At 33.6% G+C, this 72,089-nt stretch overlaps 1 protein-coding gene and 3 pseudogenes across 1 annotated transcript; 1 reads left to right on the top strand and 3 right to left on the bottom strand.

The window, feature by feature from the left end:
- The window catches only part of LOC125814373 (patatin group M-1-like), a 37,487-nt pseudogene extending 7,574 nt beyond the window's left edge, over window positions 1-29,913 (top strand).
- Window positions 29,914-38,035: 8,122 nt separating this feature from the next.
- On the bottom strand, window positions 38,036-50,902 carry LOC125814439 (patatin group A-2-like; annotated as a pseudogene).
- A 4,066-nt stretch (window positions 50,903-54,968) lies between these two features.
- LOC125814414 (patatin-2-Kuras 1-like) lies at window positions 54,969-59,487 on the bottom strand (annotated as a pseudogene).
- Window positions 59,488-63,412: 3,925 nt separating this feature from the next.
- Window positions 63,413-66,951, bottom strand: LOC125814438 (patatin-17-like). The gene is made up of 7 exons (XM_049493882.1): window positions 66,781-66,951; window positions 66,059-66,240; window positions 65,527-65,692; window positions 65,265-65,429; window positions 64,511-64,801; window positions 63,623-63,768; window positions 63,413-63,470 (listed from the first exon to the last, which is right to left on the bottom strand). Exons 1-7 carry the CDS (start codon window positions 66,946-66,948, stop codon window positions 63,413-63,415), a joined length of 1,176 nt encoding a protein of 391 aa, XP_049349839.1. The 5' UTR covers window positions 66,949-66,951.
- Between the last annotated feature and the right edge of the window lie 5,138 nt (window positions 66,952-72,089).

Genomic DNA, 72,089 nt, shown 5'->3' with positions numbered 1-72,089 from the left:
TTGAACCCTGAGGTAATTGTTTTGTGAATCAAGAGCTTGAAAAGTAGTAGAAAGGTAATAATCAGTCATGTAAGAGCTTGCAGCATTAGTCATTTTCTGTATAACTGACATCCATCGGAAAATAGCCCATTTAGCTGCCTCTTCTGCTGTATATGTTTCATAAAACTCTGAATTAGTGCCAGTGCCTAATGAGAGCAACAACATTTGTTGGTAATTCAATGACTTAATTGAAGCAAATGGATAATAACGACTGCATGCATGCACGTACAACACATGATAGTATTGATTTGATATTTCGAAAATATGTCTGATTGAATCGAAGTCATATTTATCTCCATTACTACTATTTACTAGTATTAGTAACAAAATAATGTGGAGGAAAATATATTGGAGCTGCTGCTGTGGAATAACATATGTCATACATTTAGCATCCAATTCTGGAGACTTTGCTAACTGCATTTTTTTTAAAATAAAAAATTAGTCGAAAGTATATTACATATTGACACTTCTTGGCTTCTATATGATTTTACTTCTTAATATTTTGACACACACCTAATTAGTCGATATTCTGGCTACTTCACTGAATCACTGTCACCGTTAAAACTCCTATATAAACACGTCTGATCTCAACATCAAAATGTTTTGTTACCGTTCCCATAATCAAGATAAATTATAATATAATCTTGTAGTTTTAAATTTACTATTTATACGTGGACTTTAACCAGTGCACACAAAGCGTTCACCATAGAGTGCTCACCCGAAGGGTAAATGCTATGGCATAAATTATAGCGGTTGCGGATTATCCTGGGGTTAAAAAAAGGTTTTTTTATACTTGTCTTTTCTCTATTTTTGTTTTACTCTTTCCATGTTTATTTCTTAACTATATGTTGAAAAAATACATTATATTATTATATGAGTTCTCTTTCTTTGCATAATAGATACATACATTGAAAGTATTGAGAGAGAAAAAGCAAGATCATCAAATGATGTGTTATAATGGATGAGACTGTTTCTTTCTTAATTAGATGGCTTAGATTCGAGCTTTGAATATGAAACAATCTTTGATAGGAAGCATTATCCCCCCAAATGGGGTCCTACCCAATGTGAATTCAAATTAATCAGACTTTAAAGTGGATATCAAACATCGAGTGGAGAAAAAAGAAGAAGCAAAAGCAAGAAGCAATTCATGTTTGAGCCAACTCCTTCGTATTTTGTACAGTCTCCCCTTCGTTTGTATCTAAATAAATAGAGGCAGACAAGTCAGGAACTCCTTTTATTAGGCTTAAAAAAACCATCTTCATATACCAAATGTGGTAACATACTTGTATTGATGCATATTGAGTTATAATATATTTTCCTTATTACCAATAAAAAAAAAAAAGGAGTACAATCCAAAGAACCCAGTCTCATAATTGAAGTTTCTTTTATTTTCTTTGGTTTGTCTAAAATCTGTTGGAACATGACATTTTAATAGTAAAAAAATTATTTATTAAGTATAAATTGCTAAAGTACAAATTAATTCTCCTTTTCTCTTTTTACTCATTACAAAACACAATAATATTCTTGTGAGAAGTTTAAAATAATTGCTAAAATTTGAATTTTATAAATCTTTTAAATTCCTAGGAATATTCTGTCATCATTTCTTTGACAATTAATAGAGAGACCCAATATATTGTTCACTTAATACACATACTTAACACATTTTCTAACTATTCACCCAACCCAACAACCAAAATTAAAGCTGACACTTGTAAAATTGACATTCATCTTCACCTTTTTTTTTAAAAAAAAATCTTCTTTATGTGATATATGAGAAAGTTTAAGTTCTTAATTATATTTTCTTAGTTATTCATTTCTATTCAGTTTAAATAATTATAAAAAGTTCAAAAGTTATTGTTACTCCCTTAGTTTTTATTTACTTGTTAAATTTTGATTTGGTATACTTAAGAAAACAATTATTGTTATGGTGAGTTTTATCATTTTATCCCTATTAATTGATAGAGTTTCGAACATATTTACTCACTACATTTTTCAAAGACATTAACTCAATACTAATAAATTAAGAGTATAACGGGAAAAAATATTGTCCGTCTTTGATTTATCAAAAATGATAATTAAAAAAAGAAATTAAGTTAGGAAATATTTGATAAGTAAATAAAAACAAAGAAAGTATTAATTTTGGTGGTAATTTATTATGTAATAAAATAACATAAATCAATCTATATATCAATTTCATTTTTATTTTGTCTCCTTTTTTGACCTTTTCTTTTGTCAATTATAATTTGACTAATTTTATTAACCATAATTAATCAACTTTTAATATAATGTTTTAAACATAAATCATTGTTACTACTGCCCAATTCTTAAGAACTTCCTAATAAATTAGTGTACAATGAAATGAAATATTGACATTTATTCTTTGATTAAAAAAATAAGAAGAAATATTGACATTTTTTTTCCACTTACTAATAAATGTGAGTGATTCCTCAATATTTCTGATTATTCACAAGTTGGGGCCTTAAAAATGTTTTATGCGCTCTACTATATCTATATTATTCACACAATTCGTTTATTTTTATTTATTTATTTTAAATTTTGTATGTCACTTAAATTAATGATTAATATGAGTATTTTATCATAATATTCGTATCAATTGATATATAAGTTTATGTCTTGAAAAATAATTTAAAATAAGTAATTACTAATAATTAGGATAAAATATTTTTAAAAATCTTAATATGCTAACAATGAAAACTAAACAAATATTTGTAATATAGTGAAAGAAAGTATTTGTCAGCCCTTTACTATTTTTAAATGGTAAGATTTATCCAAAAAGTTAAGGACAAAGGTAAATTTATTGTACCAATTGAATGTTTTTTTTAAAAAATTCATATGAAAAAAAAAAGTGCTTGTACGGTCGTTCATTTCCTTTCACTTCTAAGTTATCAGTTTGACTAGAGAAACTACGATTCACATTTTTTTCAAAAGAAATTTTACTTAATTTGAAAATCAGTGTTTGGTCGTGAAAATTCAAAGTATAATTTATAGTTATGTGTCAAATATTAAAAACAACTTATATTTTATTTTCTAACTCACTTTTAAAATAGTAGTACATTCAAATAATGATATCATTCCACATATATTATAAAAATATAATGAATTACTATAAAAGTTAATGTTATTGATCCCGTGCACATCACAAATATTATAAATAGTGCAACTTCTCGCTATTTGAAAGAACTAGAAAGATTTAGAAATGGAAAGAGTCATTTTAGGAAAGAATGAAAAATCTAGAAAAATTGGTTAAGTTAAGTTTGAGTTTTTGGTCAACTTCAAACGACCATAACTCCTAGCTCAGGATGAGTTAGGTGTGCTTCCAGATACTGTAGGAAAGATCTTGGGATTATCTTTTCAACACCGCCGATTTTGCGCAATTCCGAGTTTGTATGAGTGAGATATGCCCATTGGAAGTTGGGCTGTTTGGATAAGGAAAGTCCAATCCGAATTTTGGAAGGGTATTTTGGTCTTTTCCATGCCCAATGACTTGATTTCATTTTTTGGTAATTAATTGGGGTCTAAACTGAAGTTGGTCAGTTTACGCTTTTGAAAAACTAAGTTAGGGCTTTGAAAGAAGAGAAAACGGGGCCGGGCTGGGGTCGGCTTATTGGCCAAAACTATTTATTTAAGGGTAACTTACAACAATCTCGCTAGCATATGAGCTAATTACTTAAATGCACATTATGTTGTAATATTATAAATCTTACCAGATTTTAGTACGTCTAGATACATGTATCTCAGGATACATGGACTCAAAATTAGGTTAGTTTGTTCTAGATACACTCTACCCAAGTGAATTCGCATGTATCTATGATACATAGACGAATCCGCACCTCGTCTCCCTCTCATCTCGCTTATCACTCTCTTATCTCACTCGTGTATCTGAGATGCATCACACCAAATGTATCTCGCATATCTAGTATCCTAGATACATGCTAATCATCAGAGGTTCCAATTCCACTGGATTGAATGAGTATGTTTCGTGTGAGGAAGAAGAAGGAGGTTTGGAGATGCATGGGTTAACTTTGGATGCAGTTGTTTTCCATTGTTGTGTCACTTTTGCATGCTGAGAGTTTTTGTTTCTGACTGGGCCTTTAGAATAGAAGCTGGTGTTTAAATAACTGAGAGTACTTCTTTTAATGGCCGTCCACTTGTCACTTGATATACAAATAACACCAAGCAAAGTACCATCATCATCATAAAAAGGGGTATCGATAGCAACAACTAGGAATCTATCCCCTTGCTTATTCTTAACTGGAAACTGTCCAGTCCAACTTTCACCCTTATCACTCTGTGTACTATGTTATTAGCAGTATCATGATCCCGAGAATCTGTTAGGAGTTCAAGGAGGTCACTTCCAAGAGCTTCTGCAGCTGAATAACCATATAGTTATTCAACAGTTCGATTCCTGTGCAACAACGAATAAACACCAATTGAAGTCAAACTAAGGCCAAATAAAATGTTCTTACCTGCACAATGTTACTTATAAAATGTAACATTATTGTTGAAAATGTTCAAAGCCTTCCCACTGATATCAATGGTTTTTTCCAATCTTTGTACGTTTGATTAGTGGGCCAGTGGCCATTTTGCTAGTAACACACTTGGTTTTCTTATTCATTAGCTATAAGTGCAGTGTTCATCGAAGGTTAATATCAATACTTCTGTTCTTTGATACGGCACCTAGATTTATATTTGGTGCTTCTTTGTAAGCAGAAAATGCTTTTTTTTAGAGTATAGTGAAAATATCTTCGTTGTAATATTGACCCCCAGATTTTCCTAAGGAACATGTATATTCTATCTGTTCCTTAGCAGATTATAACAGTTACGTTATGTAAAGCAAATAGAGTAATGACACAATATTTTATCGCGGAAAACCCAGCTCATAAAGGGTAAAAACCACGACCTACACCTCTGTAGGATTTAACTTTACTTCATTAAACTCTGAGCTTCAACAAAAGATTACAAGCCTATGTAACCTAAGGAATTATAAACTCTAATTCCTAGACGCCAACAACCAACTAGATCGTCGACCCACTTCAAGTTATGAATTCAGATTACAACTCTTGCAATCCTAGGAACTAACTCTAATTCCTAAACTCCAACACAAACCCCCCCCCCCCCCCGCCCCCAAGGTTTATGTTCCCAAGTCTTTAAGTCGCCCCAACTTGAAAACTCTATTCCTATTCCCAGTTTATACTTCACTGGATCTAGAAAGAATTAAAGATACAACTCGATAAAAACTCAATACAAGCAAACTTGACTTAAGAACTACAAAAAATAAGCCTATGAATCAGTTCTTCAATTCTTGTTTTCTTGCGTTGGCTACACTTCGGAATCAGAAATCACTCAAATATGAACTCCCTCTATTTGATTATATTCTGCTTGTAACTCTCTGTTTTAGTGCGCAAGTTTCTCAAAAGAAAATATTGCCCTATTTATAGATTTGGACTTGAATCCAAAACCTATTTCAACTTGGACTCCTACTCATACTCGACTTCCTCTTCTGCGTAGAACTTGGAAGCTCACGTGGATTGTTCTTTTTTCCTACTTCGTGTAGTTTTCCTATTTGATTGGGCTTTGATTTATTTCCTTCTTGAATCTTTATTCACACTACTTCCTTCTTTGCTTATGTTTCCTACGTTTATGCTTCCTACTTCGCTTAGAATTTCTTTAAGAAAACCTTTTTGCACTGCTTTCTTGTCAAATAAGCAACCCTTCCACCGCTTTATAACTTCTAATTCGCGTGGTTGACATCCTCCGTATCCCAGTCGAATTCGATCTGAAAGGAACATGTCGATGCAACCGGTTCCTTTCATTTGTTCCTCTATTTGTCAACTATCAAAATCTTTCTCGATATAACAAATTCCCCCTTTTTGATGATGAAAAACCATTGCTTCTTGTGTGAATAGAATAATCTGTCTTATGTCAGTTTCTTAAAACTCAATACACAAAGCCAAACACATTAGAGGATCAAGTTGGACCAATTGGGTTATAAATATTACACAAGTATGCACTTCCCCCTTTTGACATCATAAAACACTGTGAAGGCATATACCCCACTAAGAGAAGCAAATTCGATGTTCATGGACACTGGGGCTATCACTTATATAAACCCTTAAAAAGCAAGAACTTAGTTAGCTATAGCAAAGCATTTGCACAAACATAGGAGATAGACATGAACCTGAAACTCAAACCCAACATTAGCATTAATCAAAAAGCATATACACCACAAATGTAATCAAAATTAAAGATAGAATCAAGCACTTGTGATGAGAAAAAAATGGAAAGTTAAAGGCAAGAGTGGCTAGGCAATAGCAAAAGATCAGGCATGCCAGGGTAAATAAAAGTCCCCTTTAAGAACCTCAAAAAGCATCTTTTGTATTAACAAAATTAGTAGTCTTCTCAATTTCAAAGGTAGTCTTGGTCTATGCAAGCTCAGCCTTAAGCATTTGTGTTTCATTTTTCTTTAGCAGGCCTACATGTTCAAGATCATGGTTCATATGCAGCTGGTCCATGACATTCTGGTAAGTGTCATATATGACTTCAAGTTCAACTTATTTTTTTTCACCTTTAAGGAACTGGTTCAATCTCCGGAGAAACAACAATTCACTCATCTCTAGCCCCCAAAATCAGTAATCACCTTGCTAAGAGCACTGGTCCGTTTCCCACAGTTCAAAACTCTAATTTCAATAGAGTCATCTTTAATTTCAATAGAGTCAGTAAGAGGAACAAATTTTCTTCAGCATCATTTGTAAAGGAACATGTTCTCCCATTCTATTCCTTAGACGTGGTACTATCAGGTGCAACACCAACTATAATAATTTTTTACATCATCCTAAATTCCAGTTTATATGGATCTTCAATAGAAGAACTAAGTTCGACATAGGGGTCTCCCATTTATTCCCCCTCACTAGATGCACCCAAGTTGACCCTAAAAAGTGAACTTTATTCAACTATAGGGTCCCCAGAATATTCCCCCTCACATGGTACATACTTCAAAACTTCTTTAGTAATTTTAGACACACAATATATAGATTCCCCCTAAGAACCAACACTACCTACTTTCTACACCACAACCTCTATTTTATAAGGCACCAAATTAGAGGTGTCATACACCGAAGTCATCTCAACCATAACATTAGATAGACCATCACACTTAGTGTAACACCCCGTATTCAAAATAGACAAAAATGTAGATTTTGAGAAGTTGCAGGTGCAACTTATGGTCACCATCCACGGACCGTAGGTCAAACCACGGCCTGTGCTGGTGGACCGTAGTTCACCACTGCAACCCCTCCCCAGCCAGCTCAGAAAATTGGCTAAGTCCCGACTCACAGACAGACCCACGGTCCGTAGATCAGACCACGGTCCGTGGTCTGTGTCCGTGGATCGAGACTTCCCTTACCCAGCCTCTGACACAAACTACGGTCGACCAGCACGGACCATCATTCGATCCACGGTCCGTAGGTCTGACCGTAGATGAGGGTCACCAACCAGTTAGCTGAAATTTATTGATGGGTCAACTTCAGATGGTCATAACTTTTAACAAAAAATTAATTATGTGTCCCATGACCTATGGTTAGATAGATAATTGAATTATCTTTCCAACGCCACTGAGTTTGCTAAATTCCGACCTCTGAGTAAAATGTTATGACCATTTTAGTGAAGCCCTGTCGGGCAGACTCGACCTACGAACCCGATCGACGGACCGTCGATTGATTGAGGGACCGTCGATTGATTGACGGACCGTCAGTCCATTCCGTCAGTCACTCCGACAACAGTTAATTCAGGGGTCTTTTAGTCTTTTCCTATTTCATTTAACCCCTAAGATACGTCATTTAGACCCTAAATCATGAGGTTTTAATTAGTTTAAGTCTAGAAACATAACTAGAACTTACCTTAGTCAAAATCATTAATCAAACTTAGAAAATTAGAAGCAAGAGAGGAGAAAAAGGTCAAGAACCCTAGTTCAAGAACGCATCGAGGTTTCTTCAGTTCCAGCCCCGAAATCAAAAGATTTCTCCGTGGAATTCGTCACCAGGTATGTGGGATTTCACTAGTGGGTTCCTTTCGCCCATTAGGTCCCTAGAATTCAGTCAGATTCTTGATTCCATGATTATGAACAGACCTAGGGTTTCTAGAATTATAGCAGATCATCATGAATTAGTTATTTAAATGTTCCAAATCATATTATCATGTTATTGCTCAGTTTATCGCATGAATTTCAGAACCCTAGCTATATATTTCTTTAGTTCTTGAATTACACATGCTAGGTCAGATATTTCAGTATTCAGTTTTACATGCCTCAGTTTATGAATGCATCATTATCAGATTAATTGTTGCATTCTCAGTTTGCATGTTCAGTTCGAGCTATCCAGTATTTACAGAAATTCAGTTATAACCAGTTAACTACTTAATTCATTGGGAGTAGCATAATACCGAGTTGGACTAGGGTTTAGCGTACCCATATAGTCCCAGAACTACGAGCCACGTAAGTGTAAGTCTCCTCTGTGGGCAACATCAGTTTAGTGATCACGCCAGCATGTCTTTATACCTCTGGCAGGGTATATTGGGTCCTCTTGATGGGTCGTATACATCGGACTCCACATTTAGCTGATGTGGTTTTATGTCGGTTATTAGTAGCTCCCATAGTTCAGTCAGACTCTATTGCATTGACCACATTTAAAGTTTATTCAGTATTCAGTCAACATGTTATAAATTAGTCATTGCATTCAGTTAGCTCAGTATTCAGTATCTATATCATGTTCAGATTATTTCATTGCTTTATTGCTTTGTTCAGTTATATGTTCTTTCAGCTTTACTCTATCCTGCCTGCTCAGTACCTTTCAAGTACTGACGCATACGTGCGCTACATCTTCTCATGATGTAGGTTCAGGTTCTCAGTATCCAGATCACGCATAAATCGATTCTCGATCTTCAGTTCAGCAGCATCAGTGGTGAGTCCTCATTCTTCGAGGACTAGTGATATGCTTATCTGTATCGCTTTTAGTCTTTAGTTTCAGTTTTGCTAGATCTAGTTGGGGCATGTCCCAACATTTCTAGTCAGTTTAGAGGCTTATGTCAGACATAGTTAGATTCAGCTTAGTATTTGAGTTTGATATTTCTTTTGTATTAAACTCTCATATTTGATATATTCAGTTATAGTATATGGGTATTCCCCATCTTTTCAGATTTATTTATGAATTAGCTTCCGCATCAGTTTATTATCTTTAGTATGTTCATGATCATGCCAGCAGGGTTAGCTTGGGATCACTTGTGGTCCTAGGTCCCGTGTCCGCGTCTTGGGGGTAGCTCAGGGCATGACAAACTTGGTATCAGAGCATTAGGTTTAAGTGTCCTAGGATGTCTGAAAAGCCGCACTAGGTAGAGTCCTTTTCATGGGTGTGTAGTGCGCACCACATCTAATGAAAGGGAGGCTACAAAGTGTCTTAGGAAAAATCTTCATTTTCTTGTTACTCTTATTGTGCGTAAGGTATGATCTAATTCCATTCTAACTAGATGTGCTACGTTTCAGTGATCATGCCTCATCGTAGAGCTTATGTCAGGAATGCGAATGCCAGGAACACAAACACAGCTCCTCCAGTTTCAGATCAAGAAGTGTCGAATGCTGAATTCAGGAATGCCATTCAGATGTTGGCTCAGAGTGTCGCTAACCAGAACAATCAGCGGGTTCAAGCTCCTGTGAATGCAAATGGTGGATCAGCAGCAGCAAGGGTCCGTGACTTTGTTAGGATGAATCCTCCAGAGTTCTTAGGATCGTAGACTAGTGAAGATCCCCAGAATTTCTTGGATGAGACCAAGAAGATCTTTGAGGTAATGCAGGTCACTGGGAATGATCGGGTTGAGTGCTATCTTACCAACTTAAGGATGTAGCTCATATCTGGTATACTCAGGGAAACCTTTCTAGACAGGTTTTTCCCCATAGAGTTAAGAGAAACAAGGGCCCAGGAATTTATGAACTTAAGGCAGGGTAACATGACTGTCCAAGATTATGGGCTCAAGTTTAACCAACTCTCCAGGTATGCTCCTCACATGGTTGCTGATTCCAGGGCTCAGATGAATAAGTTTCTCTATGGAGTGTCAGACTTAGTGAAAACAGAGTGCAGGAACGCTATGTTGTTGGGAGACATGAACATCTCGAGGCTCATGACTCATGCTCAGCAGGTTGAGGGTGATAAGCTTAGGGAACAGGCTAAAGAGACTAAGAAAGCAAGAACAAGTAACTACGAGTATTCCCACCAGAAATCGGGTGGTGGAAACCGCTCGCATTTTCAGCAGAAGTCTATGACTCCAGCACCTTCATCAGCTAGTGTTCCATCCCCCAGGTTCCGTAACGATCAGAAAGGTAGGGTGTCAGGCTCTAAGTCTCAAGGTAGTGTTTCAGGCACCAAAACCTACCCAACTTGCCCGAAGTGTAGTAAGAACCATCCGGGTGAGTGCCTTGCAGGTAAGGAAGGATGCTTTGGGTGTGGTCAGTTTGGTCATAGATTGAAGGATTGTCCTTCAAGACAAGGTCAAAGAGGAAATAATGGTAGAGCTCAGTCTACAACTTCAGCAGCACCATCAGGTCGCCCGACTCAGCAGGGTAACTCTTCTGGTACTGGTGGCAGACAGCGCCAAAACATGCTTTATGCTCTTCAGGCTCGTCAAGATCAGGAAGATTCTCCTGATGTAGTCACTGGTACGTTACGAGTCTTTGATCTTGATGTTTATACATTGTTAGATCCAGGGGCTACTTTGTCTTTTATAACTCCTTACATAGCAGTCCAATTCAGTGTTAGTCCAGAAACTCTTTCAGAACCTTTCTCAGTCTCTACTCCAGTCGGTGACCCAGTTATAGCAAGACGGGTATACAGAAATTGCCCTGTCACAGTCTCTCAGAAAGTCACCTCAGCAGATCTTGTAGAGTTAGAAATGGTAGACTTTGATGTCATTCTAGGCATGGATTGGTTACATTCATGTTATGCCTCAGTCGATTGTAGAACTAGGATTGTTCGTTTTCAGTTTCCAGACGAACCAATTCTAGAATGGAAAGGTAGTAGCTTAGCGCCTATGGGTCGATTCATTTCTTACCTTAAGGCCAGAAAGATGATCTCTAAGGGTTATCTCTATCATCTAGTTTGGGTTAAGGATTCTAGTTCCGAATCCCCAACTCTTGAGTCAGTTCCTGTAGTCAGTGAGTTTCCAGAAGTGTTCCCAGAAGATCTTCCTGGAGTTCCTCCCGAAAGGGAAATAGACTTTGGAATTGATCTCCTTCCAGATACCCAGCCTAACTCTATCCCTCCTTACAGAATGGCTTCAGCTGAGCTTAAGGAATTGAAAGAGCAGTTGAAAGACCTTTTAGATAAGGGTTTCATCAGACCTAGTATTTCGCCATGGGGTGCACCAGTGTTGTTCGTGAAGAAGAAAGATGGTTCTCTCAGAATGTGTATTGACTATAAGCAGTTGAACAAAGTCACAATCAAGAATAAATATCCTATCCCCAGGATTGATGACTTGTTTGACCAACTTCAGGGTGCTAGTCATTTCTCAAAGATAGACCTCAGATCAGGTTATCATCAGCTTAGAGTCAGAGATAGTGACATTCCGAAGACAACCTTCAGAACTCGGTATGGTCATTACGAATTTGTAGTTATGTCATTTGGACTAACCAATGCTCCTGCAGCTTTCATGGATTTGATGAACAGAGTGTTCAAGCAGTACTTGGACTTGTTCGTTATCGTCTTTATTGATGATATCCTCATTTACTCTAGGAATGAGGAAGAACATGCAAGTCATTTGAGAGTTGTTCTCCAAACTCTCAAAGATCGCTAGTTATATGCAAAATTAACAAGTGCGAGTTTTGGTTACAATCAGTTGCCTTCCTTGGGCATATTGTGTCTAGTGAAGGAATTTGAGTAGATTCCCAGAAGATAGAAGCAGTGAAACAATGGCCCAAACCTACCTCCGCTACAGATATCAAAAGTTTCTTGGGTCTAGCGGGCTATTACAGACGGTTTGTGGAAGGATTTTCATCCATAGCCTCTCCATTGACTAAGTTAACTCAGAAAAAGGTTAAGTTCCAATGGTCAGATGATTGTGAGAAAAGCTTTGCAGAACTGAAAACTAGGTTGACTACAGCTCCTGTCTTGACTCTACCAGAGGGTTCAGATGGTTATGTGATCTATTGTGATGCATCCAGAGTCGGCCTAGGTTGTGTGTTGATGCAGTGAGGTAAGGTTATAGCTTATGCTTCTAGACAACTTAAGGTACATGAGAAGAATTATCCAACTCATGACCTCGAGCTAGCAGCAGTGGTGTTTGCACTTAAGATTTGGAGACATTACTTGTATGGTGTTCATGTAGATATGTTCACAGACCATAAGAGCCTTCAATATGTATTCACCCAGAGAGAGTTGAATCTTCGCCAGAGAAGGTGGCTTGAGTTCCTCAAAGATTATGATATGAGTGTGCATTACCATCCGGGTAAGGCGAATGTAGTAGCAGATGCTCTTAGCAGATTATCCATGGGTAGTGTATCACATGTTGAGGAAGAAAGAAAAGAGCTAGCAAAGGATGTTCACAGACTTGCTCGCCTAGGAGTTCGTCTTATGAGCATATCAGATGGTGGTGTAACAGTTCAGAATGGGGCAGAATCTTCTTTGGTAGTAGAGGTTAAGGAAATGCAAGATAGTGATCCAATCTTGCTTGAACTTAAGGGTGCAGTCCACAATCAGAGAGTGGAGGTTTTCTCCCAAGGGGGAGATGGTGTACTTCGCTATCAAGGTAGATTGTGTGTTCCTGATGTGGGTGAATTGAGACAACATATTCTCGCAGAAGCCCACAATTCCAAATATTCTATTCATCCAGGCACTACTAAGATGTACCGTGATCTACGGGAAGTCTATTGGTGGAATGGTATGAAAAGAGATATAGCAGACTTTGTGGCTAAGTGCCCCAATTGCCAGCAAGTAAAGGTAGAACATCAGAAACCAGGAGGTATGACTCAAGAGATTGACATTCCTACTTGGAAGTGGGAAGTGATCAACATGGACTTCATCACAGGTTTACCTCGTACTCGCAGACAACATGACTCCATTTGGGTGATTGTTGATAGGGTTACTAAGCCTTCTCGCTTTTTGGTGGTCAAGACTACAGATTCGGCGGAGGATTACGCCAAGCTTTACATTAATGAGATTGTGAGGTTGCACGGAGTTCCTTTGTCTATCATCTCAGATAGAGGTCCTCAGTTTACATCTCATTTCTGGAAGTCATTTCAGAAAGGTCTTGGTACTCAGGTTAATCTTAGCACAACATTTCATCCGCAGACGGATGGTCAGGCAGAGCGTACCATTCAGACCTTAGAGGACATGTTGAGAGCTTGTGTGATCGACTTCAAGGGTAGTTGGGATGATCACCTTCCTCTGATTGAGTTCGCCTACAACAATAGTTACCATTCCAACATTCAGATGGCCCCTTATGAGGCATTATATGGGCGTAGATGTAGATCTCCAGTTGGTTGGTTTGAAGTAGGTGAAACAGCCTTGATAGGACCAGATTCAGTCCTTGATGCTATGGAGAAAGTGCAACTCATTAGAGATAGACTTAAGACTGCTCAGAGTCGCCAGAAGTCTTATGCAGATGTGAGAAGAAGGGAACTAGAGTTCCAAGTTAATGATTGGGTTTTCCTGAAAGTGTCACCCATGAAGGGAGTGATGAGATTTGGCAAGAAAGGAAAGCTCAGTCCCAGATATGTAGGCCCTTACCGAATCTTGAAAATGATTGGTAAAGTGGCTTATGAGTTAGAGTTGCCAGCGGACTTAGCAGCAGTGCATCCAGTCTTTCACATTTCTCTTCTAAAGAAGTGTGTGGGTGATCCAGCATCCATAGTGCCATTAGAGAGTGTGGCCGTGAAATATAGCCTTTCTTATGAGGATGTACCAGTTGAGATTCTCGATCGTCAAGTTAGAAGGTTGAGAAATAAAGAAGTCGCTTCAGTCAAGGTTTTGTGGAGGAGTCAGTCAGTAGAGGGAGCTACTTGGGAAGCAGAAGCAGCCATGAAGTCCAAGTATCCTCACCTCTTTCCTTCCGATTCCATTCCAGCTTGAGGTAATAGTTCCTCTTCAGTTTTTCAGTCATTCATGCGAAAATTCAGTCTTAGAATCATGTTCCTTCAGTTTGTACTTGCATTTTCAGCGTATTTGCATGTCCTTGGAACTCAGTTCAGTCAAAAATTCAGTTCTCAGTGTTCAGTGGTAGGGATTGCAGCCCTCTCCCTCCATTTCAGCTAGTTTAGTCTTCATTCGAGGACAAATGGTCCCAAGGGGGAGATAATGTAACTCCCCGTATTCAAAATAGACAAAAATGCAGATTTTAAGAAGTTGCAGGTGCAACTTACGGTTACCATCCACGGACCGCAGGTCAAACCACGGCCCGTGCTGGTGGACCGTGGTTCACCACTGCAACCCCTCCCCAGCCAGCTCAGAAAATTGGCTAAGTCCTGACTCACGGACAGACCCACGGTCCGTAGATCAGACCACGGTTCGTGGATCGAGACTTCCCTTACCCAGCCTCTGACACAAACTACGGTCGACCATCAGGGACCGTCATTCGATCCACGGTCCGTAGATGAGGGTCAGCAACCAGTTAGCTGAAATTTATTGATGGGTCAACTTCAGATGGTCATAACTTTTATCACAAAATGAATTATGTGTCCCATGACCTATGGTTAGATAGATAATTGAATTATCTTTCCAACTCCACCGAGTTTGCTAAATTCTGACCTCCGAGTAAAATGTTATGACCATTTTAGTGAAGCCCTGTCGGGCAGACTCGACCTACGGACCCGATCGACGGACCGTCGATTGATTGACGGACCGTCAGTCCATTCCGTCAGTCACTCTGACAGCAGTTAATTCAGGGGTCTTTTGGTCTTTTCCTATTTCATTTAACCCCTAAGATACGTCGTTTAGACCCTAAATCATGAGGTTTTAATCAGTTTAAGCCTAGAAACATAACTAGAACTTACCTTAGTCAAAATCATTAATCAAACTTAGAAAATTAGAAGCAAGAGAGGAGAAAAAGGTCAAGAACCCTAGTTCAAGAACGCAGCGAGGTTTCTTCAGTTCCAGCCCCGAAATCAAAAGATTTCTCCATGGAATTCGTCACCAGGTATGTGGGATTTCACTAGTGGGTTCTTTTCGCCTATTAGGTCCCTAGAATTCAGTCAAGTTTTTGATTCCATGATTATGAACAGACCTAGGGTTTCTAGAATTATAGCAGATCATCATGAATTAGTTATTAAATGTTCTAAATCAGATTATCATGTTATTGCTCAGTTTATCACATGAATTTCAGAACCCTAGCTATGTATTTCTTTAGTTCTTGAATTACACATGCTAGCTAGGTCAGATATTTCAGTATTCAGTTTTACATGCCTCAGTTTATGAATGCATCATTATCAGATTAATTGTTGCATTCTCAGTTTGCATGTTCAGTTCGAGCTATCCAGTATTTACAGAAATTCAGTTATAACCAGTTAACTACTTAATTCATTGGGAGTAGCATAATACCGAGTTGGACTAGGGTTTTAGCGTACCCATATAGTCCCAGAACTGCGAGCCACGTAGGTGTAAGTCCCCTCTGTGGGCAACATCAGTTTAGTGATCACGCCAGCATGTCTTTATACCTCTGGCAGGGTATATTGGGTCCTCTCGATGGGGCGTATACATCGGACTCCACATTTAGCTGATGTGGTTTTATGTCGGTTATTAGTAGCTCCCACAGTTCAGTTAGATTCTATTGCATTGACCACATTTACAGTTTATTCAGTATTCAGTCAGCATGTTATAAATTGGTCATTGCATTCAGTTAGCTCAGTATTCAGTATCTATATCATGTTCAGATTATTTCATTGCTTTATTGCTTTGTTCAGTTATGTGTTCTTTCAGCTTTACTCTATCCTGCCTGCTCAGTACCTTTCAAGTACTGACGCATACATGCGCTACATCTTCTCATGATGTAGGTTCAGGTTCTCAGTATCCAGATCACGCTTAGATCGGTTCTCGATCTTCAGTTCAGCAGCATCAGTGGTGAGTCCTCATTCTTCGAGGACTAGTGATATGTTTATCTGTATCGCTTTTAGTCTTTAGTTTCAGTTTTGCTAGATCTAGTTGGGGCATGTCCCAACATTTCTAGTCAGTTTAGAGGCTTATGTCAGACATAGTTAGATTCAGCTTAGTATTTGAGTTTGATATTTCTTTTGTATTAAACTCTCATAATTGATATATTCAGTTATAGTATATGGGTATTCCCTATCTTTTCAGATTTATTTATGAATTAGCTTCCGCATCAGTTTATTATCTTTAGTATGCTCATGATCATGCCAGCAGGGTTAGCTTGGGATCACTTGTGGTCCTAGGTCCCGTGTCCGCGTCTTGGGGGTAGCTCGGGGCGTGACAATTAGGATCTCCAAGAATGTCATTAAGAACCATAAATTGTAATTAATCAAGCATGAACATGTTTCTTGAAGAACACTTTATTCCATAATTTTAGAAAAAGAGGATTTCTTGATTAAAAAGTATATGAAAGAGAAGGGTGTGAGTTGTAGAGACACGCTAAGATAAGGCTTTAAATAGGCTTTTAATAGTGGTATTGAGAGTCCTTTGAGATGAAGAGTTTTATCTTGGGTAGAGACCTGGTTATATTTATCACAAGAGATCGTGATTAGATTCCTTTTAGAGAACACCAAAAATTAAGCATAGGACATGAATATATATTTTGGGACAAGTGGAAGGAACAGGTTCAAGTGCATTGATTCTATATTAGTCATGAACAATTGTAGTATACATACCTTAGATCGCTGGATAATGTTGAGTTTTGCTCCAATTTTACTAAGTTTCTCTCCTATGACAGATGCAAATACAATATTATAGTGCATGAGTGACTTGACATTAAAAGTGGTATAGAGACATACAACTTAATGTACAAAATTGAGCATAAAATTCAAGATTAGAGGGCAGAATGCGCAATGTTCATTAGCCATTGAGGGACACTCATGTGATCTTAATCATCCCAAGGTCCAACTTGTTCCTTTTGAAAGTGTTTTCCTAGGTTGATCATCCTTCTTTCAATTTATGTTCCTTTTGAAGATGTTCTTAGGAGTATGTTCTGCAGTACCTCCTGAGTCAGACAAGCCCTCTTATCTACCAACCATACAAAACATTTTATCTTGGTTGGTGCTTGGCTTGTCCATACATATTTCCATCTAGCCAATCTGAGGCCTTGTTGAGTTCCCATTTCCTTCTTATATAGCTTGTTAACTGTGAATCTTCCATCCTCAGAGTGTACCCACGAGACTCTGTCTGACCTTGCAGCAAAACCATTAAACTAATCGATTACATGTAACAATTGTGCCACCCTATCTATTTCCCAGTCATTGAAATGTCTCCTGAAAGATATATCCCAACCAAACAGCCCCTAATGGTGAATTCCTTTTATGTATATTAATGTTAGCCTTTTTTTTTGTTTTCAGTGGCTCAGCTTACAACAAAAATAAAGCACCTATCTTCACTTCTTCACAAAAAGGTGAGTTTTCTGTTGAATTGTACCCAATTGAGAGCATCTTTAGCAGGAATACGCATATCACGAAAATTCCATTTATAGCAGATTGCCGGAAGCTTTTTCCATACTAAAACTTCTCCTCTCGTTTGGGGGGAGAGGCGATGAACTTTTGTTGTTTGGCTCACTGCCTCCCAAGGAAAGCTCATAACTGGTCTTTGAAAGGAGAGCCAAATGTAAGATACCATGCTTTTAATTTATTTTTTCTTTTCTTTTATAACAATGGTGTCTAGAATAACTTGCACACACCACGACGTGTATGTATCTCTGTGTACCGGGGGCTCATGACATTTTTACCTTGTGATAGTTTGAGGAGTGAAATTAGCAGTAATTGGTCTTCAAGAACCACAATATCTTTTCCTTGTTTGAATTGTACTTGGATGGTAGCAACCTATGTTGCTTAGACTCTTCAAAAATGTCAACGGGTGTGTGTCGGATTCTCCAAAAGTAGTATATATTTAGAGAATCCGACATGGGTGTGGCATCGAAAGTGAAGAGTCTGCACAGCTTAGGTGGCAAATGGCAAGGTGTTGATTGATTATTATTTGCTTCAATAATTTACAGGGATGAATTGTTCCTAATAAGCTTCGCCTTTTTAATCTTCATAATATATTCTTGTGTTATTTTCTCCTCTTGGTTTTGATGGTTCGTCGAGAGGACATACGTTTGCTCCGTCAGGTAATTTTCCTATTTTTTGTTTTGAATTAAGGTAACGATACGATAACACAACATGTCCGTGTGAATTCACTCTTTTTCTGCAGGTATGGTGATCACGCAGACCTTAAAATATACAGATAACGACATACTTGTCAAACTAATAGGCAGGCGTATTTAAGATTTGAAATTTATAAATTTCTCCAATTAACTTCAAATTGATATATGATAATATGACTGAATTCATAGTCAAATATTTAATCATATATTTTGTATTACCAACAAGTTCCTTTTTTTAAATAAATAAATAAACCGTATAACTCTTGTCAGGTGCAAATTTGTTTATTAAATGCTAAAGAAGGATAGTTCTTAGCATAATTACATAAAAGGATATTTCACTGAGTTGTGGTGGAATGGTTGGAATTTTTTTTAATTTTTTTTAGAGCGTTACTCCAAAAATAGGCTCTGTAATACACGACTCAAATATAGTTGGACTTCAATAGAAAATATTTCTATTGAAATTTATCCCTCTCCTCTTTATTTTTGTGATTAATAAACAACATATAAAACTTGATGGGCAAACCTAACCCTTATACTTTAATTTGGCATGTTATTTCATTATTAAGTAGTAATAAAACCCAAGAACTTGTTAGCTTGAATTAGAGGAATTTGAATGCTTGGGCTTTCTTCCTTTTTGAGAGCAATTTTGCAAACCTACATATATACAAAGGAAATTATTAGTATATTATAATATTGTTCTCACTCGATAATAGGCATGTGTAGATTAACTTAACATTGAAGTGTGTTTTAATACAAAAACGTGATAGTTTAGATAGGTATATGGTGGTCAGATAAGAACAATTTTGAGACCAAATTTCAAACGGAGGTCAAAGTTGTTACATTCCAATAGTTGAGGGGAAAATTTGAATCAATTCACCAATAATAAATGCATATTTAAAATCAAATTAAAAGGGAAGGCAAAATTGTTCATTTTCCATAATTTAGAGGAGTTTTCTCTTATTTTTAGTCGTTCATTAGTTTTTAAAAAACATTTTTGGGCGAAACGAAAATGGTGAGGGGAGTTTTTACTTAAGAAATGGATGGAGGGTATTTTTATACTAAATTCAATTAAATTTGGATTCGTGTAGAAAAGTGACACATTGGGAGGTAAACGCTCCCTAATAAAAGTGATTTTATACTCAAGTTAAGGGGACTCGAACTCAAAACATTTGATTAAGAATGAATGAATACTTATCATTCCACCACAACCTCGTTGGTAGGTTTTGGAGCTTTTGTTTTGGCAGTTGGGTGGATTGAATAAATGTAAAATGAATGTGTGTACTAGGTGCACAGTTTGTTTTGATATTAATTCTTGGTTGTTCTGAGAATTAAAATTCTCAAAGTTAGCAGATCTGTTTGGCCATAAAAATTAAGAATGGTACCACAGAATCCACAGAGCATTATATTGCACCTTTTTTTTCCAATTCGGTGTTCCGTATTTATATTGGAGCCCGACTAAATTTAGATTCGCGACGGAAAGTTCAACATTGGGAGGTAAAGTCCTCCCTTACAAAGGCGACTCCGTACCCAAAGGGGCTCGAACCTGAGACCTCTTGATTAGGAATGAAGGAGTACTTACCACTCCACCACAACTTTTGTTGGTGTATTATATTGCATCTACCTAGAGCCGTCAAAATGGGCTTAGCCCATAGGGCTGGCTCAACTCAACCCGTTATTGAGGTAGGGTTGGGATATAATTTTTCAAGCCCATTTAAAACTAGGGCTTATAAGTCCAACCCATATAAGCCCTTGGCCCTTGAGGCTTGATCGGGGCCGGGCTGGGGTCAGCTTATTGGCCAAAACTATTTATTTAAGGGTAACTTACAACAATCTCGCTAGCATATGAGCTAATTACTTAAATGCACATTATGTTGTAATATTATAAATCTTACCATAATTTAGTACGTCTAGATACATGTATCTCAGGATACATGGACTCAAAATTAGGTTAATTTGTTTTAGATACACTCTACCCAAGTGGATTCGCATGTATCTATGATACATAGACGAATCTGCACCCTCATCTCCCTCCCCTCTCGCTTATCACTCTCTTATCTCACTCGCATATCTGGGATGCATCACACCAGATACATGTATCTCGCATATCTAGTATCCTAGATACATGCTAATTACACTCGATTTTTTGCTAGTGTTATTGAAACAACACCATTGTTTGCCATATTTGATTTGAAAATCTTCTCATTTTCTTGATGTTATAGAATTTTAAGTTTGAAAAGAAAAAAAAAAAAAGGGCTAGCCTGCCCCAACCTTCGACTCTTCTAGGGTTGGGTTGAGTTGAACATTTTCAGTCCCTTCCAAATGAAGAGTTGGCCCACCCTTTAAATTCCTTGGCCCGAAAGGCTTGAGCCAGGTGGGGCAAGACCAACCCTTTTTGACAATTCTACCCCTACCTATTCAAAATTTTAAGTTTTCAATTGGATTACCTATTATTTTCTTGCACTAATGTTCAAAAATATGGTATACAATATTGTACAAAACTCCAAAAATTAAATTATAGGAAAAAATTATGTATTAAGGCAAATACGTAATATATATTTACTATAGAAAATAATTGTTTGAAAGAATTACAATTCATAGCTATTTTTAAATTATAACAATTTATCTCTCCTCTCTCTCCTCTCTCTTGTCTCCCTTACATCGCTCCTCTATTTGCACTCTCTCTCTCTCTCTCTCTCTCTCTGCACTCTTAGTCCCCCCCCCCCCCTCTCTGTTACCTCTATTCTCTTTGCCCCCTCCCCTCTCTTGCCACCTCCTTTCTCTCTCAATAGAGTAATAGCCAATGATGCAAATGTTAACAATCAACGATACAAATACAAATGTGATACAAATGATAATGATAATTGTCAATTATATAATTTTTTTCAGTAATACAAAATACAAATACACATGACAACAAATACAAATATACACAAGGCAACAAATACAAATGGCAATATATGAATACAAAAACACATAAGGCAACCTTTTTGGACAATTCAAAAATAGACTATAACCCTTAATATCGGATCATTCAATATTCTTAGTCTCAAACTTGAAATAATATGTTATAAGATAAACTTTGAAAAGTATAAGAAATATTTGTAAATTATATCAAAGTAAATACTTTTATGTATAAATTAAATTTTAAAAATTATATTACAATGTCGGGTTTGAGTTTTTTTAGTTTAAGCCAAACTAATCCAAGTATACTTGGATTATTTTTAATGTCAGACCAAGTCAAATCAAATCACTAGTCAAATTTTTTATTTATTTAACTTGACTTGTAGTTTATTTTGATTTTCGATTCAATTTTGTTCACCCATAATCAGAATATCCTAAGACGTTGAATTAACTAATAAATCAGACATATCCATGTTTTATTTATAAATAAATATATGTGGTTACATGTTATTATAAATTTTTTATTACACATAATTTTACAAAGATTCACTGATATATATATATATATATCACCAATAGTAGTAACTTACTATTTTTTGATAAAAAATTTCACATGCTATGAATAATTTCTTCACATCAAGCATGAATCTCTTTTACAAAAAATAAACTTATCAATATCATTTATATCATTATACGTATAAAATATAAACTTGTGGACCATATTTTATATTGCGGTCCATGACATAAATTATTAAGCATCTTTGTCTACATCGCTGACCAGAGCCTTTAAAACGAAGAAAATATCATAAATAGCTAAGATGTGAAAAATGTCGTTATATCTTTCTTTCTCTTTGATTGTTGTGGTCACCAAATTAAAAGTAGGGAAAAAATTTGATATACTCCTCAATTTTGTCATTTAGTGCTGATATATCTTTTATCATGAAAGTGACTCATATATATCTTTTTTTCCTATAACAAAAGTAAAAACGTTATTTTAATTATTATTTTTTATTAAAATCAATAATTCATGTAGGGGCGTATTTTTTAAAACTTCTTTGCTTCAATGGCTAAATCAAATATATTATTTTGATGGTCAACTTTTTTTTTCACTAATTATTTTATAAAATTTAATATATATGCCCTATTTTTAGATACAAAGTTATACTATAATATGGCTGTAAAAAATAGTTTTAAATTACAATATCGCTACAAAAAATAGTTTTAAATTTTCTTTTCTTTGTTTCTTTCACATTTTTTGTACTCTCTTATTTTTATATTAAAGAATGAAAGAAAAACTAAAATAAGAATAAAAAAACTCAAAAAGTGATAATTAAAGAAGTCAAAAAATAATTCATCCATGCGAAAGATCGAATATACCTCTGAACTTTGTTCAAGGATCATATATATATATATATATATATATATATATATATATATATATATAGAGAGAGAGAGAGAGAGAGAGAGAAACTAAAATAAGAATAATTTTTTTTAAATAATGATAATTAAAGAAGTCAAAAAATAATTCATCCATGCGAAAGATCGAATATACCTCTAAACTTTGTTCAAGGATCATATATATATATATATATATATATATATATATATTTCAACACAATTTTTGTTAAAAAATTTTTAAAAAAATCAAAAATAATTTTTATCGCTCTCGTTAAATGAAAAGGGTATATGTGAGCCACTTTTATAATGGTAGGGATATATGTGAGATACTTTTATAACAAGGCATATCAAATTTATTTGACAAGTTGAAGGATATATCGGGCCCTTTTTTCCTTAAAACTATAATGTTAGTAGAAAATGTTTTCTTAAAACGCTTGCAAGTTTCTTACTTATTTTTTAGTTTAGTGTTTGATAAGTATGTAAAAAATATTATTTCAAAAATATTTATATATAATCTAACAAAATATAATCTTAAATTTTTGCGATGTTTAATTGGAAAAATAGTGTAGCTAATGTGGTTTACTTTTATTTAACAGATTTAAATAATTTGCAAGTGATAGGAATAGAAATCAAGTGAAAATAGGTTTAAAAGAAGCTAGATTAAAGAAAATGAGAATACTGGCTAGAAACACAAAACATCTAAAGTGCCATTTTCTCCAATTTTATGTACACTATTTGTCATGTTCCGAGCCTACACCCTGGGCAGAACTGGCACTCGAAAACCATTGTTGGCCCCAAGCGAACTCTTGATCTGACTTAACTTATAGCGTAAGACTTAACTTAACAGAAATAAACCCATATAACTCAAGAATGTTAATGAGAAAACATTCAACTAGTCAATAAGGCAAACTCAAGTCTTTAAACAACATATGAAATGAATAAGACTAAAGAACTATGACTACTCGTCTATGAAGCCTCTAAACAATGAGGGAAGTCGGGACAAGACCCCCGATCATTCTAACAACTAAAATACTGGAAAGCAAAGTAAAAGGAGTCCTTCGGAAAGCAAGGAGGCTCACCAACTGACTCTGAGTGCTCAACTGGATCAACGAGGCGCTGGATGCTAATCCTGGTTACCTGTGTCTGCATCATAAAACGATGCAGTCCAAAAGGCACCAGTACATTGAATGTACGAGTATGCGAGGGGAAAACTAAACATAACATAAGTTTGAAAGGAATCTGAAAGGAACACTTACCTTGGCTTTACTCAACTTATGAATAACTCAACTCAAATGCAAAGTAAAAACAATAATAAATGTGCAGTTTATACAAAGCATTTAAAACAGTAGGTAGCAACTCAATTTGTTAAAGAAATGCAACACAACAACCCAGTTTACATGTAAAGTAAATACTGTGGGAGTTTCTCTAACCGACAACCACCACTATGAGTCTAAGTGATGATACAACGTCTTCCCCATGTTGCCAGAACTTTCCTATACTTTGCCGTCATATAGAACGCCTTAACTAAGTGGATCCACTTGTCTATGCTTAAAAAGCACTAAGAAATCATCTAAAAAGTATGATCATTTTTCTACCCATGATGGCGACATGGTTTATGGAGACTTGAGTTATTATGAACTTGCATCCCCATATCGGTGCTCAATACTACTCCCAAAATATACTCAGCTCATATGTTTTTAAAACAAAACTCTTTCTTTGGTTTGAGATAATTACTCAAAACTTAGCTTAAATGCTCTCTTGGAAATCGATGTTTCCTTTCTTACTCAAATGTGAAAACATTTTAACTCTTGGGAATAATTAGTTTCTGTATTATCTTTGAAGAAATAAAGTTTACTCTTACTCTTTACTCAACTCAAAGTTTAAGTCTTAAAATAAAGTTAAAACATTTGTAAAAGACTTTTGGAAAACTCTATAAACTTCTCTTGACTTAACTCTTAACCTCTTGACTTGACTCTTAACTTTCCTTGAATTGAAGTATGGATTCAAGGCCCGATCAAGCCTCAAGGGCCAAGGGCTTATATGGGTTGGGCTTATAAGCCCTAGTTTTAAATGGGCTTGAAAAATCCTATCCCGACCCTACCTCAATAACGAGTTGAGTTGAGCCAGCCCTATGGGCTAAGCCCATTTTGACGGCTCTAGGTAGGTGCAATATAATACACCAACAAAAGTTGTGGTAGAGTGGTAAGTACTCCTTCATTCTTAATCAAGAGGTCTCAGGTTCGAGCCCATTTGGGTATGGAGTCGCCTTTGTAAGGGAGGACTTTATCTCCCAATGTTGGACTTTCCGTCGTGAATCTGAATTTAGTCGAGCTCCAATATAAATACGGAACACCGAATTGAAAAAAAAAAGGTGAAATATAATGCTCTGTGGATTCTGTGGTACGAATTCTTAATTTTTATGGCCAAACAGATCTGCTAACTTCGAGAATTTTAATTCTCAGAACAACCAAGAATTAATATCAAAACAAACTGTTCACCTAGTACACACATTCATTTTACATTTATACAATCCACCCAACTGCCAAAACAGAAGCTCCAAAACCTACCAACGAGGTTGTGGTGGAATGATAAGTATTCATTCATTCTTAATCAAAAGTCTTGGGTTCGAGTCACCTTGAGTATAAAATCGCTTTTATTAGGGAGCGTTTACCTCCCAATGCGTCACTTTTCTACAGGAATCCAAATTTAATTGAATTTAGTATAAAAATACCCTCCGTCCATTTCTTAAGTAAAAAACTGCCCTCACCATTTTTGTTTCGCCCAAAAATGTTTTTAAAAACTAATGAACGACTAAAAATAAGAGAAAACTCCTCTAAATTATGGAAAATGAACAATTTTGCCTTCCCTTTTAATTTGATTTTAAATATGCATTTATTATTGGTGAATTGATTCAAATTTACCCCTCAACTATTGGAATGTAACAACTTTGGCCTCCGTTTGAAATTTGGTCTCAAAATTGTTCTTATCCATCATATATTTACCTATCTAAACTATCACGTTTTTGTATTAAAACACACCTCAATGTTAAGTTAATCTACACATGCCTATTATCGAGTGAGAACAATATTATAATATACTAATAATTTCCTTTGTATATATGTAGGTTTGCAAAATTGCTCTCAAAAAGGAAGAAAGCCCAAGCATTCAAATTCCTCTAATTCAAGCTAACAAGGTCTTGGGTTTTATTACTACTTAATAATTAAATAACATGCCAAATTAAAGTATAAGGGTTAGGTTTGCCCATCAAGTTTTATATATTGTTTATTAATCACCAAAATAAAGAGGAGAGGGATAAATTTCAATAGAAATATTTTCTATTGAAATCCAACTATATTTGAGTCATGTATTACATAGCCTATTTTTGGAGTAACGCTCTAATTTTTTTTTTAAGAAATCCCAATCATTTCACCACAACTCAATGAAATATCCTTTTATGTAATTATATATGCTAAGAACTATCCTTCTTTAGCATTTAATAAATAAATTTGCAAATGACAAGAGTTATATGGATTTATTTTTATTTTTAAAAAAAGGAACTTGTTGGTAATACAAAATATATGATTAAATATTTGACTATGAATTCAGTCATATTATCATATATCAATTTGAAGTTATTGAAGAAATTTATAAATTTCAAATCTTAAATACACCTGCCTATTAGTTTGACAAGTATGTTGTTATCTGTATATTTTAAGGTCCGCGTGATTACCATTCCTGCAGAAAAAGCGTGAATTCACACGAACATATTGTGTTATCGTATCGTTACCTTAATTCAAAACAAAAATAGGAAAATTACCTGACGGAACAAACATATGTCCTCTCGACGAACCATCAAAATCAAGAGGAGAAAACAACACAAGAATATATTATGAAGAGTAAAAAGGCAAAGCTTATTAGGAACAATTCATCCCTGGAAATTATTGAAGGAATAATCAATCAACACCTTGTCAGTTGCCACCTAAGTTGTGCGGACTCTTCACTTTCAATGCCACACCCATGTCGGATTCTCTAAAAATATATTACTTTTGGAGAATTCGACACACACCCGTTGACATTTTTGAAGAGTCTAAGCAACATAGGTTGCTACCATCCAAGTACAATTCAAACAAGGAAAAGATATTGTGGTTCTTGAAGACCAATTACTGTTAATTTCACTCCTTAAACTATCACAAGGTAAAAATGTCATGAGCCCCCGGTACAGAGAAATACATACATGTCGTGGTTCGTGCAAGTTATTCTAGACACCGTCGTTATAAAAAGAAAAGAAAAAAGAAATTAAAAACATGGTATCTTACATTTGGCTCTCCTTTCAAAGACCAGTTATGAGCTTACCTTGGGAGGCAGTGAACCAAACAACAAAAGTCCATCCCCCTCATCGCCTCTCCCCCCCAAAACGAGAGGAAAAGTTTTAGTATGGAAAAAGCTTCCGGCAATCTGCCAAAGAAAAACTGCATTCAAGTAGTATGTCATACGTGCTGGTCTAGAACTTGTAATCTGGGTTGTCTCGGAGGCCAAGCTTAGAAAGAACGAGGCAGTAAGAGTCCCAATCTGTCCTTCGCAGATACTTCAATAACTTCTTCCTATTTTTGAACCTATAAACATCATGGAGCAGCACTATGTGGCTTGAACTTCCATTTGAGTATTAACTTAAAAAAAAATCAAATTCAAGCAACTTTCTTACATATGTTTCTTTAACAAGTTCAAGAGAAATAACATCTATCAATAGCAAAATTAAGGTATTAGAAGCTGGACGACAGGAGATCTACAAAGAACTTTGGGGTCTCTCTACACATGTTGCCCAAAAAAGAGGAATAGGTTGCAATATCTCGCTTAATCCCACTCGGTCCCCTGGAATTCACCATTAGGGGCTGTTTGGTTGGGATATATCTTTCAGGAGACATTTCAATGACTGGGAAATAGATAGGGTGGCACAATTGTTACATGTAATCAATGAGTTTAATGGTTTTGCTGCAAGATCAGACAGAGTCTCGTGGATACACTCTGAGGATGGAAGATTCATAGTTAACAAGCTCTATAAGAAGGAAATGGGAACTCAACAAGACCTCAGATTGGCTAGATGGAAATATGTATGGACAAGCCAAGCACCAACCAAGATCAAAAGTTTTGTATGGTTGGTAGATAAGAGGGAGGGCTTGTCTGACTCAGGAGGTACTGCAGAAGATACTCTATTGGCAAAGTATCAATAGGTAGGCTAAAGGATGGGAAGAGGAAACAATTTGGGCAAATTCGCACCGCAAAGGCAAGCAAGCACAAGGTGAGATATATAGGATGGCATTCACTGCAAGTGTCTTATCTTATTTGGCAGGAAAGGAACCAACGAATTTTCCAGAAGCTAACAAGAACCCCTGCAATGCTGGCAAAACAGGTTGTTCAAGAGGTGCATATAAGAGGAAAAACAAAACCAAGACTAAGCTATGTATTACAAACTCTGAATTTTTATCCTGTGTAGGTGCAATATGCGTAGCTAGATTGGTGATCTGGTAGTAAGGATCTGGTAGTAATAGCAGAGATTAAAAGTTGCTACAAAACTGGGAGTTGTCCAGTTTGCTTGTGTTACTGATTATTTGGTAATCAAAAGAAAGGTGCATACATGGTCCAGTCTGAACTCTTGAGGTCTGTATGCCATGAAGTTGAAAACTAGAAACTAAAGGTAGTAAAAACAAAAGAACAGGCCAAATTGATAGACAATATGACAAAAAGTAATTTAGTCTTGACTAATATACATCTTCCCATCAAGCCATTATTTTTTATTAAAATGGTAAAGCAAAATATAACTAATATGATTGCCTTCACCTTTTGCTGTAATGCAGTTCAAGCGTTGCTTTTATATTTTTTAGCCAAATGCATCCACCTTCTACTAGAAAGGAAAGATTATACTTGCTGCTTAGAGAATTGTTGAAGGCAAAAGACCATTATGATTTCTGAAATGAATGCTTCATAGGTGACTCTGTATTCAGAACCAAACACTTCAAAACTATTCAGTGAAGGCTGGAAATCGAAAAGGGTTTATCTGAAGGAAACATTTGCCATGAACAATAGAATTAGAAGTAAAATGCTATTTTCTTATGACTGAAAAGTTCATTTGAGGCAAACCTTACCAATCACATCAAAAGTCAGGGATAATGGGCCCGTCTCTCTATTCTCCACTTAAATACCAGGCTAATTCGTCACTTCAACTACACCCTAGGCAGAATTAGAAGGAGCAGAATCATTGACAGAAAGATATTTGAGAACAAAACGCCACTTGCCTTTTCAACCAAGTGTTCTTTTGGTGGATGCAACATCAGCTGCCCCAAGACATCAAGTCTCTGAACTGTAAAAAGTAATTGTAATCAACATATGATATATTTTTTAAGTAACATTGTGCAGGTAAGAAAATTTTATTTGGCCTTAGTTTGACTTCAATTGGTGTTTATTCGTTGTTGCACAGGAATCGAACTGTTGAATAACTATATGGTTATTCAGCTGCAGAAGCTCTTGGAAGTGACCTCATTGAACTCCTAACAGATGCTCGGGATCATGATGCTGCTAATAACATAGTACACAGAGTGATAAGGGGTGAAAGTTGGACTCGACAGTTTCCAGTTAAGAATAAGCAAGGGGATAGATTCCTAGTTGTTGCTATCGATACCCCTTTTTATGATGATGATGGTACTTTGCTTGGTGTTATTTGCATATCAAGTGACAAGGGGACGGCCATTAAAAGAAGTACTCTCAGTTATTTAAACACCAGCTTCTATTCTAAAGGCCCAGTCAGAAACAAAAACTCTCAGCATGCAAAAGTGACGCAACAATGGAAAACAACTGCATCCAAAGTTGACCCATGCATCTCCAAACCTCCTTCTTCCTCACACGAAACAGACTCATTCAATCCAGTGGAATTGGAAATTCAAGCTTCCAAACTGAGGGATTTGGAACCTCTGATGATGCACTTTCACAATTAGAGGCAAATGACAAAGTTAACCATATCAATTTGCCCTTGCAGCACCAATTCGTCTCATTTCTGTGATTCTTATCATGAGGGGCTGGACTCAGATATCTCTTCCCAATCTCTTAATTGTTTCCTTCCTCTTCCATGGCATGGTTGGTGGTGAACTTTTGCAGTCTGTTGATACCCCTGTGGTAGTGGAAATGGTCCAAATTGACAATGATGAAAGCTTGCAAGGCTTTGGGGGTGAATGAATGAATCAGGTTTTGAACATGAAATCCTCGATATCATTCTCAGAATGGAGGAAAAGAGAAAAAAACATCAGATTCAAGAACAGAAGAAAGTAAAGGACTCTAGGAAAGGAAAAAACAAAGCAGACACTGAACTGAAAAAGTTGGATTGGGGACTTCAAGAGGGCAGTGGTAAGAAAGACAAGGGTCATTCTAGATGAGAGTCAAAACACTCATTTGGAATGTACAGGGGTTGAACAACAAAAATAAGAGATGCACCTTGAAATCTCTTATATTAATAATAAATGAGGAGCAGACATCATTTGTTTACTAGCAGCTATCAGGGGTCTGTGGTCTGACTTGTGGGTAATTGGTGGTGATTTTAATGTATGCAGATTTGAAGAGGAAAAATTGAACTGTACTAGAAGATCTAGGGCTATGATGGGATTTTCTAATGACATTCAAGACTTAGAATTGATTGACCCGCCTCTTCAAGGAGCTCAATTCACCTGGTCAAGAGGGGAGGCTCATTTCCAAGCCTCAAGAATTCACAAGTTTCTTATATCACCTGAATGGAGTGAAATGTTCAATGCCATTAAATAATACCCCTTGCCTAGAGTGTTCTCTGATCACAAACCTATTGTTCTGGAAAGTGGGGATTGGGAAGCTTCACCTTCTTATTTCAAATTCGAGAATATCTCGTTACAATCAGATGGATTCCTTGACATGGTGAGCGATTGGTGGAATTCTTACAATGTTTCAGGCACTCCTGATTTATTTTGGTCCAGAAGCTGAGATACCTAAAGAGGATATCACCAAATGGAACAGAGAGGTCTTTGGCCAGATTGAATCTCAACGACACAAAGCACTGATGGAACTAGGAAGGTTGGACCAAATTGTTGAACAAAGAACTCACACCCCCGAGGAAAATGTGAAGTCACTAAGCCTGAAACTTGAGATTCAACAGATCGCCATTGCTGAAGAGATCTCATGGAGACAAAAGTCAAGATGTTTATGGCTAAAAGAAGGCGATAAGAATAAGAATTTTTTCCAGAGAATGATCAACTCTCATAGAAGGAGCAACTGCATTGATAGATCAAAGATTGGGGATGATTTAATTGAGAATAAAGAGCTGATAAAGAGAGGAATCCTAGCATTCTATCTGGAAAGTCAAAATTCCATATAAGCTGACAGTCTTTACTTGGCTGGTAGTTAGAGAGGCGGTATTAACACAGGAGAATCTAATGAAGAGGGGAATACATATGTCCTAGATGTTTTTTTTTTTGTGAGCAACAGGCAGAGACAATCAACCATTTGTTTCTTCATTGCAAGGTGGTTAGACAATTGTGGCACTTATTTACCAGCTTCAGGGGCACAAACTGGACCATGCCACAAAGGGCAAGTCAAGCTATAGAGAGCTGGAACAATTAAGGCAGTAGCAGTACAGACCAAAGCAGATGGAGAATTGTCCCAACAGTGATTTGGTGGACCATATGGAAGGAGAGAAATATGAGATGTTTTGAGAGCATTAGTAGTCCTCTGCACAGGATTAAAATTAATTGCATTATCACGTTTTGCTATTGGTGTAGTTCTGAGTATGTAAATGACCCTATAGCTATTATAGATATCCTCTTCTTTTTATTGACATAGGTAACTGTTTCTATTTCTGTAACACAGTACATGGGTTACTGAAACCATATTTACAAAAGAACTCAAAATCTACTATCCTATCCTTATAATGAGTCTAAGACATCAATGATAGAGACAATATCATTAGAGTATATCTAGTTACACCAAAAACATAAAGTCAAAATGCAATTCGTTTTGACTTGTTCTATAGTATTCTCCATATTCTCAAAGACTCTAAGGTTCCTCTCCTTCCATATTGTCCACCATATAGCTGCAGCCTGCAGGTACAATTCTCCAGTTGTTTCTGTTTTTAGCGTGAACTCGTACTTCTTCCCAACTGTGTAATGCTTCTGTGATTTTCCCTTGCATGGACCAAGATATGTTTTTGTGATATCCTAAGTCCTTTGTAAGATGAGGTAGGATCTAGTGTAGTTTTGTTTTGAGTACACGCAACTGTATGTAGCTCCATGATGTAAATTCAGGATCCCAGCCTTTAGTGCTGAAGATTAATACACAAAAATGTTACCTTGTCAAAAAAAAAAAAAGAGGAGCTAGAAGCACCTTTCAATGAACAAGAAGTATTAGATGCCCTCAAATCTTGTGCTCCTGACAAAGCACCAAGCTCGGCCGATTTTACTATAGCCTTTTTCCAGAAATCACGGAGCTTTATCAATTCTGACATAATGGAAGCCCTCACTTTCTTCCATCAGAATTGTCAAATGGAGAGGTCCTGCAATGCCATTTTCATTGCTCTCATCCCAAAGAAGAAGGGGGCCTGGAACTAAAGGACTTCAGGGCTATAAGCCTTATAGGCAGTGTTAACAAACTTTTGGCAAAGATCCTAGCTGAGAGGCTAAAAAGGGTAGTATCCTCGCCAATCTCAGACGAACAAAGTGCATTCATGAAGGGCAGACAAATCACTGATGCATCCATGATCGCCAATGAAGTTTTAGACAAATCTTGTGCTCCTGACATATTTCGATACTCACTTGACCTATACACATATGTTGTAAAATGGAAATAATATGTGACGGCCCAGCCCGTTAGTGATATTGTTACTTTGTTGGTAAGACATGTTTACTTATATACCAATATCTTTTCTGTATTTTGTCGATGCGAGACTTTTTATCTTAAATTGGGTGTGACATACATCCCCTCTATGGACTCATTGTCCTTGTTGAGTTTTTCTTATTTGCTGAGCTTTTCTTATCTTAAGTTGGGGTGAAACATACACCCCCTTTTATGGACTCAACGTCCTTGCTAAGGTTTACCCCACCGCATGAAATTTTTCTAGACTCAGCACTACGGTTTTCCACGCCTTATTGAAATTTGCCTAAACTCAGTTGAAGTCAGGGCCACATCGACAAAACTGATACATGATTGAGTCTGATATCATTTGTGATGGCCCAATCTACTAGTGATATTATCCGCTTTGACTTAGGTCCGGACGACTTTAAAACACATTACTAGTATGTAAGACTTGCTTAATCATATACCAAATATCTTACCTATGTTTTACCAATGTGAAACTTCTTATCTTAAGCTAAGATGTCATATAATCGGATGTGTTTTAATACATATATGTATGTATAAAAGTTAAAGTTAGAATAAAATTGTCAAATAGTATGTAAAAGTAATTATATGTACCTAGGTGGGAAAAAGTAAAAGGATACAATATCTTTGGCAGCACAAAAGGGAAGATTATTCTCATTTGGAGCAGTGATCATAGTGGCTAGTATTCCACCTGTACTTGTCCCAGCAATAACATCAAAGTAATCTACAACTCTTGCATCTTTACCATCCAATTCTTGACTCAAAAATAATCTTTTTCAGGATGATAGCTATAACATCTTTTTCAACACGTAACAAAGTCTAATGATAATCTAACATGGAAGACAATTAATACTGTTAATTAAACAACATTATATAGACTTTAAAGAGGATTTTCATGAAGGATTGTGAGATAACCTTTCACTCAAAAGATCAGGTTGTGGACATACGAGATCCTTATAATGGATTTATCGTCATAAAAGATTTTCAATTATTAGTATTGATTTGTCATCTTGTTATTTCGATCCCAACATGCTAATCATTAAAATAATACAATTCAAATATAAAAAATATATAGTAATGCCACATCCACACATACGTGGAAAAAAAAAAACATAGTTACGATACGTCGATACCTGAAGTTGGTCTTCAAGAAAAGCAAGAATAGTAGCCGGAATAATTCCTCTTATGCCTCCTCCATCAACACTAAGAATTGTCACCATTTCTCCCATCACATGAGATGTTACTACTAAAAAAAGTATAATGAAAAATAATGTTCTAGTTGCCATTGTTAGACCATCTTTTTTGGAGTACAAAAGCATCAACTAACAAGCGAGAGTTTATATAATCAGATGAAAAGTATTTGGTTCAAGTCCAGAATGATCATTTACTTTTTGTAATCAGATTTGTTAGCAAAGTAATCTCACAATTATGATATTTGTATGCCGAGTCAGACCTATGTAGGGTCAAAGAGGTTCAAATGAATCCACTTGATCGAAATATTTTATAGGTTAAATTTGATAAATTAAAATTACTCATATCGTGTCAAATGAACCAATGTGATCCTATGGTGTGATGATCTAATAGGTTCAAAAAATTATTGTGATATGATGTTTGAAACGCCTATGCAATATTAAATCTTAGATATTTTTTTACTAATTAATTTTTTGTTTTGTGTTACCATATATATATTACAAATGTGTGCACATTTGGTCAATTTTAAGGTTATACCTTATTACTTTCTCTCTATGAATTAATTTTCTCTATTTCTTACTCTTGTTTTTTTTTTTCTATTTTTAAGGGCGTTTGACTAAAAGCTTATTTGGATTGATTTATTTTAAATGCTAAAATAACTTTAAAATATTTTAGTAGTGTTCGAATAAAATATAAAAGTATTATTAGACATTTGTTTTAAAGTCATAAAGACAAAAAATTATCAAAAGTCATAAGTTAGAATTCTTAATTATGACTTTTAAGTCAAACAGACAAAAAATAAGTCAAAAGCTATAAATAGTATTTCTAACTTATTACTGTTGACCTCTAAGTCATAAATCATAATCTCGTGCAAACAAATTCTAATCATATAAGTTTGTCAAATTGACTTTTAAAAGATATTTGACTTAGCGTATTAGCTGGTCAAAGTGTTGACCAAGCTTATTTTTAAAAATGATGTGTTTGGCTAGATTTTTGGAAGGGAATAAGTGTTTTTTCATAGTATATAGTAGTTGAAGTTGTTTTCGAAGCTAAAAAAGTATAAGTTTTTCCAAGAAACACTTTATAGAAAAATACACTTTAAAAATACTTTCAAAAAGTTTGACTAAATATTAATTGCTGAAAAAAAGTTCATTTTTATTTATTGATTAAAAACAAATTATTTTTCACCAACAAATATTTTTTTGAAAAAAGACTTTTCACCATAAGTTGATTTTAGAAAATGGCCAAACATATTGAGGACGTCTGATTAATTGTCAACATACCTTCTTAATATTTTGTGCAAATGATAAAAAAAAGTTATATTATTTGTGTATTTAACTTCACTTATATTATGTACTTAATTCACCTTGATATCCTTATGTGATGGATCAAATTACTAGCATCAAAATAAATAGTACGATTTTTTTTTCTATCATTCATCTAGGATATCTAAGATCAAGAATCTCTTATATTTATAATAGTTATTTGTATAGTATTAACTTGGCACTTCTAAATTGATACACCCTCTGACTATTTTTATTTGTAAAGTATTAACTTGACACATTTTTTAACGATCAATAAATTACTATATCACTTTTGAATCTAATAAATTCAATGCTTTGAGAAATGAATATAATTAATAGTAAAAAAAAAGTAAAACTAAAAATGATTGTTATATCTAAAATAAAAAAGAAAAAGAAACGAGTTTTTAAAAGTCGCCACTTATTTTTTAAAGTAAAACTAAGAAAACTATTTTTTTTTCAAAAGATTAAAAACAGAAAATCTAATGAAATATATTAAAAGGGGTTCGGGGTTCATATTAATGTTTTAGGAAGTGTTTGAAAGCACCTAAGACATCCGCTAACTTGCAGTTATCCGACAATTAAAATATTTGGCTAATTACTTTAAGAAAAGCATGCTTAATTAAGTTGCAAAAATAAACAGTTTTAAAACTTAAAATTATTTTCTAAGGGAAGGGGAAATATTGGAGAGATATTACTTAAGTAAATACCTGGCAAATACTCTAAAAAGGGTTAAGTAGAAAATAGATAATCTTATTTAATTTTAGAAAAATATAAGTATTAACTCAAAATGACTTCTTTGGGGAATCAAATTGGGAAGACCTCAAAATCAAATAAAACAAATAATCAATTACCGACAATTAAATAAGAGCAACTTTGACATATAACAAACAAAAAAATCATATTTATATGTTATAGCAAAGTTTGCATAATTGCGCTTCATAGTAAACATATTTATGTATAATTCGCTATACATTTACAATTGAGAGTTATGCCTATTTCGCTATACATATATACAAAAGAAGCAATTGTATAATTTACTGGCTCCTCTTCAGATTTGTATAATTTCGCTGGCAGGCCATTTGTATAAATTGTTGTAAGCCTCTCGTTTGTATAAATCATTGACAAAAATATTTGTATATCAAAAATTGCTCTCTCTTTCGCTTTATACAAACATAAATTATACATTATATTTGTATAATCTGTGTTTATATAAAACGAGAAAGAGAGAAAGGCAAAAGAGAACTGGGCAGGGAAATATTTGTATTGTATAATTATAAGTGTATAGGACGAATATATATGTATTTGCATGTGTATATACAATTTTCTTTCGCTTTATACAAACATAAATTATACATTATATTTGTATAATCTGTGTTTGTATAAAACGAGAAAGAGAGAAAGGCAAAAGAGAACTGGGCAGGGGAATATTTGTATTGTATAATTATAAGTGTAGAGGACGAATATATATATGTATTTGCATGTGTATATACAATTTTCTTTCGTTTTATACAAACAGAAACGCAATTTATACAGTTCTGTTGTATAAAGCGAGTGAGGAGAGCACAGAGGGAGCAAGCGAGAGAGGGAGAGTAGCGAGCGAGAATCTGGAGGGAGAGAGGCAACTAACAAACATTTGCTATGGAGTGCAATTAAATCAAACAGTAGCTACCCCATTTATTTTAGATTATTAGTTTGTCATTCTGTACAATTATCCCATTAAATAATAAGGAAGAGAAGGCTTGGGCCCAAGTCCAGTTTCTGTCTGCATGGACCGATACGTGGGCCTAAATTCAAACTTTGGGCTTTGGTCCATTTATATCTGACCCAATTCTTTCCCTTTTGTATCTATCCTAAACTAACATGGAAAGCTGACCTTTCTTTGGGCTTTTAACCCAATTTTCACCTGCCATAAAACTAACAAATAATATAAAAATAATTAGACCTTTGGCCCAATTATAATACAACACAAAACTGGGATGTTGGGAGGGCTTCTGACCCATTTTCGTGATTGTATACAGTGTATATCTCTGTTGTATATAACTGTATATTCTGCATATGTTATTGTATACGGAGTGTATACAACCTTTAATTTCGATCCGAACACTGGCATTTTCTATTTTCCAACCCTACACTTCGGTTTTGACTCAAAAAGAATAAGATTGAGCCTTTTTGGCTCAAGGGGTGAAATGCACGGGAAAAAATGACTGAAGGAAAACTGATTAAATGTAATTATCAATCAAATTAAACAAACACACTCTTAGGCACAAATAGATAACTGCTCATACACTTACATTAAGACTCGAGAAAACTATGTTACAAAAATATAATGAAACACACCAATGAAACAGAACAACGCAAGACACTAGAAGATTAATTTCATACACTCTTTGTAGAACATGTAATACAATTGTATTTTATCAAACAAACCAACAGTGGATTAAAGAAAATGTACGACTCATATACCATACTTTAACAGTACAGAAATAAAGAGATACAGTTCTTAACAAATTATTTTAAAGAGCCAAACATTTGTATTCATAGCAATTACAAAGGAAATTAACAAGTTAGCCGATTTGAGTTAATTTAGCGGATTTGGCTAGAGAGTTTCTTAATTATTATTATTATGATTAATTTCTATCGTGGAGGGTCAAAATTAGATGTCAACAACCTTCTTTTTTAATTTTCTAAAATAAATTTAAATATTTATTTTTTCTTTTTGCTTAGAAAAGAAGATTCGAATGTCATAACACAAAATCACGATAATTTATCAAAACATTAAACTCAACCAAAAGGTTACATAATCCAAAAACACATTACATTACATAGAGAGACATTTCTATTGAAATTTATCCCTCAAACTCCTCTTTTATTTTGAGGTTGAAATACTTAAATGCGCGCAATCATAAATATTGCAAGCGCTTGTTATTTAGCATAGTAAGGTTACTACTAGCTACACCCGAGACCTTGAATTAATAAGACGCTTTGTTTGCTCGGAGTTTCTTCCTATCAGAGAGCTTTGTTGCAAACCTACAACGAAATAAATTATTTTAATTAGCAATAAAATAGATTTATTAGAAATTTAATATGAATAATATTGACTGATGAGATATAGTAATATGAAAAAAAAGAAAAGAATTCTTTCAAGTACCGATAGAATCGAACGCGTCTAAGAGTTTTACCCTATTAGAGCGTCCGCATAGGTTTCATCAGGATTGTCTTTGGAAACTTGTTTGTTCAATAAGATTTCACCAACTTGTTTTAATAATTGCATATTAGCCAGAGTAGTATTATCCCATGTAGTAGTTGAACCTGTTAGTGCATTTTCCTGGAATTAAATATAATCATATCGTTAGCAAAGAAATTAAAATATGACATCATGCATATTATAATTATAAAATAATAATAATGAAAAAAACTACATACTTTACTACTCTATCATATATACTTTTAATAAAGGGAAAAGGGACAAATATACCCCCAAACTATCATAAATGGTATGCACATACACTCCGTCATACTTTTGGAACATCGGTGCCCCTGCCGTCTCAAAACTAGAGCATATTAAGTAACAATTTAACTATAAAATGTCTATTTTACCTTTAGTGAAATGATTTACAATCACACAAATTTCTATAATTCATTTTGGACCACAAGTTTTAAAAGTCTTCCTCTCTTTCTTAAACTCCATGGCGAGTCAGACTAAAATGGGATGGAGGGAGTATATATTAAGAAAAATATTCTTAGATACACATATTTTTGCTACCAAATACACAAAAATAGAGAGAAAGGCGAGTGAGATTCGTATGTATCCCATGCAAATCGCACTATCTAGTGTGATAATTCGCATGCATTTGGGATACCAATTAATACATGATGGGAGAGTGGCAAGCGAGATGCATTAGTGATCTAATAAAATAGGTAATATTGCAGACTAGTATATATATATATATATAAGTAATGAGTGAGATTTATAGGTATCCCAAAGACATGCAAATTGCACTATCTGTATGTGATTCACATGCATTCAGGATACCAAATACATGATGATGGGCCTTACTTGAACCCTGAGGTAATTGTCTTGTGAACCAAGAGCTTTAAAAGCAGTAGAAAGGTAATAATCAGTCATGTAAGTACTTCCTGTATTAGTCATATTTTGTATAACATCCATCCATTTAAGAAGACCCCATCTAGCTGCCTCTGCTGCTGTATATGTTTCACGAAAATCTGAAGTAGTGCCAGTGCCTAATGAGAGCAATTTATTTTTTTTTGTAATTCATTGACTTAATTGAAGCAAATGCTGGATCCTCATTTTCTGCATGTTTCATTGCAACGCTAACAGATAATAACGCCTGCATGCATGTGTTGGGTAATGAAGGAGATTAGAGCGTCATGCAGAAGCTTACAATTGCAAATCATATAGTTGATAAATCAGATAACAAAAACTTATACTAAAAATCAAAATATTATTATATTAAAACTAATAGAAAGAAAAACATTGAAACTGTGGAGATAATAAATTTCCCCATAAACAAAAGTCTCTAAACGACTACATTTATAGTGTCCTAAAACCTCTTCTTACTAGAAAAGGACTAACCTTTTCCTAAAAGGAAAGAATAAACCAAATATGAAAGATTATTATATTTTCCTGATATTTTGTCTTTTCTTTAAAGAAAAATAAATTTTAAATTATGGTAAGAAAATCAGGGCAAAACCCTAACATCATGCATCCACACATAATAGATCAAATATATATATCTCGAAAAAACATATATATATATATGCATGATCGATAAAAAATTACCGGATCACCAACAGTAGCAACACCACCATCAACAAGATTGAACTCATATTGATCTCCATTACTAGTAGTAGTAACAAAATAATGTGGAGCAAAATATGTTGGAGCTGCTTCTGTCAAAGTTTGATTCAAACGAGTTTCTCCCATTTTTTCTTTAATAACTTGCATAAGATATGTACTATTATATTTTGGGCAAAAATAAGGAAAGGGCCTGCATAATATAATAATGTAACCAAATTAAATATATATAAGTATAAACAACAAAAATCTCATATATTTGAGGTTAATTATATTTTATCTCAGAAAATTACGTACAAAAATACTGAATATTTCATTCCTTGATTGTTCGACACATTGCAAATGATGCACTCTTTGACTATCGAAAAACGAAAAGTGTCACATAAATTGGATCAAAGAGAGTAAGTAATTGTTTTTATTTTATAGATTTCAACTTTCAACTAGACATGTTTAAGACCACAATATTAAATATTATCAGAAGACTCTAAAAATCTTTTTTCACGCTCTGTATCAAGTTAAAATTAGACAAATAAATTAAAATAGAGGAATATAAATATGTATATGTACCTAGAAGTAAAAATCCTAGGGCCATGTTGTCACACCCCTTTTTGCGCATCTACGGTGAATGGGTTTTTCCAATTTAAGTGACGTTATTGATTTAGGGGATTATTTTTTAATTTTCAGAGTCGCCACTTGAAATTGAGTTATGGTGTTCCAAGTCACCTTTTCTTTTTAATCCCTAACCAAAAGGAAATGACTCTTTATTATGGTCTGCGTACTAGAAATTCGGGTAAGGAATTATGTCGACCAAGGGGAAGGTATTAGGCATCCCTCATGTAATGACCCTAAAGGTCATTTTTGGAAATTTTCATAAAATGACCGTTTTACCCCTCCCGATAGTTGCCCCGAATCCTAATTGTTGTATTTTCGAAGTTGGTTTGAAGGAAAATTGATGAAAAGTTGAGTTTTTAAGAGTTAAAGTTTGGTTAAAAGTGCTATTTCGAGTCATTTGGAGTTTCGAGACTCGAATCGGATTTCCGTCGATTCCAGCAGTTTTAGAATGTCGAAACGTGTCTATGAGAATTTACGGAGTCAAATTTGGAGTTAAAACGAAGATTTGAGGTCCTAAGTTGCAGAAATTGTGAATTTTGATCAAGAGTTGACTTTGGTCAACAAACGAGGTTCTGGTGCTCGAAATGGAATTCCGAGGGCACCGTTGGATTCAGGGGGTGATTCTAAGTCTAGAATGAGTCTTGGTTGAATTTTAGAGGCCCCGAGTGCGTTTCGAGTTTTCGAGCCTAAAGTTAGTTTTTTGACGCCTTATCGGATACCGGGTCAAGGAGACCTCGAATTCAAATTCCGACGATTTCATTGAGTCCGAAATGTCATTTTCAAGCTAGTAGCATATTTGGTTTGTGTTCGGGAAGTGCCAAATGAGTTTTGGGTGAGCTTTTAAGTTTCTTGGATGCTTTGACACTATTTCAGCAAATTGTGGCAACTAAAGGGTTCATTATTAGTTTTAAAGGTCGAAAAATTATTCCGAAGGTTCTGAAATTTTGAGCATGAATTATAGGACTTATCTGCAAATTTTGGTGCATTTTTGCTAACCCGAGATTGGACTTTTATCGCAAATAAGAAATAATTGTTTACCGAGTAGAAATGATATTTGACTGGGCAAACGAGCATGAAATTGAGCTTTGATTGAACGAGCAGGTCCATATCATTATTTAAGACATTTACAAAAAAGAATCGGATCATTTCACTATCGTATGAGGAAATTAAGGCCTTTTTAGGGAAAGATTAACTGCTGTTTTTCTGGTGCATAATAGTCATGTACTATTATAAAAATCTCAGACTGTGTTCATTTGGTATTTTGAGCATATCGGGAGTTCTAGAGATCGGAATGGAGTGATTCTTACGGATTTCTTCTTGAATTAATATGAGGGTTAGTATTCAATCTTCAATTCGACATTTTCTCATAATTTCTTTATCTGTTTTTTTTTCCTATCCGTAAATCTCTTGGGAAAAATTGGGGTTTTATCGATTTGGACTCCCTTTTTGATGAAAAAGGTATATTTACGATCCTTATGTTATGGGTAAACTGATTTTAACATAAAATTATTGATTCATCGATTATTTTCATCATATTAACCGCGTACAATTTGGACTTTCCCGGTAAAGTTAAAGTTTGATAAATTGAGAATTTCAAGGTCGATCTTAACTCCGTTTTTGATGAAATTTCATATTTGAACTTATCTAAGCATGGGTAAGATGTTTTTCAAGAGATATTTCATTTTCGAGTCGGGGTTTCGGATCCGAATATTTTAGGCTTCTTCACGAACGTGGATTTTCCTTCAAATTGAGTTTGTGAATTGATTTCAACTCCGTTTTCAAATTGGTTTTCACCATTAGCTTCCAAATACTTTAAGGATCATTTTACATCAAAAATTTCCAGATTTGGGTATCGTTTTCTGGTATGAGACTTTTGGACCGTTTTGCCCTTTTCCCCTAAATTTCTTGATTTTGGTGTCATTGGACTCGAATTGTGATTGTGAATAATTGTTTGAATAGATTATCGTGATCCGGATTATACTCGGAAAGGAAAGGGCTCAAGTCAAGTAACTTTTGGAGTTCGTTTTAAGGCAAGTGGCTTCCAATCTTTGTAAAACTCTTAGACTACGCATGACTACTTTCCTAATTGTGTTGGGGAGTAATGGGGATTGAGGATGGGTTTTATTTGTTGATTGAAATTGTTGTAAATGAAAGATGGGGAATAAAACGAGCTAAATGTGTTATATGTGACTTGAATTTGTTGAATACGTCATGTGATAACTGATATTGAGGGGATAGAAGAGCATGAGTAGGTTATGATTGATACAGACATTGATGTTGAGACAGATGATGTGTAATACTATGATGTGGTCGTGATATGGTTGTGATTGAGACATGTGATGTGTAGTACTATGATGTGGCCGTGATATGGTTGTGATTGAGACATGTGATGTGTAATACTATGATGTGGTCGTGATATGATTGTGATTGAGACAGGTGATGTGTAATACTATGATGTGGTCGTGATATGGTTGTGATTGAGACAGATGATGTGTAATACTATGATGTGATCGTGATATGATTGTGATTGATGCCATGTGCATATTCATTATTCATCCCATGTGTGAACTATATGTTGCATGAGTTCTGAGACACTGATATGAGGATGGATGGATATGAGACACAGTTGAGACTAGCTCCGGCTAGAGATATATGAGATGGACTAGCTCCGGCTAGCGATTTGGATGCCGATGGGATCTGGTTCCGGCGGTGATACATGGTCCATGTGTGGCCCCCATGGGTTCTGATTTGAGTATTCAGTGCGGACTGATTACGTCAACAGATGTGTATCGTAGGACAGACATGCATCACGACTACATGACATCATTATTGCATTTTGCATCGCATTTGCCTTATCTTTGTCTGTTATGTGTGGATTGTATCGGTTTACCCTTCTTATGTGGAATTTGATCTACTTGCTCTTATTTGTTGATTTGAGGTTGATGAGGATATATTGTTGGTTCTGGCCGTTGAATATGATCTATTTAGTATAGGTTGGTTGGTTTGCTGCTAGATTGAAGTTTCGGTGGTTCGGTTGGGATTGAAAGAAGTTGTTTGTAGCTGCTAGTTTTGCTTAGTTTAGAGTTACTTGCGAGTACCTGTGGTTTTCGGTACTCACCCTTGCTTCTACACAATTGTGTAGGTTGACAGCTCTCTCTCAGATTCGGCTTAGTATTTTCTTTAGCAGATTGAGCTTCGGGACATACTCGAGAGGTAGCGGTTCATTCCAGACGTGCCCTTGAGTTATCTTTACTTTCAGTTTTGTTCTATTCGAGAACTATACTCTGAGACTTGTATATTTTTATTCGAATTCTGTATTTAGAGGTTTGTACAGGTGACAACCAAATTCTGGGTAGTGTTGAGTCTTAATTAAAGTCTTCCGCTTATTTATTATCTTTTATTCTCGTATTTCTACTTCTCTATCGTTGTGGTTGGGTTAGGCTGACGTGTCCGGTGGGAAATGGACACGTGCCATCACATCCGGATTTGGGGTGTGACACCTCAAGTCCCGTGGTTCTAGCACGGTCGCTTTTATTGACTTCTACCCACTACAAGAAAATGCATATATAGCTATAAAATACATCGTAGCTAAATATCAAAAAGTCCGTGGCTAAACACTTTAGCCATAACTTTTGTTTCCGTAGCATTCGTAGCAAGATGTAGCGTGGCTAATAGTTAGCTACAGACTTTACATGATCTGTGGCTAAGGACTAACACTTATAGCTACAAAAATAATGATGTTGTAGCTGTAATGATATAGAAAATTTGCTACAAAATATATACCTATAGCAAATCATTTAAATTTTTTGCCACGACGAATAAATTATGTAGCATCTTTTATATGGTAGCCACAATATATTTTGTTGTGGCAAAACACTTGATTTGTTTGCTATGAATAATCTTACTTCGTGGCTATATTATATTTTAGTCTCGTGGCAATAATATTTGTATTTAGCTACGAGTTAGAAAACTTATAGCTATGAATTAAAGTATTTGCCACAACTTTTTTATACATGGCTAAGAATTCAACTTTTTTGACAAAATACATAATTATCTAGCTATTTTTGTTTATTTTTCTATAAAAGTTAAAAGATGAAAATGCATAGCTATAATTTTTTTTATATATAGCCACAACTATAAAATTCCATTGCTACAAATGAAGGATATCGCCATAAGAATTATTAATCACAAAAATTTCGACTATAGGATCAAAATTACAAAATTTAAATTCCAAAATAGATTTCAAGTTTCACATAATTACATATTTCAATTTTAGAACATTTACAATACATAATTCTTTTATAAGAGCTATTACGATAGTAGTATCTTGCTTAAGGCTCTAAGTGGCATCGTCTTCTCCTTTTTCTCATGCCATTATCTCCAAGTTGTTCTAATAATTCTACAAATTTACCTGCAAAATTTCGATAAAGTAAATTAATAGTATCAAAAGGCAAAAATAATTACATTATATATAGAATTTAAGGAGTACATATAATCATATATTTTACCTAAAAACATTATTTTTACTAAAATTTCTTTTAACATCTTCTATGACCAATTTTTGAGGATTTTTGACTTGGCTAATTTGCATATTTTTCTTGTTTGACAACAATGGTAAAACTAAAAGATATTTCTCAAGTATCATATAGTTCAAAATCTGTTAAGAGATATAAAGAAAATAATAAACCATTTAGCAACAACAATTTAGAAATTGGCATCGTTGATATCAAAAGTTACACCCTTTTTCCCTTATAAAATAAATCTACAGAGTTCATTACAGAATTCATCATTAGCTTTCTAATTTTACTTTACTTTTGTAATGCAATACTTCTATATCACTACAATTGTAGCCTATAAAAATATTAGACCACAAATTTCAATTTTTGTTTCTTAAACATCAAATCAAGTACTCAAACTACACCATATAAATTGGACATCAGATGTAATATATAAACATATGTTTGAACTAATTTGCCCATTAGATACAAACCTAACACCCTTCAATCTTCACGCCTAAATATCCTTCACATTCACATCCAAGTTTTACTTTTATTAGATAATCAAAAGCTTCTAACCCATACTACATACTGAATTTTCATTGCAAGTACTACAAGAAACTATTGCTAATAGAATATTCATAGTGATATTAAAACTGAAATGTATAATACGCATTATACTCATAGCGTTTTAAATATAAGTTAAAGAAACAATACAAATTCAGTACCTTTGTTTTCTGAATTTGAGATAAAGGAATCTGATGCTCCTCTCTTCATGAATGGATTTTGGATCTGTTTAGAGAATTTAGGGTTTTGGCTTTCCAATTCTTTTTGTCATTTTTATTTTTGCTCTCTAATAGGAAAAGAAGGCTGTAATTAGGCCCCAAAAATAGAGGGAAACGATTTGGAGGGATATTTTTCATGAATTCTTTTAAATTTGTTTTCCCTCCTCATTATTTCATAAAAAAGAAGCTTTGGTTTTAATTTTCTTTAGGTAAAACCGTAAAACTATTATATTACTATTATATTCGATATACAATCACATTTACTCATTTTATTTATAACTTATTAAATTATTATATATGACTCCCTCTGTTCACTTTTACTTGTCATAGTTTGACTTGACAATATATTAAGAAAATAATTAGTGATATATGTATTTTACCAAACTATCCCCTATTAAATGATGTCTTGAAAAATAATTTAGAAAATAATTATTTAATATTGAGGGTAAAATATGAAAAAATAATAATATATTTATTCCCTTTTATGATATGCCAAAGGTGACAAGTAAAAGTTAAAATCTATTTTAGAAATAAGTGATAAGTAAAAGTGAACAAATGGAGTATTATTTAAAACTAATTTGTATTAGATATAAATAATGGTATACATACACTAAAGTATTAACTCTATTCAATTATTAAATTCATAGGTCAACTAGTTATAATTATATTTATAAAAATTATTAATTAATTTAAACTAATAGTATATCACAAAGGTATCATAAATATAGATTAAGTTTGAGTAAACTTAAAATTATCAAAATACTTATAATCGAATATAATAACCTATTTATTTAAATTATAATTGAAACTCACAAGTAAGATTCTTTAAAATTGAATTGAAATGAATGATGATCAACTATAATTAAATTAGAACGATAAATGTATTATTTCAGAATATTATACGCGAGTCAAATCATAATTCTCAGAACACTCGACCAGGATGAAACTTAAGTGTGACTTATTGAAGTTTTGCTTAAATTTGATATAATTAATTAATTAAAGTAAATATAATCATATATTTATTTAATTTATATTTGAAACTTACAATTAAGCCATTGTAAAATTGAATTGAATCGAATAATATGATTAACAAAACTAATTACAAAGAAAAATTCTCAAAAAAATAGTAATTTTTGAGGCACTTGATCAAGATGGAGCTTTAGCGAGACTTAGTGAAGTACCTTTTCTTAAGTTTGATAAATTAATTAATAAAATTGTTAGATATCATTACCTATTTATTAAAATTATGCCCATAAAATCAAATCGAATTATTAATACCTTTATTTACACTAGATTGATGGATAATGTTCTCATGAAACATGTTTGAGTCAAATAACAATTCTAGAATCACTTGATCAGGATGAAGCTTGAGTAGACTTGTTAAAGTTTTGTTTAAATATTCTATAATTAGTTAATCAAAGTTAATATAATCACTTATTTATTCAAATTAAATCATATATAAAATTAAATTGTATTGAATGATTGACACAACTAATTACAATAGATCGATAAATGTATTACTTCAATGAAACACATTTGAGACAAATAATAATTATGGAAGCACTTGATCAGGATGAAGTTTAAGGCGAGACTTAGAGAAATTTTGTTTAAATTTGATATGAATAATTAATTAAAATCAATTAAAATATAATTAACTATTTATTTGAACTATATTTGAAACTTACAAATAAGACTGTGTAAAATTGAATTGAATGATTAATAACTCCAGTTATATTTAGATGCAAGAAAGGTATATTTTGACGTTGCTAAAGATTATTATTGTTGCAACAATTTTAACCCGTGATAAAAAATAATTATAAGCTACAAAATTTTAACACAATGATATATTTGTGGCTATATCATCTCGTCATGACAAATAATTATAGCTATTCAACCAACCATTGTCATGATTTTTAGTACGCAAAACAAATATTTACTTTGCCATAATATTTTGTTTTAATTAAACTTTTATGGATAAAATAATTATCATTGATACCAAAACAATTCAACATGTGACCCAAAAAAATTAGCTACGAAATTTTATTAAAGCAGTAAATCTATAGCTATATCATTAACTTTAGCCACATTTTTTAACAACTTGAAGCAAAAATATTTATTTAGCTATAATAATTTATTTTAAATAATTTATTGTGGCTAAAAGGTTATTATTGCTATGGTAAATTTCAACTCATGGCAAAAATTAATCATTAGCTACAAAATTTTACTATAGCAAAATACTTGTGGCTATATCAATTAACTATTGCCACAAATTTTTATACCTTGAAGCAAAAATATTTATTTAGCTACATCATTTTGTTTCAAATAATTTTTTGTGGCTAAAAAGTTGCTATTGCTACAATAACTTTTATTGTGTGGTAAAATTTTTTAACCAGCTATAAAATTGAATTGTAGCAATAAAGTTGTAGCTATTCATATAATTATTGCCACAAATATTAGCAATTGTAACAAAAATGAGGATTTAACTTCGCCAAATTAATTTTTGTGGCTAAGAAAATTTACTAATTTTTAAATAGCTATAAAACTAAAATTTTTGTAGCTATTACTAAATAATAGCCACGATTTTCGAATTTGTAGCTTAAATTTTGTAGCTAAAAATAGATTGTGTTGTAGTGACCTACTTTAAAATATTCTTGGATATATTATTTCAGGCCATGGTTTGCTCGCATGTTTTAATTGTTGAACTCTATTGAGTCTCAACCTAGATGTGTAACCGCATTCTTGATCTTGACATTTAGAAACATAACTGTCTTCTTTGCATCACACCTAATAATCTATTTTTTTCTATAAGTCTCTACTTTAAATTAATAAAATTTAATTATATTATTGGACAAGGTGTATCACTGCATCCTTGATTTTTTTGTATGTTTCAAAAAAGATGCGCAACCATATTCTTAATCGAAACAAATTAACGTACCTAAAAGTTTGTCTAATGTTAAAAGAAAATACTTAGTCTTTATAAAGAAAACTCAAATAAAATAAAATACTAAAATTCTAGGATAAAATTTTGGATCATATTCATATCTTTTTATTTTATATTTTTATTACTCTTAAAATTAACATCAAAATTAAGTATATATTTTCTAATCAAACAAAACAATAACGAATTGTAAAAAAATAAATCTCATTTTTTGTTTCATAAAATAAAACAACAATAATTTGTTTATTTATTTATTTTTAGCCTAACTATACCTACTTTATCATTATTATCTAAATTAAGACAAGAACAATGTTACAACCCGTTCATTTTTAAGAGATCACAACTAACAAATAAAAATAAATAAATAAATAAAATAATCATCGATTAAAGCTACCTTTATTCATGAAATAGAGATATAACAACTACCAAGTTAATCATTTCAATCAAATTCATGAATGAAACATAATATAAGAAGACTTGTCATAAAATTACATCAAATTCCATAAATAAATTAAAGAGATAAGGAAAAATTGAATATCGCAAAATCTTGATCGAACCTCGATTAGAACACCCACCAAATTTTGTAGGTGATTTGTGATGGTATATGTGTTGTATTTAAATAAAATAGTAATGAAAAAGAAAGAAAATATGTGAATGTCTTGATGAATTTTTGAAAGAAGAGTAGACTAAAACTAAAATAAATTCCTCTTTTTTCTTTTCCTGCGTGAATGTTTATGTGTGTGCAGCGTGTTTTTCCTTTGTTGCCTTTTTTTTTTTTTTGTCTCTTTTAAGTGTCCGTTTTGTGTGTATCCTGTGTATTGTTTTATAGGGGTATGAAGTATTGTATGCTGTGCTGTAGTAGTGTGTGTAGACGTTGGGGTAGTGGGGTTGTGGGGTGAGAGTGAATGGGAGGAAAATTGGGGGTGAGGGTAACGTGCAGGTGGGTATGGGAATAGGTAGTTTTATTTTTTATTTTTTTTTAAAAAACATTAAATATATACAAAAATAAATTAAATTAATTATTTTAAATTAATAGAATATAAGAAAAGCTGAATAGTTAATCTAAAACTATAATTAATAAACCCTAGCTTATTTATTAAATCTAAATTAAAAGGACATATATATATTCTTTGTAAACAATTGAAAATAAAACTTACCTTACTATGTGATTCTATTTTTGTTGTTTCCAAAACTTTTAAAATAAACTTAATAAAATAAGATAAAGGTCAAAAATATTTAATTTAGATTTATATAATATTTACGCTCTAAAATTGGTGTAAAATTTTAGGTTCAATAAAAAATTACGTGTCTATACATGTTCGAAGTAAAAAGGTACAGTTTCATTGGCAGCAGCAAAGGGTCTATTGTTTTCATTTGGAGTAGTTATCATAGCAGCCAATAAACCTCTTGTACTTGTTCCTCCAATTATATTAAAGTAATCTGCTAGTCTTGCATTTGGATTATTGTCTATTCTCTGACTCGAAAAGAAAAGTAAATCGTATAAATTCAAATAGAATGATTCAGAAACAACGATAGTAATGTCACACTTACATACATATACACGAAAAAATATTGGGGAAAAGGACAAATATATTCCCGAATTATCGTAAATGGTATGCAGATACCCTCCGTCATACTATTGGGACATTGATGTCCCTGTCGTCTAAAAACTAGAGCATATATGCCCTTCACTTTAACAGAAGACTAAATCGGGACACGTGACACAATCATATCCGTCGATTCGATATTCAATCGGCGGATAATATTATGACACGTGTATGTCCGTTAGTTTAAAGGGTATATATGCTCTAGTTTTTGGAAGGCGGCAGGGGCAACAATGCCCCAAAAGTATGACGAAGGGTATTTACATACCATTTACGATAGTTCAGGAGTATATTTATCCTTTTTCCCAAAAATATTTTTATGATACCTAAAGTTGTCCTTCAAAAATGGTATACGGAATGACTATAGTAGTATTCACACTTATGTACATACATTATAAAATATTTTTACGATACCTGAAGTTCTCCTTCAAGAAATTCAAGAATGACACCTGGAATAATTCCCTTGATTGCACCTCCATCAATACTAAGAATAGTCACCATCTCTTCCAATGAAGCAAATGTTGAACTAGTAGTTGCTAATAACATAAAAATTAAAATTAAAAAAGATTTAGTAGTTGCCATTTTGCAGATTATAATTGATAAAAACTAAAATGTTAAAAGTTTTTTAAAATTTTGTTGGTGATTTGAGCATATAACAAGCATGGTATATATAGGCACGTAAACAAGTTGAGAAATTTTATTTTGAGTTTGACATAACCAATAAAAGTTGTATGAAAATCTGTTTAAATTTTGACACGTGGATAGTGGGCCCAATTGAAGTAAAGTGAGTTTATAGTTGGTGTGGGACCGATTAACACAACTAAGGAGTCGTTTGATAGAGTGTATTAGAAAAAATAATATATGCATTAACTTTGTGTAATATTATTAGAAAAAATAATGCATGTTTCTAGCTCTCTTTAAAGAGACTGCTTTCAAATTTACTTGCCCTAGAACCTGCTTTATATATATATATAGATCTAGAATCAGCTATTCCTAAATTTTTTTATTATTCCTAGCCAGAGAAATGAAACTAATCTCAAGATCCAGAAACCAATCTATACGCCTAGACTTAAGCAAAAGATATCTCGTTAGCCCTACCATAGATGGTCTGGTGTCCCAGTTTATTCGGACCTGTAGTTAGCTCAGCTTGAGCAGCACTTTACAACCGAAGAGAACAACGAGAGGCGAGCCCTATTAGGATAGGATTTTTCGTGCATTCTTCCTCTTTCTCTTCTTTTTCATTACTAATATCATGAATTTCGATGTATTAGGAATGCTTAGATTGATTACTGATATAACTATCCCTCAAATCTTTCTCAAAATATTTTCCATTTTTCAATGCTAAAGAGTGTAGAAGGTATTTTGTAATTTTTTTGTATAGTAGTTATGTAAGACTTGTTATTTCTAATACATCATATCCAACAATGTGCAAGAAATAATGCAACATAACTAATCTAGCATTATTAATGTAAACATTACTAATACATTTTATTCAACGTTATTGTTATGCGTACTTAAGAGATCATTTGATAGAGTGCATTAAAAAAAAATAATTCATACACTTAGCTTTGTGTATTATTAGTACCTTGTTTGGTACATTTTTTAACTAGTGTCTAACTAATGCTTATAAATAATACATGCAAAAATTCATAGCATTAATAATTCAAAGGATTTTAATTCAAAACCTTATATATGTGTGTTAGACACCTTATTACTACGTAGCTAGTTAGTACATTGTACCTAATTAATTAATGGTATTTCAAAAAAAAATTAATTAATTAATTAAAACTTGTAATAGGTGACTCTTATTTGATTAAAGAGTCACTTAAAATTTGATTAAAATTAAGTGGAATTAAAACGTGTTAGATTTTTAAATTATAAGGTGGTACCATTTACCTTGTTGGTTGTGTCATGCCCGGAGCCTACACCAAGGACGTGGCTGGCACTCGGAGACCATCGCTGGCCCCAAGCGCACCCTTGGCCTGGCTTACTTAACTCAGCGGAGACCATGCAGGCCAACTTGCATCAGTACATTGAATGTACGAGTATGTGAGTTGGAATGCTAAACAACAACTTAAGCTTGAAAGGAGTACAAAGGAACACTTACCTTGGCTCTGTTTAACTCATAGATAACTGAACTCAATATAAAGCAATAAGACACATGCAATATATATAAAGCTTGTAAAACAATGTAAACAACTTAATTAGTTGGTTAAAGATAAGGCAACTTTACTTAAATATAAAAGTAATATAACTTTTGTGGGAGATTCTTTAACCGACAACCACCACTATGAGCCCTAGTGATGATACAACATTTTACCTCACGTTGCCCAAGGACCATCCTATACCTTGCCTTGATATAGGACCTTACTTAACTTAGTGAATTCACTAGCTTAACTTACGTGATCATCTAAAAAGTATAACCCGTTAGATCCCATGTTGGCAACATGGTTCTTATGGAGATTTGCGTTAATATGAACTTGAATCCCCAACTCGGTGCTCAATACTACTCCCAGAATATACTTTAGCTCATATGTGTTTTAAACACCTCTTTCTTTAGTTTGAGATAATTGCTCAAAGCTTAGCCAAAGGCTCTTTTGGAATCGATGTTCCCTTTTCTTTGCTCAAATGTGAAAACATTTATAAACTTCTTTGGAAATACATAGTTCCCTAATAACTTTTGAGAAATGAACTCCACTCTTACTCTTTGCTTTACTTGAAACTTGAGCCTTAAAACGAAGTTAAAACGTTTAATAAAGACTCCTGAAAACTTTAAGAAACTTTGCTTTGACTTGCTTCTTAACTTCTAGACTTGACTCTTAACTTCTTTTACTTTGATCTTAACTTTCCTTGAATTGGATTATGGATTCAAGGCTCATGATCTCATGTTTATGGATGATTTCATGATGTTTAGATGTACCTTAGAGTGTTGGAATCGACTAAAAAACGTAGGTACATCGCTTAGAAATGAGTACGAAAAGATGGGGAGCGAATGTGGAGAATTGGCGTCCCTGGCGCTCTGAGAGGCGCAGGGCGCCAGCCCTCAAACTTCAGAGAAGTCTGGCTGGCGCGACATGCCAGAGGCCAAACTTCAAAGGCTGCTTTGGGGCGCGCTGGCTGGCGCGGCGCCCCAGCCCTGTTGCCCAGGTTTTCTCAATTTTTCTTCTCCGTTTTTCATCCCTAAACCCTCTAATCTTCCCTAGTTCTTTCCCCAAACACTTAGTATCAAATGTACCCTCAATACACAACCAATCTAACTCGAAAACAGCCCGAAAACATGAATCAAATCAACCCCCAAGCATCAACAACTCAACCAACAAGAATTTTGACAATTGTTCTTCAAGAACTTCACTTCTTAACATGTAAACAACTCCAAATTGCTGAATTGAAACAAGTTGGTGTGTGGGTGAACAACACGAAAAGATCTCACATACCTTAATAGGGATCACCCCCGACGAATTCCACTCGCAAGCTTGAATGATCTTGACAAATTCTTGCCTTCTTCTCCCGTTCTTTCTTTCTTTCTCTCTTCTCCAAGCCCTAAGCGTATTCTAACTTTTCAAAACTGAATTAAGTTCTGTTTTTATCCCAATAAATCCCTAAAAACGAATTAGGAAATTAATTAGAGAAAAGACTAATTCGCCCTTCTCTAAATTCGGATTGAGACTTTCCTCGATCCAACAGCCCAATTCCGGAAGGCATATCTTACTCATACAATGTCAGAATTTTGCAAACTCAGCGGTGTTGGAAAAATCTCTCCAAGGGCTTTCCAACCATATCAATAACTGCTCCTAACTCATCTTGATCTAGGAGTTATGGCTGTTTGAAAATGGTCAAAACTCACTTTCTTAACTTAGACAGAATTTTCCAGATTTCCTTATTTTGCAAAATTCATTATTTTCAGATTTTAAACTCTTTCTAGTCGTTTCTAGGTGCGAGATATTACAGGTTGAACCCATATCTATATTATTATGAGTCTTGGGAATCAAAGTTGATTTTATAAATTGATTAGATAAGATCTCTTACACATATTTAAATGCATATCACATGCGCTTGGAGGAAATGCACTGTAATTAATACCAAAATTTTGTATTAAAACATATTTCGATACTGACTTGATCTATATACATATGTTGTAGAATGAAAATAATATGTGACAGTCCAGCCCGTTAGTAATATTGTTGGCTTATTGGTAAGACATGTTTATTTATATACCAATATCATTTCTGTATTTTATGAGACTTTTTATCTTAAGTTAGGGTGTCACATACACCCCTCTCTATGGACTCAATGTCCTTGCTGAGGTTTATCCCACACTGCATGAGATTTTTCTAGACTCAACACTATAATTTTCCCCACCTTATCGGAATTACCTAAACTCAATTAAAGTCAGGATCATATCGACAAAACTGACACATGAATATTAAACAAATTCTCTCCCTCACACCTCAATCACTTTGCTCCGCAAGAGTCGTTAGTAATGTTTACCTTTCCTTTTTCTATTCTTTATTAGTATTATATAATATATATATGTGTGATGAGATCTGAAATTGTTTAGCACACCACCGCCTTATTTTTAAAAGAATACATAAAAAGAAAAATTGTATCTAATAGCAAATTATTAATATAAATTAAATGTTATAACCATAATTTAATGAGACGTTTTATTTGCTTGAAGTTTCTTTCTCTCGGAGAGCAATTTTGCAAACCTACAAAAAAAAATAATTATATGTAGCTTATACAAGCAAAAGTCTACATCTACTCCCTTCATTTCATATATGCGTCTTAATTTGACAGAAAACAAAGATAATATAAGAAATATTTTTTAAAATAAAAACGCGTATAACATACTCTAAAGACTAATTACACCGAGCATATATATGTATATTACCTCTTTAGAGCTTCCTCATTAGTTTCAGGATCCTCTTTGGAGTTTTGTTTCTTCAACAAATTTTCACCAACTTGTACCAATAATTTCATATTAGCCTCTGTAGCATTATCCATTGCAGTAGTTGAACCTGTTAGTGCATTTTCCTGTTATTTTTTTTAATCATATATAATAAAGAACAATTAATTATTTAAGAACATATATAAAATATACTCAATATTTATACCATGTATATAAATTGGTTCTACACTTATTATATTCCTTGTATACACTTTAGATATCCATCCTATTTAGCGATGAATTATCACAAAATTTTATTGGCTACGAGGGTATATAGAACTATAACTTTTGACAGGGATTTATACATACAAAAATTGTATTGACCTTATATATACATAATAATTTTTTTAACGTAAGGAATTTAATTAAATGTATACCCCCCTTGCACCCTCATATATAGTTATTTCAGACTTAACTACGAGTAATTTAGTGATCGATAAAGTAAATAATTAAGTGAGATGGTCTTACTTGAATCCTTAGGTAATTTTTTTGAGCATTTTGAAAGACAGTAGCAATGTAATAATCATTCATGTAAGAACTAGTAGAAAAGGACTTGAATGTTTATTATGAATTAGCCACTCAATAGCACCCCATTTAGCTGCTTCTTGTGCTGTATATGTTGTATAAAAATCTGCAGCATTGCCTGTGCCTAATGAGAGTAGCAACATTTCATTGTAGTTCATTGATTTACTTGATGACAATTCTGGATCCGTTTGCGTCGAATGGTTGGTTGCCACGCTAAGTGCAACTAAGGCCTGTATGTATATTTACTGTCATATCAGATCTCTCTATAGCACTCATTCTTGGTAAGAACATATTTGCATCATTAATAATATAACAAAAAAATAGATAGCTAGAGACCATGTTTTTAATGAGGATATATTTACTCTCACTAGTTTAGGAAACTAGTTGGATTTGAACTTTGGTCTTGCGGGTGAATTCCTAAGCTTGTACAAACAGCACAAAGAAACTCATATGTTTTTCATGGATGTATGGTTAATATACCAGTTTCTCAAAGATAGATATACATATATAGACCTGATTTTTTCCGAATTACCAAACCATGTGGGTCCGCCTCTACTCTAGATACATGTATTTCAAATGCATAGGATCAAATTTCGGTGTAATTTGTTTTAGATACATTGTATCTAAGTGGATTCACATGTATCAGAGATACATATATAGCAAACCTCGCACACTCCCTCGCCTCTCTCTTATCTCGCTCGCCATTCCCCATGTATCTGGTTATCCAGATACATGTGAATCACTCCAGATATAACATAAATATACATGTATCTAGTGTGAATCACATATAACTGAGATACATACGAATCTCGTTCGCCTCCCTCCCTACCTAATCTCGCTCGCCTCCCTCCCTACCTAATCTCGCTCGCCTCTCTCCCTATTTTTATGCATCTGGTAGCAACTAGCAAAAGTACATGTATCTAAGTGTAAGATACGTATGAAACTCTTAATTAGTAATAATATACGTAATATTTTGAAAAGTACAGATAATAACAATATATATATGATAGTGAAGTATGTCTAATTACGTACCAGATTGGCAGCCACAACACTACCATCAATAAGATTAAACTCAACTTGATTTCCTTTAGCATCATTAGTGACAAAATAATGTGGTGGAAAATATGTTGGAGCTGCGGCAGTGCTGTAGCATATGTCACACATCTTTGCATCCAACTCAGGAGAATTGGCTAACTGTGTATAAGTTTGTCTTATTAGATAATTATTTTTAAAATTAGCTCATAAAAATATAATTTGCTCGGTTTGTTCAAATTTAGACAAATCATTAATCCGTTCATTTATGAACTCGTCCTATTGAAAAATTGAACTGATATAGAAAAATTGACCCAATCTTGTTAAAATATTTTTAGAAAATACATTTTAATTAATTATAACTTAACTCATTTTAATTCGAGTAAATTTTAAATCGATTAATAAGTTAATATAATATATTGAAAGATTATTTACCTTGGACTTAGTGAATATTATTGGTTGATTTTTCTTGATGTCAAAGGTTGGAATGACAACATTTGTTAAAGCTTGATGCAAACGAGTCTCTCCCAACTTATCTTGCAAAACTTTGTGAAGATATTTTCCATCATATTTTGGAGCAAAAATTGGAGGCAATGCACTGTAATTGAAACCAAAATTTTGTATTAAAACATATTTCGATACATACTTGACCTATACACATATGTTGTAGAATGGAAATAATAGGTGACAGCCCAGTCCATTAGCGATATTGTTAGCTTGTTGGTAAGATCTGTTTACTTATATATCAATGTCTTTTTTGTATTTTGTCGATGTGAAACTTTTTATCTGAAGTTGGGGTGTCACATACATCCCCTCTATGGACTCAATGTCCGTGTTGAGTTTTTCTTATTTGCTGAGGGTTTCTTACATACACCTCCTCTATGGACTCAACGTCATTGCTAAGGTTTACCCCACCACATTAGATTTTTCTAGACTCAGCACTACGGTTTTCCCCACCTTATCGGAATATGCGTAAACTCAGTTGAAGTCAGGGCCACATCGACAAAACTGACACATGATTGACTCTGATATCATTTGTGACGGTCCAACCCGCTAGTGATATTATTCGCTCTGAACTTAGGTCCGGACGACTTTAAAACACATTACTAGTTTGTAAGACTTGCTTAATCATATACCAAATATCTTACCTATGTTTTACCAATGTGAAACTTCTTATCTTAAGCTAAGATGTTATATAATCGAGATGTGTTTTAATATATATATATAAAAGTTAAAGTTTAGAATAAAATTGTCAAATAATATATATGTAAAAACAATTATGTACCTAGGTGGGAAAATCCTTGGGCCATGCTCAAAGTAAAAGGATACAATATCTTTGGCAGCACAAAATGGAAGATTATTCTCATTTGGAGCAGTGATCATAGTGGCTAATATTCCACTTGTACTTGTTCCAGCAATCACATCAAAGTAATCTACAACTCTTGCATCTTTACCATCCAATTCCTGACTCAAAAATAATCTTTTTCAGGATGATCGCTCTAACGTCTTTTATAACACGTAACAAAGTCTAACAATAAATCTAACATGAAAAACAATTAATACTGTTTCGTAAACAACATGATATAGACTTTAAAGATAATTTTCATGAAAGATTGTGAGATAGCCTTCCACTCAAACAATTTTTCATATATAGATCGGGTTGTGGACATATGAGATCCTTATAATAGATTTATCGTCATATAAAGATTTTCAATTATTAGTTTTGATTTGTCATTCTGTTATTTTGATCCCAACATGATAATCATCAAAATAATACAATTCAATTATAAAAAATATATAGTAATGCCACATCCACACATGTGGAAAAAAAAACACAGTTACGATACGTCGATACCTGAAGTTGATCTTCGAGAAAAGAAGAAAGACTCAAACTAGTCCTTCATCTTTGGATTAAGACTCAAAGTCATTCTTGAGTTTTAACATGGAGCACTAATAGTCCCTCATGTTTGCAATATTGGTGCACTTTTGGTCCTCCCCTAAACTTTTGCCTATTTTTTAACATTAATTTTGTCCACAATTTTATGTAAGGAATGTCCAATCGTCTTTTTATCTATTTAGTAGAAATAATAACTCTATGTGAGAGAAGATGATAAGAAGAACACATTGTTCTGTTCAGTAGAAATATTACTGCAGCTAAACTAAGAACTTCTTAACATATGACGTTGGAAGAAAAGAAAAAATTTGTACTATTGCACGTGAAATTATCGTCATGAACCTCTCGACTTAACCTGCAATACGATTTCTACTAAACAAAACAATATGTTTTTCTTCTCACATTCTCTCAGTTGGAGTTATTATTTCTACTAAATATATAAAATGACGATTGAACATCCCATACATAAGTTATGGATAAAATCAATGTTAAAAAATAGGTAAAATTTTGGAGGAGGACCAAAAGTGCACCAATATTACAAACATGAGGGACTATTAGTGTTCCATGTGAAAACTCAAGGATGACTTTGAGCCTTAACCCAAAGATGATGGACTATTTTGAGCCTTTCCTCTCGAGAAAAGCAAGAATAGTACCCGGAATAATTCCTCTTATCCCTCCTCTATCAACGCTAAGAATTGTCACCATTTCTCCCAACACATGAGATGTTACTACCAAAAAAATTATAATGAAAAATGATGTTCTAGTTGCCATTGTTAGACTAATCTTTTTTTAGTACAAAAGCATTCACTAACAAGTGAGGGGTTTATATAATCACATGAAATGTCTTTGGTTCAAGTCCTGATCATTTACTCTTTGTAATCAGATTTGTTAGCAGAATAATCTCACAATTATTATATTTGTAAGCCGAGTCAGATTCATGTAGGATCAAAGAGGTTCAGATGAATCCACTTGATCGGAATCTTTTACAGGTTAAATTTGATAAATTAAAATTAATCATATCATGTCAAATGAACTAATGTGATCCTATGGTGTGATGATTTAGTTGGTTCAAAAAATTATTGTGATATGATGTTCGAAACGCCTATGCAATACTAGATCTTAGATATTTTTTTACTTAATTTTTTGTTTTGTGTTACCATATATATTATTACAAATGTGTGCACATTTGGTCAATTTTAAGGTTATACCTTATTACTTTTTGTCTATGAATTGATTTTCTTTATTTTTTTACTCTTGTTTTTTTTCCCTTCTATTTTAGTGGGTAAACGTTTGACTTAGAGCTTATTTGAATAGATTTATTTTAAATGCTAAAATAACTTTAAAGTATTTTTTGTAGTGTTTGAATAAAATATAAAAATATTTTTAAACATTTGTTTTAAACTCAAAAAGACAAAAAATTATCAAAAGTCATAAGTTAGAATTCTTAACTATGACTTTTAAGTCAAACAGACAAAAAATAAGTCAAAAACTATAATTAGAATTCCTAACTTATTATTTTTGACCTATAATTAGTCAAAATCATAATCTCATCCAAGCAAATTCTAATTTTATAAGTTCGTCAAATTGACTTTTAAAAGATATTTGACTTAGAGTATTAGCAAGTCAAAGTGTTGACCAAACTTATTTTTAAAAATGACGTGTCTGGATAGATTTTTGGGAGAGAATAAGTGTTTTTCCGTAGTACATAGTAGTTGAAGTTGTTTTTCAATGCTAAAAAAGTATAAGTTTTTCCAAGAAACACTTTAAAGAAAAACACACTTAAAAATACTTTCAAAAGTTTGATCAAATATTAATTGATGGATCAAATTACTTGCATCAAAATAAATGGTACTATTTTTTTCTCTCATTCATCTAGGATATCTAAGTTCAAGAATATCTTATATTTATAATAGTTATTTGTATAGTATTAACTTGGCACTTCTAAATTGATACACCCTCTGACTATTTTTATTTGTAAAGTATTAACTTGACACATTTTTTAACGATCAATAAATTATTATATCACTTTTTGAATCTAATAAATTCACTAATTTGAAAAAAATTATATAATTAATAGTAAAAATAAAATTTAAAACTAAAAATGATTGTTTTATTTTATTTTAAAAAAAAAGAAGAAACGAGTTTTAAGAGTCGCCACTTAATTTTTAAAATAAAATTAAGAGAACTATTTTTTTCAAAAGATTAAAAACAGAAAATCTAATGAAATATATTAAAAGGGGTTCGGAGTTCATATTAATGTTTTAGGAAGTGTTTGAAAGCACCTAAAACATCCGCTAACTTACGGTTATCCGACAATTAAAATATTTGGCTAAACTTTAAGAAAAGCATGCTTAATTAAGTTGCAAAAATAAACAGTTTAAAACTCAAAATTATTTTTTCAGGGGAGGGGAAATATTGGAGAGATATTACTTAAGTAAATACCTTGAAAATACTCTAAAGATTGTTAAGTAGAAAGTAGATAATCTTATTTAATTTTAGAAAAATATAAGTATTAACTCAAAATGATTTCTTTGGGGAATCGAATTGGGAAGACCTCAAAATCAAATAACACAAATAAACATGTACCGACAATCTCAATAAATTATAAGGAAGAGAAGACTTGGGCCCAAGTCCAGTTTCTGTCCGCCTGGATCGATACTTGGGCTTAAATTCAACTTTGGCTTTTGGCCCATTTATATCTGACCCAATTCTTTCCCTTTTGTACCTATCCTAAACTAACATGGAAAGCTGACCTTTCTTTGGGCTTTTAACCTAATTTTCACCTGCCCTAAAACTTTCAAATAATATAAAAAATACGGAAAAGGGTCAAAATTGCCCCCGAACTACATGAAATAGACCATTTATACCCTTCGTTACATTTTGGGATAAAAAATGTCCCTTATGTTATCCTAAGAGACCACAAATACCCTCAAGAGTTAACACCCCAAATTTTTGTTGACGTGGCAAGCCACGTGGGACTAATCCTTCCACCTAAGCGTTGCCAACTAGGATTCACTACAAAAGAACTAGACCTTTAGCGGCAACAACATTCGCCACAAAAGCCAGAAAATCGTCACTAAAAGTTTTTAACATTAAATTCTAATTTTGTGTTTTTTTCTTCATTGTTTTTAAAAAACCAAATATGATATCGATTCAGTAGGAGTTTGAAGACACTATATGTTTTATTTTTATGTCATATGTAAATGTATAAAATGTATAATGATGCATTATATATATATAGTAGGAGATTTGAATCGAGAAGTAATTTTGATTATTTTTCGTAATAATATTGGATGTTTTTAATATGGATATTGCAAGTTATTTTTTTAGAAAATTAGGTCGCAATCGAAAATTAATTATCATATTTTTTTGTTGAAAAAATAGGTTTTACTAGCGAATGGTTGTTGGAGGCTTAGTCGCCACTAAAAATCACTCATAACCTTTAGTGGCAATATTTTGGGATTTTGTGGCGACTTTGTCGCCACTAAAAGTCAAGTTCTTTTATAGTGAATCTTAGTTGGCAATGCTTAGGTGGAGGGATTAGTCCCATGTGGCGTGCCACGTCACTAAAAAATTGGGGTGTTAACTCTTGAGGGTATTTGTGGTCTCCTGGGATAACTGCGGGGATATTTTTGATCCCAAAATGTAATGGAGGGTATAAGTGGTCTATTTCGCATAGTTTAGGGGCAATTTTGACCCTTTTCTGTAAAATATAAATTGGCCTTTTGCCCAATTGTAATACAACACAAAACTGGATTTTCGGGAGGGCTTTTGACCCATTTTCATGACTGTATACAGTATATCCCTGCTGTATATTCTGCATATTTCGCATATACTGTTGTATACTGAGTGTATACAGCCTTTAATTTCGCTTCGAACACTGGCATTTTCTATTTTCCAGCCCTGTACTTTGATTTTGACTCGAAAAGAATAAGATTGAGCCTCCTTGGCTCAAGTGAAATGCACGGGAAAAATTGACTGAAGAAAAATTGATTTAAATGTAATTATCAATCAAATTAAACAAACACACACTTAGGCACAAATAGATAACTGCTCATACACTTACATTAAGACTTGAGAAAACTATGTTCTAAAAATATAATGAAACAGAACAACGCAAGACACTAGAAGATTAATTTCGTACACTCTTTGTAGAACATGTAATACTATTGTATTTTATCAAACAAACCAACAGTGGATTAAAGAAAATGTACGACTCATATATCATACTTTAACAGTACAGAAATAAAGAGATACGGTTCTTAACAAATTATTTTAAAGAGCCAAACATTTGTATTCATAGCAATTACAAAGGAAATTAACAAGTTAGCCGATTTGAGTTAATTTAGGGGATTTGGCTAGAGAGTTTCTTAATTATTATTATTATTATTATGATTAATTTCTATCGTGGAGGGTCAAAGTTGAGTGTCAACAACCTTTTTTTTAATTTTCTAAGATAAATGTAAATACTTTTTCTTTTTGGTTAGAAAAGAAAATTCGGATGTCATAACACAAAATCACCATAATTTATGAAAACATTAAACTCAACCAAAAGGTTACATAATCCAAACACACATTACATTACATAGAGAGACATATTTCTATTGAAATACTTAAATGCGCGCAATCATAAATATTGCAAGCGCTTATTATTTAGCATAGTAAGGTTACTACTACTACAACCCGAGACCTTGAATTAATAAGACGCTTTGTTTGCTCGGAGTTTCTTTCTATCAGAGAGCTTTGTTGCAAACCTACAACGAAATAAATTATTTTAATTAGCAACAAATTAGATTTATTAGAAATTTAATATGAATAATATTGACTGACGAGATATAATAATATGAAAAAATAGAAAAAAATTATTTCAAGCACCGACAGAATCGAATGCGTCTAAGAGGTTTACCCTAGTAGAGCGTCCGCATAGGTTTCATCAGGATTGTCTTTGGAAACTTGTTTGTTCAATAGATCTTTACCAACTTGTTTTAATAATTCCATATTTTCCGGACTAGCATTGTCCCATGTAACAGTTGTGCCTGTTAATGCATTTTCCTGGAATTAAATATACTCATATCGTTAGCAAAGAAATTAAAATATGACATCATGCATATTATAATTATAAAATAATATAATGAAAAAAACTACATACTTTACTATCATATATACTTTTAATAAAATATTATGTATCTTACCACTTATTAAGAGTTTGCTATTACTCTATCTGTCCCAATTTATGTGACCTACTTTCTTCTTTAGTCCGTCCCAAAAAGAATGACACATTTCTATATTAAGTAACAATTTAACTATAAAATGTCTATTTTACCCTTAATGAAATGATTTATAGTCACACAAATTTATATCATTCATTTTGGATCACAAGTTTTCAAAGTAATTTCTCTCTTTCTTAAACTCCGTGCCGAGTCAGACTAAAATGCGATGGAGGGAGTATATATTAAGAAAAATATACTTAGATACACATATTTTTGCTACCAGATACACAAAAATAGAGAGAAAGGCGAGTGAGATTCGTATGTATCCCATGCAAATCTCACTCTCTAGTGTGATAATTCGCATGCATTCGGGATACCAATTAATACATGATGGGAGAGTGGCAAGCGACATGCATTAGTGATCTGATAAAATAGGTAATATTGCAGACTAGTGTATAGATATATATGTAAGTAATGAGTGAGATTTATATGTATCTCAGATACATGCAAATCGCACTAGATACATGTATCTGTATGTGATTCACATGCATTCAGGATACCAAATACATGATGATGGGACATACTTGAACCCTGAGGTAATTGTCTTGTGAACCAAGAGCTTTAAAAGCAGTAGAAAGGTAATAATCAGTCATGTAAGTACTTCCTGCTTGAGTCATATTTTGTATAACTGACATCCATTTAGGAGGATTCCATCTAGCTGCCTCTGCTGCTGTATATGTTTCACGAAAATCTGAAGTAGTGCCAGTGCCTAATGAGAGCAACAACATTTTTTTGTAATTCATTGACTTAATTGAAGCAAATGCTGGATCCTCATTTTCTGCATGTTTCATTGCAACGCTAACAGATAATAACGCCTGCATGCATGTGTTGGGTAATGAAGGAGATTAGGGCGTCATGCGGAAGCTTACAATTGCAAATCATATGGTTGATAAATCAGATAACAAAAACTTATACTAAAAATCAAAATATTATTATATTAAAACTAATAGAAAGAAAAACATTGAAACTGTGGAGATAATAAATTTCCCCATAAACAAAAATCCCTAAACGACTACATTTATAGTGTCCTAAAACCTCTTCTTACTAGAAAAGGACTAACCTTTTCCTAAAAGGAAAGAATAAACCAAATATTAAAGATTATTATATTTTCCTGATATTTTGTCTTTTCTTTAAAGAAAAATAAATTTTAAATTATGGTAAGAAAATCAGGGCAAAACCCTAACATCATGCATCCACACATAATAGATCAGATATATATATCTAAAAAAAAATAAAAAATAAAAAATATATATATATGCATGATCGATAAAAAATTACCGGATCACCAACAGTAGCAACACCACCATCAACAAGATTGAACTCATAGGGATCTCCATTACTAATAGTAGTAACAAAGTAATGTGGAGCAAAAAATGTTGGAGCTGCTGCTGTGGAATAACATATGTCATACATCTTAGCATTCAATTCTGGCGACTCTGCTAACTGCGCGCATTTAAAATAAAAATTAAAAAAAATTGTATGTATTTACCAAACGTACTAGAAAATAAATAAGAAATTCGAAATAATTATTTTGACTTACATTTGACTTGGTGAATATTACTGGCTTATTTGTTTGGATGTCAAAGGCTGAGATGACAACTTCTGTCAAAGTTTGATTCAAACGAGTTTCTCCCATTTTTTCTTTAATAACTTGCATAAGATATGTACTATTATATTGTGGGCCTGGAATAATTGGAAAGAGCGGCCTGCATAATATAATAATGTAACCAAATTAAATATATATATATATGTAAGTATAAACAACAAAAATCTCATATAGTTGGGGTTAATTCTATTCTATCTCGGAAAATTACGTACAAAAATACTGAATATTTCATTACTTGATTGTTCGACACATTGCAAATGATTCACTGTTTGACTCTCGAAAAATGAAAAAAGTGTCACATAAATTAGAACAAAGAGAGTAAGTAATTGTTTAAGATTAGCTAGACATGTTTAAGACCACAATATTAAATATTATCAGAAGACTCAAAAATCTTTTTTTACGCTCTGTATCAAATTAAAATTAGACAAATAAATTAAAATCGAAGAATATAAATATGTATATGTACCTACGAGAAAAAATCCTAGGGCCATGTTCGAAGTAAAAAGGTACAGTTTCATTGGCAGCAGCAAAGGGTCGATTGTTTTCATTTGGAGTAGTTATCATAGCAACCAATAAACCTCCTGTACTTGTTCCTCCAATTACATCAAAGTAATCTGCTAGTCTTGCATCTGGATTATTGTCTATTCTCTGACTCGAAAAGAAAAGTAAATCGTATAAATCCTAACAGAATAACGATAGTAATGTCACACTTACATACATACACGAAAAAATATTGGGAAAAAGCATAAATATACCTCCGAACTATCGTAAATGGTATGCAGATACCCTCCGTCATACTATTGAGTCATTGATGCCCCTGCCGTCTAAAAACTAGAGCATATATGCCCTTCACTTTAACGGAAGACTAAATCGGGACACGTGACGCAATCTTATCCATCGATTCGATATTTAATCGACAGATAATATTATGACACGTGTATGTCCGTTAGTATAAAGGGTATATATGCTCTAGTTTTTGGACGGCAGAGCACGAATGTCCCAAAAGTATGACGAAGGATATTTACATACCATTTACAATAGTTCAGGGATATATTTGTCCTTTTTCCCAAAAATATTTTTATGATATATACATGAAGTTGTCCTTCAAGAAAATCAAGAATGGTACCCGGAATGACTATAGTAGTATTCACACTTACGTACATACATAACAAAATATTTTTACGATACCTGAAGTTCTCCTTCTAAAAATTCAAGAATGACACCCGGAATGATTCCCCTAATTGCACCTCCATCAATACTAAGAACAGTCACCATTTCTTCCAACGAAGCAAATGTTGAACTAGTAGTTGCTAATAACATAAAAATTAAAATTAAAAAAGATTTAGTAGTTGCCATTTTGCAGATTATAATTAATAAAAACTAATTTGTTTAAATTTTGTTGGTGCTTTGAGCATATAACAAAGCATGGTATATATAGGCACGTAAACAAGTTGATAAATTTTATTTTGAGTTTGACATAACCAATAACAATTGTATGAAAATCCGTTTAAATTTTGACACGTGGATAGTGGGACCAATTGAAGGAAAGTGAATTTATAGTTGGTGTGGGCCCGGCTAACACAACAAGGAGTCGTTTGATAGGGTGTATTAGAAAAAATAATATATGCATTAACTTTGTGTAATATTATTAAAAATAATAATGCATGCATTACTAATACCATGAATTTTGATGTATTACGAATGCTTAGATTGATTACTGATATAACTATCCCTCAAATCTTTCTCAAAATATTTTCAAATTTTCGAAGGTATTTTTGTAATTTTTTATTTTTTTTATAGAAGTTATGTAAGACTTGTTATTTCTAATACATCATATCCAACAATGTACAAGAAATAATGCAACATAACTAATCCAACATTATTAATGTAAACATTACTAATAGATTTAATTCAAAATTATTATTTTTGCGCACTTAAGAGGTCGTTTTAGAAAAACTAATAATGCATGCACTTAGCTTTGTGTATTATTAGTACCTTGTTTGGTACAATTTTTAACCAGTGTATAACTGATGCTTATAAATAATACATGAAAAAATTCATAGCCTTAATAATTCAAATAATTTTAATGCATGCATTAGCATGTTTAAAGACATAATTACTCATCAAAACCTTATATGTGTGTGTTAGACACCTTATTACTACGTAGCTAGTTAGTACATTGTACCTAATTAATTAATGGTATTAAATTAATTAATTAAAACTTGTAATAAGTGACTCTTAGTTGATTAAAGAGTCACTTAAAATTTGATTAAAATTAAGTGGAATTAAAACGTGTTAGATTTTTAAATTATAAGGCGGTACCATTTACCTTGTTGGTTGAACCCATATCTATATTATTATGAATCTTGGGAACCAAAATTGATTTTATAAATTGATTAGATAAGATGCTCTTACACATATTTAAATGCATATCACATGCGCTTGAAGTCAATGCGGCGTAATTGAAACCAAAATTTTGTATTAAAACATATTTCGATACTGATTTGACCTATACACATATATTGTAGTCCAGTCCGTTAGTGATATTGTTAGATTGTTGGTAAGACTTGTTTACTTATATATCAATATATTTTTTATATTTTATGAGACTTTTTATCTTAAGTTAGGATGTCATATACACCCCCTTTATGGACTCAACATCCTTGTTGAGGTTTACCCCACACTGTATGAGATTTTTCTAGACTCAGCACTATAATTTTCACTGCCTTATCGAAATTGCCTAAACTCAATTGAAATTAAAGTCATATCGACAAAACTGACACATGGATATTAAACAAATTCTCTCCCTCACACATCACTCACTTTGCTCCGCAACTATCGTTAGTAATGTTTATCTTTCCTTTTTCTATTCTTTATTGGTATTATATTTATATAATATATATGTGATGAGATCTGAAACTGTTTAGCACACCACCTCTTTATTTTTAAAAGAATAAATAATATCCGCATTCCAATATAATATATGGATCGATTATGGTGCTGTATCATATGGCAATTAAATGATGGACAGAGAAATTGGAAATAAAGTCAAAATCGTCGTTGGCCAATTAGGACTTAGAAACCTTGAAAATTGTAATTTAACCCTCCCACACCTAACACTATTATTTCCACATATTTGGTGCCCCATGGACTCACTCCCATCTCCACGTTTTGGGTACGTCTCCATGTGTGATTTCGGCGCGCTAAAGATTGTTTGATAGTTGAATTAGAAGTGAGTTATACATTCTGCATAAATAATAACATGTTTGATATAATTGGTTAGGAGTTTAGTATTTCATAAATAAAACTAATAAAATAAATAATTGATCCCTACCTAAAATAATACACAAGTTCTCTCATTACTAATACTTGCATGCTCTAACCTGTAAAGTGTGGTACGTAGTTTTCACCCAGGTAAGTATCGCGATGGCTCCACATGTTGTTTCAAGTGTGGCCAAGAGGGTCACTTCATGAAAGAGTGCCCTAAGTACCGGCAAGATGATAAGTCCTTTTTACGATCTCGCTTATCAAGACACTACCTCTAATTCGAGTGTCCAACGGTCGTAAGCAGTAGTATAATCCAACCAAGGGTTGGAGTCGAGTCCCAAGGGAGCGGTTCAATAGTTGAGAGTATAATAGCAAGTAAGAATTTAGTTCTAATCAACCATAGCTATAAACATTAACGATTAAAACAAATCAAATTAAGGGGTGACACAAGCGTCAATTAACTATGGGGGTTTGTAACAAATAAGCAAAAATGGCAAAAACACAAAAAGTACTAATCAAGGAGACAGGATTCTTGGGATGTGATAGGAATACAGGATAAACTAATGTAATGGGTACATGCTATTGATAGGGAGTTCATAGAGTAATTGTGACTAGAATACACTTTAAGGGGGATAAGCTCTCTCTTGAGCAACTTACCCCGTTTCAAATGGGTTCCTCTCGGACACCCACTTGCCGCATGAAGCACAGCCTACGCCTTAACCTACTCACTCTCTCGAGCTGAGTGTGGGGGAATGAGACTAGGGCTCACCCTCTCGGGCTAAACCTCACGTCGATCCAATTCCACCGGCCATCAATTTAGTAGTCTTAGTTTACGACCTCTCTCTCGAGCAAGTCAAAAACACATAGGTGAAATTGTATTTGCAACTACAATCCCATTAAATTCCAACACAACTACTAAACGAAATCACATTTAAACTACGATTAAACCATCAACAAGCAAGACCCATTAACTAATTTAACCCATATTCACAAAATCACACCCCAAGAATTGGAGTTTTAGCTAGACATGTAAAATAGATAGAAATTTATACCAAAATGAGCTTGCATTCAAATAGGTATGAAGATTTAAGTCTCAAACAAGCTAAGAATGAAGAATCCACAGGATCCACTTCCAAATCTTGGAGATGAAACCCTTTTTGATTTTTCAAAGTCTTCAAAAACCCTCTCCAAACTTAGAGCTAAAAGATAGAAACTAAAATATGAAAAAAATAATGTTTTACACTGAAAAATCGATACTAGGTTAAAACTCTCAATGAGTATTTATAGTTTTCAGAAAGTGTGATGCGAAGGATCCATTCAGCGCAGTTAGTCAGGATCGCTGAGCGATCGATGTATGACTCCCCGATTCTTGTTTGTCTCGCCTTCGATGTTCATCAATTCTCGAACTGGACCACTGTAACAAAAGGTGATCTTGATCGGGGTTCGTCAATCCATTTCGCGAATCGCCTTCTTCCTTGGTGTTTCGCCCATCAATAATTGTTTGAAGATTTTTACCAACACCTTCGACGACTATGTCCTTTAACGCTGAATTGGTCGGTGATTCGCCGAATAAGTTTGCTACTCACCGTTATTTTTCTCATTTTTACTCCAGTGTTCTGTAACTTTCGGAGCTTTGGTGACCTATTCAGCGTGTCGCCGAATAATGTTGGCCGATCTCTAATGGTCACTTTGGTGGATCGCCAAAGAGGTTAAGCAATCATTAGGGGGTCTTTTTCGTGCTCTTTCAGCTTCCTAGTTCCTTTTTGCTCATGTGTGTCCGTGCTTTTGTCTCCAAGTCTAAATACCCGAAACTTAATATATTTGATCAGTTTTTTAGACTACATATGCAATTTTAGGACACGAAACCAATCAAATTATAGACGTAAACGAGTCCAATTTGTGGACTCATCGCAAGGTAAGGGGAATCAGGGCAATAGGGCCCAATCTTCATCAGTTGCTCCACCAGACATGGCTACACCTAGAGGAGCTACTTCCAGTACTGGCAGAGGAGCAAAACGCCTTTATGTGATCACTAGTCATCAAGAGTAAGAGAATTTTTCAGATGTTGTCACTGGTATGATCAAAGTCTTTACTCTTGATGTTTATACTTTGCTATACCCAGGAGCAAGTTTATCTTTTGTGACTCATTATGTTGCAATGAATTTTGATGTCCTTCCTGAGAAACTTTGTGAACCTTTTTTGTGTTTCTACACCGATTGGGGAGTCTATTATAGCTGAGCGAGTATATCGTGATTGTGTCATTTCCATCAATCACAAGAACACCATGGCTGATTTAGTTGAATTAGACATGATAGATTTTAATGTAATTCTAGGTATGGACTGGCTTCATGCCTGTTATGCCTCTATTGATTGTAGAACTCAAGTTGTTATAGGTTCCAAATTCCTAATTAGCCAGTTATAGAGTGGACCTAAGGGTCGTTTCATTTCGTACCTTAAGGTGAGAAAGTTAGTTTTCAAGGGGTGTGTCTATCACTTAGTCTGAATTAATGATTCTAGTGTTGAGACACCTCATATTGAGTAATTTTCAGTTGTGAATGAGTTTCCAGAAGTCTTTCCAGATGATATACCTGCAGTCCCTCCTGAGAGAGATCAAATAGACTTTGGTGTAGATATTATTTCGGATACTCGTCCTATATCTATTCCGCCATATAGAATGACACTAGTAGAGTTGAAAGAGCTAAAAGAGCAGTTGAAGAATTGTGAGATAGACTTCCACTCGAACAATTTTTTTATATATAGATCGGGTTGTGGAAATACATGATCCTTATAATATAGATTTGTTGTCTGATTTATCATCATAAAAGATTTTTAATTATTAGTTTTGATATGTCATCTTGTTATTTCGATCTCCACATGATAATCATTAAAATAATACAATTCAAATATAAAAAATATATAGTAATGCCACACCATGCATACGTAAAAAAGCATAGTTACAATACGTCGATACCTGAAGTTGTCCTTCAAAAAAAGCAAGAATAGTGGCCGGAATAATTCCTCTAGTCCCTCCTCCATCGACGCTTCACCATTTCTCCCAACACATGAGATGTTACTACTAAAAAAAAATGAAAAATGATGTTCTAGTTTCCATTGTTAGACTATCTTTTTTGGAGGACAAAATCGTTGACTAACCAACGAGAGTTTATATAATCATATGAAAAGTCTTTGGTTCAAGTTCAGGACAGTCATTTACTCTTTGTAATCGAATT

The sequence above is a fragment of the Solanum verrucosum genome, unplaced genomic scaffold, assembly GCF_900185275.1.
Source record: "Solanum verrucosum unplaced genomic scaffold, falcon-dt-bn FXZP01000268.1, whole genome shotgun sequence".
NCBI lineage: Eukaryota > Viridiplantae > Streptophyta > Magnoliopsida > Solanales > Solanaceae > Solanum > Solanum verrucosum.
Note: the sequence above shows the minus strand (reverse complement) of the source record. Positions and strands in the feature narration are given on the sequence as shown.

What these genes read in the sequence shown, in the direction of transcription:
- LOC125814438 (XM_049493882.1), bottom strand. Translation starts at nt 66,948, where the DNA reads ATGGCAACTACTAAATCTTTTTTAATTTTAATTTTTATGTTATTAGCA. An exon ending in ACAATTACCTCAGGGTTCAA is followed by an intron (nt 63,769 to 64,510) that starts GTATGTCCCATC and finishes ATTTAATTCCAG; the next exon opens with GAAAATGCATTAACAGGCAC. An exon ending in TATGCGGACGCTCTACTAGG is followed by an intron (nt 63,471 to 63,622) that starts GTAAACCTCTTA and finishes ATTTCGTTGTAG; the next exon opens with GTTTGCAACAAAGCTCTCTG.